The sequence below is a fragment of the Rhinopithecus roxellana genome, chromosome 3 (assembly GCF_007565055.1).
Source record: "Rhinopithecus roxellana isolate Shanxi Qingling chromosome 3, ASM756505v1, whole genome shotgun sequence".
Taxonomy (NCBI): Eukaryota; Metazoa; Chordata; class Mammalia; order Primates; family Cercopithecidae; genus Rhinopithecus; species Rhinopithecus roxellana.
The window spans coordinates 122844332-122916420 of record NC_044551.1 but is presented as its reverse complement, the minus strand read 5'-3'; the positions used below and the strand labels follow the sequence as shown (position 1 = coordinate 122916420).

Here is a 72089-nt window from a genome sequence, read left to right as displayed (position 1 = left end):
TCCCTTCTCTATAACAATATGGGCCATTTGGAGCTGTTGCAAGGAGCTGTGTAAGATGATGCATGTGAAGTCCCTGGCGTAACAAACTGGAGGTATTGGTAATAACAGCCAGTGTCACCAACTTTGGCATTGTCATGAGCTGTGTGTCCTTGCATATTTCTTGTTACTGGATTATCATATAATTCAGTGAAAAGCACTGACTGATTTTTCAGCCTGTGCAGATTCTGCTGAAGTCACACAGATATCATCTAATTTGTTGTTATTCTTTGGGGAGATTTTGTATCAAATATCGTAAAGCATTAGGTATAAAAGAGAGTGTAATATTCAAAATGTTTCAAACTTTCATCTAATTCCAAACCCATGAGTTAAGTAGCTGTCAGTAATCATACTTCACACAATCTGTCATATAGGTCAAATGATCTACTCTGTGCACAAATCATGCCCAAAGGAACATGGCCCTGGAAGAGTCAATACAGTACACCTGTCACAATTAGCCTGTCTAGCAGTCCTTTTGCAGCCTGCTTTGCTTCACCCAGGGATAATGGTGGTCATTACTTTCCCAGAGCAATCCTTCCAAAAGGCTCAGGCCTGACAAGAAGGAATGGTACTGAGAGGGCAGTGGGACACTCGGCATGCCATTCCTCCCTCATCTCTCTCTCTCTAATTGGATTGATTTTTCCGAAAGTGTGTCTGGGTAGGGACATACCTTTTGGGATATTTAAATTAGGGGGAAAAAATCTCTTCTACGATCCATCTGTACCATCCATCCAGCAGGTACACATGTAGTTTTCTGGAGTGGTCTGAATCCATGATTAAATTCTAGGAGAACCCAATACTTAGATACACACACTTTTCTGCCTTCAAACTGGGGTGGAGTTTGAGTAACTGAGTTGGTGGTCAGAGGTGCCAGGAGAGAGATTAGCATTCTTGATAAACTATTACCTTGTTATTGGTCAATTACACAGATATTATTTGTAGAAAGAAGTTTACAATATCTACATTGTTTGTGAGAAACATAAATTATTGACCCAAATAAACAATTTTTTGTGTATTATACTTCTGTGTATAATCTTTAGTCTGCAGGGGGGAAATGCTTCACTAGCACCTTCTTAGTGATATGAATTAAAAGAAAAAAGTAATAAAGTTACTTGTCTATTTATAACTTAGAAATAACTAGAAATATTTTGACAGAATGATTCAGAAATTCATAGTAATGAGCATACTTTTTTTTCCAGGCAAACATGTGGTTCTCATACCTACACAATGGTTGAAAATATTTTGCTCTCTGGGGGAATCTTGCACATACTAATTTACAGAGATACTTTTATTCTCTTTTTATTCACAGAGAGCTAGGATTGAATAACCTATCTTTTTAATGTAGTGTGAACGTTTCTTAAAACTTAAGATCATTTATGTTTTTCTAAAAGATATGTTTAGATGTTTACACTTTAAATAATATAGCTATTTTTTACATAAATACAGAAAATACAGGATACAAATACAATATTAAATGTACAATCTTGCTATGGAGCCAGCACTAAAATAGGATTTTTAGTGTTAAAACCTTCCTAAGAGCACTCTGCATTGATGAGATTAAGATGCTGTGAAGTCTGTTTTATCCATCCCTGAAATTATTTTGTCAGTCTCTTTAACTATCTAAGTATTTTTTACAGGTTAGAATTAAGAACCCAAACCTATCATTAGTAGTCTTATAAATTCTTAGTAGAAAATCTGTACACCAAAGAAAGGAAACAGAAAATTTCTTCTTAAGTGGAGGATGTCCTACGACTTGAAACAATGAATAAATAATGTAAATTATACACTTTTCAAAATTTACATTTTCTCTACTAGAATGACAGAGGGGAAACATTATAGCCAAATATGCAAAGAAACCTTGGTCACGCTTGCAGTACAAGGGCTTAAGCTTTCTTCGGTGTTCCCGCACCATTCTACAATGGTTGCTGAGTAACATTAGCATAATCCTGAATTATTAAGAAAATTAGAGGTCAGATTTACTTTACAGGAGAATTCAACCTATCTGAATCAGGCCTGAGAGGGTCATAGCATTCCAGATGTGTGCCTGGTGGTAGGTGTAAAGTGCACCACATGTAGAGAATGTGCACAGTAAGGGAAAAGACAAATTACCCAGAGCTATTACTGTCATTAGTTCCATCAGCCCGGGAAGCCCTCCCACGGCATTTTCAGTGTAGTGTGCGGAGCAGGCCTGGGGCTTATCACATCTCGCAGGGGGTCGTCTTCTGCCGGGCATAGTCACATAGTTTGACATTTCAGTTAAAAAAAAAAAAAAAAGTCTGGGCCCTCATTCTCCACACAGGCTTCTGTTTTCCCAGCTTCACAACCAGTGGCAAAAATAAAGGGAGAGCCAGTGCACTGAAGGCTGCAATCATTTATCTGATGGCAGAACTGCTAGCCTTTCTCGAGGTGCACACTATTCTTTCACATAATCAGTTTTAAGTCAGGGGCAATAAGCCTCTGCTACTACATTGTACCAGAAGCTCCTTTGGGGGTCATTTGACTAACCTTTTGAATATTTCACCATAATTAAAAGGTTAGGGATCTATCCCACAAGAAACGTGATGAAATAATGAAACATGCACAATAATGCTAGATGAAACATTGCGTTTAGACGGTACCATGGGAACCAATGAGAAACGCTTAAGGGACAACTGATGTAACAAAACCATTTTCCCAAGATAGTTTTCATTCCAGAGGTGCACATGGACAATATTTATTCTGGGATATTAAGCAAAAAGAGCAGAACACTATAAATACATATTATAATCATAACTATGTAGGAATAAATGGGTTGTGGTAAGGTGCTATGATTTTTGTAAATTGTCCTTTAATTATTTGGTAAAATTCCTTTAATGTTGCATATTCTCCTCAGTTAAAGGAAACTACAAAAGTATTAATATATGTATACAAGCATTCTTATGAAGGAAACAGTGAAAAAAGAAAGAAATCAAATGTAAAAACACAAAGTATTTCCCACTTCATCTTTAGGGAAAAACATAAAGATTTAGCATCCATCTCAACAGACAGAAAAAAGAAAGATGCAAAGAACACCAGGCAAATTCATTCAAGAGAATAATGCTTTTCTCACACCTTCTTAATAATATTAATAACAATCCCATGTATAGGGTTTATTGTGTAGTAGGTACACATCAGATTTATCCTGCAAGCATTTATCCTGCATGTGGAAACTGTGGTTCAGAGAAACTAAGTAACATGCCCAAGGTCAAATAGCAAGTATTCATATCCCAGACTGCCTGACTCCATGCCCTTAACCTCTGCTACAACCTCGCTTTCTCTCTCTTTCTTTCTCTCTCTCTCTCTCCTCTCTGTCTGTCTCTGTCTCTCTCTGTCATTCTCTCTGCTGCTTCAGAATCTTTAAGTCCCAGTGATAATTTTGAAGTAGCCCTCTTCTCTGTTTTTTGCCTTGACCTTAGCCTCTAATAAAGCAGTACAGATTTCATCTGGCATTAGAAAGTCTGATATTTACTCATACTTTAGTTCATATCCAGTAAATAAATATTTCAGTATCTTCTATTCATTGTGATGGTACAAAGATTGTGAGATACAAAGCTGAAAAAAAAAAACCCACTTTGGGAACCTACAGACATGTCAGGAATACAAATATGCAAACAGCCAAATGCAGTCTGTCACAAGAGCACATGACCTATGCTTCTTGAGAAACTGGCATCTGAACTGAGAAACTAAAGGATGAGACAGGAAAGGCAGATGAATGCTGCAAGGTAGCAAAAAAATCTCTGTAGATGGTAAAAGGGAAAAAGATAAAAAGAAGATAAAAACAAAAGCAAACAAAACCAAAATAAAAGACCATGGTACATTCCAGAAACTTGAAAGCGATCAATCTAGCCAGACTTAGAGTGCAATAATAACCATCAGAACTTTTGTAACTGGAACAGTCACATTTTTAAAGACCTGGAGGGTTTGCTTTTCCAGGAAAAAATGATTAAAGGTCTCAAAAGCAACACATAACACTTTTTAGGATTTGCCTTGTTGCATGTCAACAGTAAAAACTGCCTTGTGAGACAGCCATTGCTATACATTGAGCTCTACAGAGTTAAGTGCTGGGACAAGTGAGAGGTGGACAGTCCCTGGACAACTCTTCTTCACTGAGAAAAAAATAACTAAGCATGGTCAAAGGAGAGCCTTAGAAGCCAAGAGGCAAATGTCATCATATGCATTCTTCATGAAATCTTGCCGGGAACAGCACAAGAAGCAGCACTCAGATGTTTCCGTCAACTTCTCAGAATTTTTTAAGAAATGCTCAGAGAGGTGAAAGACCATGGGTTCAAAACAGAAAAGGAAATCTGAAGATAGGGCAAAGGCAGACAATGTCAGTTTATGAGAGAGAAATGAAAACAAACATCCCTCCTACAAGGGAAACAAAAAAGAAGTCAAGGATCCCAGTGCACCCTATAGGCCTCCTTTGGCCTTCTTGTTCTCTTCTGATTGTCACCCCAAAATCAAAGAACATCCTGGCCTATGCGTAGGTGATGTCACAAAGAAATTGGGAGAGGCGGAATAACACTGCTGCAGATGACAAGAAGCTTTATGAAAAGAAAGCTGCAAAGCTGAAGGAAAACTAAGAGGATATTGCTGTATACTAAGCTAAAGGAAAGCCTGATGCAACAAAAAGGGGAGTTACTTAGGCTGAAAAAAGCCAGAAAAAGAAGGAAGAGGAGGAAAATTAAAATAAAAAAAGATGATGATGAATGATGAATAAGATGGTTCTAACAGTTTTTCTCTTCTGTCTATAAAACATTTAACCCCCCTGTATACAACACCCTCCTTTTAAACAAAAAAAAAAAAAAAAAAAAAAAAAAAAAAAAACCCTGAAATCTAAGACTAAGATTTGCTTTTAAACCATTCATTTTGCGTATAGTCAGCACACTGCTGAATGTGTCTTTAGATAGACCTGTCCTGGTAGCATTTTTAATAGCCATTAACTTTGCCTGGTGCAGTATGGGCGTTGTAAATTGGCATGGAAATTTAAAGCATGTTCTTCTCGGTGCACAGCACAAATTAGTTTTATATGAGGATAGTAGTGTTTTCACCTTCAGTTGTCTTTGATACAGCTTATATTAGGAAATAATTGTTGTGCTGTTAACAGAATACTACACTGTGATTGCAAAAAAACAAAGTTACAGTTCTTGCAGTTCTTTTGTTGACATTCTGAAAGCTCCTAAGTAAATATGAATTTTTTTTTTTTTTTTTTTTTTTTTTTTTTTTTTTTTTTTTTTTTTGAGATGGAGTCTCACTTTGTCACCCAGGCTGGAATGCAGTGGCACAATCTCAACTCACTGCAACCTCCACCTCCTGGGTTCAAGCGATTATCCACTCATGTAGCTGGGATTACAGGCCATGTGTCACTATGCTTGGCTAATTTTTGTATTTTTGTAGAGATGAGGTTTCACCATGTTGACCAGGCTGGTCTCAAACTCCTGGCCTTAAGTAATCCACCTGCTTTGGCCTCCCAAAGGGCTGGCATTATAGGCATGAGCCATTGCACCTAACCAACTATATATAATTTTGTATTAAAATAAATAAAAACTGCTTTTTGAATAAGCACATCTAAATTAAGTGTTGCTGTGCAAATTACTGATGCAATTAACTTAAATAATTGTTGCTTGTATCCACAAATTCTGTGAGGCCTTGGGCATGTTATGTTGACTAGAGATTATTTTCCTGTTCTGCAAAATGGAATACATGTATGTCTTAGTTTGTTTTCTGCTGCTAGAACAGAGCACCACAGACAGGTAATTTACAAAGACAGGAAATTTATTTGGCTCACAGTTCTAGAGGTTGATAAATTCAAGAGTACAGAGCTGTTATCTGGTGATGATCATCCCATATCAGAAGATATCACATGGTGAGACAGAGAGAGGAAATTGGGCCACATTCATTCTTTTTATCAGGAGCTCACTCTCGCTATTACCAATCCTCTCTTGCAATAACACCATTAATCCATTCATGATGGTGGAGCCTTCATGACCTAATCCCCTCCTAAAGGTCCTGCCTCTCAACACTGTCACAATGGCCATTAGGTTTCTAACATATGAACTTTTGTGGGACACATTCAAACTGTAGCAACCTATCTTACATGTTTGCAGATGAGAATGAGAAACAATGTAAAATTATCACCTAGCCAGGGGCCTGGCACATAGATGATAACCATTAAATGGTAGCTATAGTAGAAGAGTTTAGAAAGTCAAATGTCTTTAAATCTCACCTTAGTGACAAGAAGCAGAAAAAGTCATTTTCTCATCTGCTTCATACTTGGTCCTCAGTCCTGACTGGTTGTTCAAATATGTGAATATTTCACTAAGAGCAGAGTTCAATTTTGCTAATGATTCCAAAGCCTTCCTGACTTTCCCCTACTTCATGTTTGTTTATGTTTTAATAAGAATATATGCTATGGATCAACAGCTTCAAGTCAGAAGTCTTGACACATTCAAGATAAGGACTCTAGGAACAGCTAGGACACTCTTAGGCTAGAAAAAGGTGTCCCAAAAGTTCTTGTTCGCTCTGTCTTCTAGCTACCCATCGGGCTTATGAGTGGCTTACTATAGAGCTAATCAGTTCAATGCCAAGAGGTCTGGGAAGTCTTGTAGAAAGCCCGACTGTCATGAATTTATCTAGGCATCCTTCTGAGACAGTTAATTGTATTATGCCTTGTAAAACCTAGACCTTTATTTAATTCTACAACTTTCCAGGATACGTCATATATGTATTCTTGCTAAGCAATAATGAATAATTAGGACCACCACCCTGAGATAGTGGGTGATGAGAAAGAAAATGATTCTCATTAACTCTCAAGTTTAAAAATACATTTTTTTATATCACTAATTTTGAAGAAAAATGTTTCTTTTTCCTTTCTAGAAGAACACCAGTTTGGTGAAAATGAATGTAGTTTGAATTGTTGCGTTTTTTTTCCCCCCACATATGGACAATCAAGATGTGTCTTTGAAAACAGATAATTAATATCACAATATCAAACTAATACACTTAGAAGAGGTAAACTATTTTTCCGTTATTAATATACTTTGTACATGATGTGCATTTTAGAAATCGCATGGGTGAACACTGAATGATAGCTCATTCAGAAAAAAATCAAGACTTAGATTAGAAGACTTTTACATGTCAAATGTGAATTCTACAAGGAATGGAATAATTAAAATATTTATAATTATGGAAGTACTCTCATTTTTATTGCTTTGTATAATTTTAGCATAATCAAAATTAGAGCTCAAAGGAAAAAAGATGGAGTCCTTATCATCCTGGAAGGAAATGGTATTAAAGAAGTCACGATAACCAAACATTTTTAAAACTGAGTGTTTTCAATTAGACTTATCAAATTATTTTGCTTTAACTTGACACACTTATCTACACTACTTCTTATGCATTTTCTTACCCATCAGATGGGTTTTTCCTTTCTATGTGCTCTACACTGACCCTCAAAAATCTTCAAAAAAGTCTTTTCTTCCTCTATTCATTTCCACATTTACTAGAGACTTTATGATTTATCCTCTTGTATGTACTCTAAAGTATTGGGTAGTGAGTCACTAACCTTTTAAAGTTATTTTGAATTACAAATAATAGCTAACCTAGTGTAATTGTATGTGCTACTAGGTTTAGTCTTTACTTCCCCCAACGAGCTTGCATTCTAGGGTGCACCTATAGTTGCAGATGCCCTATCATTTTGCAAAAAGCAAAGAACTAAGATAAACTATACATTCTTGGTAGGTATCCATCCCAGGAGACGTAAATTATAGCAGATAGTATTACTGATTTTCTATTACCATGGACACCTCAGCAACACAAAATGATACTTTACCCTCTGATTGCCCAGTGTTATCAGGCTTGCAAAGTATCAGCTGGATGATATGTCACAGTACAAAATATATAAAAACTTCGCTTCTTGCCACCTGAATTTCAAAGGCTCAACAGATTAAAAGCTTATTGTGGTTTTTAGGTCTGTTGCTTGTTGTCTAAGACTTTGCAGCTGAGTTTTTAACAGTATGGTAATATATAGCTCTAGGAATATTACCTTCTGATGAAACACCACATATTTTAGCCTAATGGCAACGAAACCAAGCAAATTGCTAACTTCTTAAACAGTTTTACAACATGCCAACGGACATTTCTCTTAGATTTTTGCCTAGACTCTTGTAATTATTGGATAATTGCCTCTCCATATTCACTTTCTTTTGACAGCTTAGTTCTAGCCTCTGGGAGTTTAACATCTAATTGGTTTGTTTGCTGAGACTGTGGAATCTTGAGTCTTCTTGCACTCAGCAAAGTCAGACAGCCAAAGGAGTTAAAAATATTTTAGTTAGTTCTACCCTCTGGAACACATCTAAAAGGATTAATAGAAGTACCAGCCTTTGGTACTTCTTCAGTCATTCTTCACAAGGCTGGTAACTAGACTCAGCGAATGTTTGGTTATTAGAGTAGAGCTCTATAGAATCACCTCACTCAATAAATGTCCAATAACAATAGTGAAGAGTTAGATGAACTATATTTAAAATATTTTCTCCCTAATTCCCCTCCTAAATCTGGCTTCCATCTTTGCCTCTTTATGGTATCCAATGACCTCCATTCAGCCAAGTTCAAAGGCATTTTCTCTGTCCTTATCTTCCTTGATCTTTCTGATGTATGGGGCACAGCTTTTCATACCTACCCCTTTGAAGACTTCTGGCTTCAGTTCCTGAGACATTTCTATTGTCTTTTATTTTTCCTCATCACCATCCTGATCTCTTCACTTATTTCTCACATTTATGTCTTTCTTTTTCTTCTTATACCTTTCCAGTCACTTTTCTTTCAATGTATCTTGGAAGAATTACTACATTACTTGTATCTTTCTGCTTTTTCAAATTCTTCACGGATTTTTTTATTTTCACTGTTATATAACAGAATAACTTCCAGATACGTAACACTGATCTATTTCTTTATGTACCGTCTTAGATACAACAAGGGTATATCGAAACTCAAAGACACAGCTTCAATATATTAGCACAATTGATGCATACACATTTATCTCATTTTCACTTTTTTTGAGCATTCATCACCTCTTCAAAGGTCACCTCCTCAAAGAAGCATAACTTGATATCAATCTCTCTATCGCCTTTCTCTGAGTGATTTTTCCTTATAGTGTCTATCCCTTCCCTCATTATAGTATGCACTTATTTGTATGTTCTTTGAATGCACCACAAAAATGTAAGCTCCATGAAGGCAGAACTTTTTGTTTTGTTCACTTCTACATAACTAGCACATAGAATAGTGCATGACACATAGTAAACACTAGAGAAAAATTTGAATGGATTAATGAAATAGTGAGTAAGTGAGTAAATCCACATTTCCTTCAGATGCTGTAATTCACATTCAGAACCTCTGAGTTACCCTTGACTTCTTAATGCTACCTTAATGCTTTAGTCTATATCTGGCTTAGTCTAGGCTAGGGAAATGCAACAAATAAGACACAATAATTCATTGGCTTAAAGAAACTAAAACATTTATTTCTCCTTTACAGTTTGAGCTGAATGTTTCAAGGTGGCAAGCAGCTCCACTCTCTGATGTTATTTGGGACATTGGTTATTTCTGTCATGTTGCTCTTCTATATGTATACCTTTGCGAGTACCAGATAGTTGAATGGAAAAAGAGAGCATAAAGGAAGCATACTCACTATCTCAAGATCTAAGTCTAGAATGACCCATAGTACTTCTTTTGTATTAATGCTCTAGTGATACAGGATTTTTTTCACATCAAAAAACAAATCTGTTTAGATTCCATTAGCAACATGTAGTCATGTGACCCACCCAACTAACTGTAAGGGAGCCTGGCATATGCAGCCTATCCATATGCTTATAAAGAAGGGAAAAACAAATTCTGATGCACAACTACCAGACTCCCCATATGAGTCAGTTCCTTGGAATTTGTCTCAGTTCAATTTCTTCCCTTCTCTTCATGCCACCCCATGCCTGAACCACTAGGATCCTTCACTTGTTATCTTCCTGGCCTTCAGTCTTTCATCTTACCACCCTATTTCATTTCAAAAGCCAAATGACTTTTCTGAATTGTAACTGTGACTTTTAATTCCTGGTCTCAAAATCCTGTGGCTAGCAATTCCTACCTATAACAAGTTCAAATTATTTGGGATGCATTTCAAAATTCTCTTCAGTGATCATATCCTCCACAACTTCACAAAATTAGGCTCGAAAAATTGTTAAAGTCCAGCACATTTTACATACACAAGCTAAAGTTCATGTGGCTTTCTCTCCTAGAGTTTCTTAAAGTGGAGACTTAAATTTTCAGTTATAGAACATCACTGTATATTTTTCTTCAAGGCCCTGTGTATAAGGGGCTATTTGAACAGTGTTTGATGATGTAACTGAAAAGTCACAAAACAAAACTGCAACCTAGATTTGATGTAAAAAACAAATCTATATTACCAGAGCATTAATACAAGCAATTATTATAAATTTCCTCAAGCAATAGTTTCTCTGTAATTATTTTGCAAAAGCCCATATTTTAAAGGCAATGGTTCTTAATATGTGCTCTGGGGAACTCTAACAAGGTGTTCCTGAAATATTTTCAGGGAGTCTGTGAGGTCAAAACTCTTTTCAGGATGATGTTGGGCCATGTGTGGTGGCTCATGCCTGCAATCCCAGCACTTTGGAGGCCAAGGTGGGTGGATCACTTGGGGAGAAGAGTTCAAGATCAGCCTGGCCAACACAGCGAAACCCTGTCTCTACTAAAATACAAAAATTAGTCAAGCATGGTGGTGGGTATCTGCAATCCCAGCTACTTGGGAGGCTGAGGCAGGAAAATAGCTTGAACCCAGGAGGGGTCAGTGAGCCAACATCATGTCATTGCACTCCAGCCTGGGTGACGGAGTGAGCCACTGTCTCAAAGGAAAAAAAAAAAGTTAAGACCTCATTTGCCTTTTTACTTTCATTCTTTCACAAGTGAACCTGGAGTTTCAGAGGCTACATGATATCACTATAGTTTGAATGAGGAAGCAGATACGAGAATTCAATTATCTTCATTTGAGTCATATATTTCAAAGATTTGCAAAAGTAGAATTCCATTCTTCACATTAAATTTTTTTGTTTTGTTAAACTATGGTTATTTTTATTAAAAAGTTGTTTACATTATCATGTAGTGTTATTTTTAATGAATTAATATTTGCAAATTATTTTAATATATTATAAGGTACCTACTCATAGATATAACTCCCATAAATGAAACCTTTGAGGTCCTCAATAATTTCCTTTTTTTTTTTTGAGTGGTAGCAAGGTTTATTGTGAAGAGCGAAAGGACAAAGCTTCCTCATGCATGGAAGGGGCCCAAGCGGGTTGCCACTGCTGGCTGGGATGGCCAGCTTTTATTCCCTTATTTGTTCCTTCCTATGTTCCGTTTTTGTCCTCAATAATTTCTAAGAGTGTAAAGCAGATTTGGGAGCCACTGCTTTAAGGTGTTAAATTATAGTTTTGCTACAGTTTTTGGCAACCATCCCTTTCCCTTTCATCTTCTTTCCTCACTTCCTAGAAGAAGACTGGAAATCACCGAAAATGTTGGTAAAATAATTTTCATTATCTGATCTAGCATAGTCCTCACTCGAGTCACCAAGGACTTCTTTGAAGTTCTGCTTTTACACATATGAAGGAAAAACAAGAAAACTAAGAGTTGTTCTGAAAAACAGGTACAGAGGTCATTAGGAAAACGGGCTCTGGTGGCTCTCATGCATAACTGATGACGTGAAGTTCTTTACAGATAGAAAAGTGTCATGCCATGGCAGAAACAACCACTACGCACCTCTCACTCTAGAAGAAACTGACTCCTTTCTTGATGTTCCCTATAAAGAAGAATTAAAAGTCTATGTAGTGCTTCTAGAATATTTTAGCTTGAATAACCAAAACAACATTGAATGTGAATAACAATCAGCATTTATACTCTTGGACTATCACTCAGTTCTATAATGTTAGAGAATCTAGTCTAATACCAGTCACTTAGCTTTGCCCTAGAGAAAACTCTAGGCCACAGCCAAAGGCTGCCACAATACACATTAGGAATTCATATGTTTATCCACAAGACTGATTTCATATAATTTATCACTACTACAAAATGAAAACATAAACAAAGCATCACTCAAATTCCAGTAAATAGTTCAATACAAACAACTTCCTATGTGGTTAAGTAAGCAGTATAGAGCAACTTTGGTTCTAGATCTCAGCAGCAGAGAAGTTATATCATCTACCTAGCAGCAATATTTATGAACTATCAGTTAACTAAGGGGTTACTCCTAAAATTCTAAAATGTGAGAACAATATTTTCAGGCCTTTTTCCCCCCTTCTATAATGTATTTGTCTTTAAAGTCAATTCCAGTCCTACCATTTCATATGCTTATTTTCATTTATTAGACTAACATTCCCACGGCCTAGATGGGATCAAAATTACTTCTTAGGTAGTTTTAGCCCTAGCATACTTGCTACAAAGAAACTGCTGGCTGAAATATCTCCAAGCCCTTTTTTGCACATGACAGACAAGGACATTTTCCATGAACATTAATGAGACTTACGAGTCCATCCTGATGGGATAACAGAACTAAAAGGTAAGTTTTTATCAGCAGTAAAGCATCCTTTACCCAAGTGTTCAACTTCTAGTAAATAGATAGAAATTTGCCCATGTATAAACTGTTAACGTGATTAGTGCCTTTGAAGTTACAAAGATTTTAAGATGAAGTTACAAAGATTTTAAGATTACATCATAGTCTTAAAATATGAAATGTGCTTGATACAAAAACAGAATTCTAAGTAGCAATCTCCAAAATATCTCCATATGTTATGGAGGAAAGTAAATGAATTATTTCAAAATTTACTAAAAAGTTTTATTCTTCAGAAACTGCTAATCCATATTTTCCACATGTAATCTTTTTAGATATCAGCCATTCCATGTTAGTGAAAATAAACTGCTGTATTTTAAAAACAAAATCACTCATTTTGTTTTGTAAATGAAACACTGTTCTTTAGGTTGCCAGCCTATTTTTATTTCTACTATTTCTTTTTGAGAACTGATCTCCCATAACACAAATTCTTGGACTACTGAAATAAAAACTTAAGTAACCATCAGTTATGCCTTTAGAATTGAATATGAGATTTTTACTACTTGGGCCCCAAAATTTTTCCATACTTAAAACATACTGTTTCAAAGTATATATTATTTTTACAAATCTAATTCATTTTTTTTCTGTTTCTTCCTAATCCTTCCAAAAATCAGGTATAAATTTTTTTGGTTAAAGCTACTTGTAGAGTAAACCTTCTATTTATAATTAATAAACCAAATTAATAGTTGTTCTAATAAATAAGAATTGAAAATTTTAAGACAAAACATGTCTTTACCTAGGTGCGGGCAAATTTTTTTATGGGCGGAAAGGAAACTTATTTAAAACTAATCGAGAATATGAGTAATCAAAATTAGGAAAAAAATAACAGAATAGAACCTGCACAAGTAACGTTTGGCAAATCATATCTTTACTGTGTTCATTGAACAAGTTTACTGTTTGTTATTACAGAATTCTGAGAAAATAGATAATACTTTTTGAAAGAAAATTTTAAAGCTATTAGAAAAAAGTAAAATCTTTCATAGCCTTTAAAAGTTAATTCCCACCATATTTTACTTTATCATATTCAGTGGCCTGTCTAGTATTATCTCTACATACCTACTAACTTTAACATGTTTCAAACAACACATTGTATTTGTGACAGGTCAAAATAAACAGTAACCTTTACCCATGAGAAAAAGAAAAGTCTGTGCCTGAGTTATTGCTAAGGATTGTTTTCTGAAGAAAGAAAGAAATATTAATAAAAAATCTCCATACAGAAATTCTTCAATTTCACAAAACTTATGTTTTGCCTTGTTTTGTCGTTTTTTTTTTTTTTTTTTTTTTTTTTTTCCTTTCTTTTTTCTTCTGACACACAGCTGTGACACAGAAAACAGGCAAGGAAAAGACGAAGGTGTGGATTTTCGGTGTCACCAAAGCTGGGAAATCTGGTGTTTATATTAACACCACGTTAAGATCATAACCAAATTACTCTCACCTACATGTATAGGCAGTTTTCAGACAGAAGCAGTATTACCTATTCTATGCCAATCTCTGTCTGGCGCGCGCGCGCACACACACACACACACACTTGCAAACTAGAATAGTCAGTTCTCAGATGTAACTAGAAACCGCCTTTTCTTGAAACAACAAAAAACAAATCCCATAGGGAAGGGCCAAAATTATAAACAACTTAATCTCAATTAATTTGGAATTCGAGCCACAAAATCCTTCACTATAAATCTCCAAGCCCAGCTATTTGCTTCTCCAAAACGGGCTTTACAAAATCTGTCCCAATAGTTCCCTTGTTCCCAAGTGGATAACACTGCCAGGCTCTTTATGATGGCAGCCGGTTAGAGGGCACCAAGGCTTCCATGATGTTCCCTGTAAAGTGGTCACGAAAACACTGGGAAGTCACGCCACTTGTTTATACTCGTGCGGAAAGGGCAATGGCTATGCAGGGACACCTTGTCCAAGATGGTAACACATCCTTCTCGGTACATTCGGGGAAAAATAAACTCAGCTTATTACTGAACTAAATGTTTTTATTGACTGCCCTTGAGTCAGAGCCCACTGACCCTGAGAACCATAAATGGCTTTAGCGCAAAACTGTCATTTCCAGGCAGCAAGAGGAGATACTGGATTAGTCAAAGACACCTCGCCTAAGCTTTCTTCCACTGTCCCTCCAACTTTCCGCCTCGGGCTTTGGAAGCAAGAAAGGGACTGCAGCTGGGTACCTTTCCAGGGGCCTGAGGGCGCAGGGATAGAGTTGTACGCGCTTACACGCGCGGTGCTGGAGTGGAACGCGCTGCTCAACGTGGGGACCGAAACGGACCGGCGCTGGCGCACGCTCATACCCAGCGTCTGTGGCTGCAAAGCCACCAGGTCGCGGAACCAAGAAGACAAATGAATGTTATGCAGCATTCTCTATTAAACAATAAAGCGAGCTGTAAAAGTCTCAGGTGCTGTGTTTGTTGTGCAGTCTGCGTCGAGCGGTGGCTCAGGACCCGGCGAGCGGAGCAGAGTGGGCCAGGGAGCGCCTCTTCGGCTGATTCCAGGGAAAGATAAGGAGCCGCCGAGCCACCAGCTCTGTCTAGACTCGCGACCTCACAAGTCAAGCACCTTGTTTGGATTAGCCCTCCAGATCTGCCAACCTGATCAACTCCTGAAAGAGAAGGGCCTAGAAATACCCTTATTTTTCTCTCTCGGACCACTTCGATTGTCCCTGCTTTAAGGGATCAAGGGCTGACTTGCCCGCGGAAGCGGCGGGGCTGGTTAGACTAGTGTCCAGGTCCCCGATTCCCAGCACTTCCCACCCCTAACCTGAGTGCGGACAGGCGCTGCCCTGCCTGCTGGACTCGAGCAACGCACCTGGGGGTAGAAGCACTCGGACAACCTGCAAAATTAAGTAGCTAATTCGGTCAAATCCACAAATAACATCACTTCAAAATGAACACTAACTTTTAATCAATGGAATGGAAAGAGGATCCCAGGCAAGGAATAAGCAGCTCTAAGGCTAAGCAGAATCTTACATGGCTTCGGAAAGGGAGGGTCAATGTGTCTTTCTTCCCCACCTGGCGAAAAGCAATCTTACCCTACATCTTTCTTCCAAATCCAGGTGGTCTCTTTTGGGGGCTGTGTGTGTGTGTGTGTTTACATACACATATAAAAGTTATAAAGAAAAATATAAGTATGTGTATATATGTATGTATATATGTAGGTATGCACACACACACATATATATATAATTTTCTTTTTAGAACCTTTTGCTTATCAATGCTGAGCGCTCTTGCAGACAGATAATTAAGCAGAAAGATTTGCAAAATACATTTTTAGAAATTAGAATCAAGGAGTCCTAAGTGCAGTTCCGGGAAGAAACTGGTTTCCTTGAGACACAGAAACTGGCTTCTTGGAGACAACAGCTTAAGTACCATAAAAATTAAAGGATGTGTTAGTAACAATGCTCACAGCAAACCCTCAGCAGCCTTCCCTGCCGCCCCTCCCCCTCCTTCGCTCCCTGTGAACCAACTTCTCTGTCTACACTTCAGAAGTCTCTGGGAGGTGTGGAGAGATCCTCCATCATGGCTTGGGACATTGTAAGCTGTGAAGTTTATGTTTGTGGCGCCTGGGCTCAAACAGCCATTCAGTGGCTTGCTCCATATCAAGAAAACAACAATCAGAAAAGATCAGTAAACAAAATCGGCTGCCAGAGCCTTGAATTAACTACTTGCATTTTAGTTTAAAAATACCAACTCACACTGTACAAGTTACTTTTCATTTTACATAGTTATTGAGAATTCAAGATGTGGGGCCGTTTTTTAAGAGAACATTTTGAAAATAAATACACAAAAATTGCTCCCTCCTTTTTCTTCTTGTGCTCCCTCAAGAAAAACAATTTGCCCTGTTGCAAAGTAAATCTTTAGTTGTTGATTAGTGAAAAGGAAGTAAATATTCCTAGAGAAATAGAACTCAGGCATCATTTGGATGATGAATCTCACTTACAAAAGTTGACTAAACTGAACTTTACCAGTAAGAAAATAAGTACTTTCTGCTTAGACAGTTCACTTGTTTTAGGAATGAGATTAAAAACCCAAAGTGGCTGGGTGCCATCCAAACTTAGCTCTTTAAACTTTTTTCTTTTTTTTTTTTTTTTAGAAAAAAGAAAAGGCTAAGTAAAGCCACATGGGATTTACAACAGTTACATTTCATGAGATGGATCTTTTGACTTAAAATTCAAGGTGCTAGGGAAATACAAAGTACTTCCAAGGTAACCTGAAAGCACATTGTCTTTTCAGCTAGTTTCAAAAGGATAAGATACACCAGAAGAGAGGTCAACATTATGAGTTTAACAAGTTGATCAGGGTGAATAGCAGTCAAGCATCACAAAGTCATCTACTTAATCTTGAACTCCAAGAAAGTTGTCAATGGGCAAGTGGGTACACATACCCACACAGAATTACGAGTAACCAGAAACCTTGTTTCAAAGGAGAAAAAAATCTTCAAACATGATTCTAACTTAGAAAAGAACTTTTTTGATTTGTAAAAAAACCCAAGTTTATTTCATGAATGGGATAGAGGGAAAACAGGCTGAAATGGAAGACAGTATTGTGCTGAAACTATAGGGGAAACAATATCCTGTCTTTAAGACTGTGTATACTGATATGAATTTTCTGATTTAAGGGAAGCATACTAGATGTTTTTAGCTGCATTAAATTTTAGCTTGCAGAAGCTGGAGGAAATGAGTCATAATGTCCAGAAGGAAGAATTCAGAGTAATAAGGGAGGGATGATCAGAGATAATAACGAACAAGAGGAATTTCATTACAAGAGCAGAGCTCAAAACTAAGTCTCCAGAGGTGTGCAGAGAAGAGGAGAGTATGTAAGAGATGATTTGTGAACAAAATGACATTTCTGCTACACATTTTAGAGTGCAGGCTGAGGAGTCTAAAAGGGGAAGACACACCTTCATACAAAAAATGAAAGAACTAGAATACTATTGACCCATTAGTCCATTCTCAGCCACCAGGCAACAAATATCTTGAATCTAGCAAGTGAAACCAAATCATTCATCACCCCCTCCCTAAATTATTGTGGTTAAATTCAAGCGATGGACTTCAGAATAGACTGACATCTATGTATGTAAAACATCACTGCCCCCCACCAAAACATGCAAACATATTCTTAATCTTAGAAATCAATTTGAGGAGGAAAAAGCTTCACAAAGATGGGTGCCTCACTTAAGTACCTCCATTGCATTCAAACCCTAAAGAAAGTGTTTTCCATCTCTAGTCCCTAACATTTTTGAGTCCTCCAGAGGCTATGGCTGGGGAAGTGGGTTTTCCAAGTAAGGAACGCTTGGACTCTCAGTAACTTTGCAGGCATGACACCAATATTCACATTGAACCTGCCATCCTTACACATGCATATTAGTTGCCATTTCAGCTATGATGGTGAGGAAAAAGGAAAAAAGAGAACAATAGAAATAGTGTATGGGAAGCTAAAACAGTAAAGTCCCTTGGCAAGAGATAAGAGGAGGGAGATCTGAGTTAAAAAAAACAACAACAACAAACAAACAAACAAAAAACCTTTCCTGGAGAAGATCCGTGTGAGATAAGACACAACTCTTGTTTTCCTCAGCAGAAGACTGCAAGCCATTATTACCACCGGCCAAATTATTAACCCTCTGTCAAGAATTAGACACAACAATCAAAGTAATCAACAGGCATGTCTAATGCACTGTAACATTTTCAATGCAAAGTTTGTTTTCTCTCTGCCCCCACGTTAGAGCCTGTAATTAACCCGTTATGTAGAACCAAGCCAAACAAAAGCCTAATTGAGGCTGGCTTCCAGACTTGCGGCAGGTTTGGAGAGGGTGAAAGCAACTTGAGAGCTGGGGGGCAGAGCCTCCACCTCACCCTATGGAGCCCGGAGGGGTATGCCACACGACACACAATTAGGGTACTTTAGCTTTCACATTTATTAAGAATTGTCAGGTACTGAAAATGGCATTACACTCGCGCATACAAATGAATGCAGTTTCCAGAGTCAAAGCATCATCCTGGGGTGGGGGTAAAGGGAGGCGAGGGAACAGGGTGAAGACCCAAATCCTAATTCGACGCCAGCAAACGAAGAAGCACCAAGAAGCCCAATTTCGGGCAGTGCCATTTCTCTTTTCCAGGGTTCTGGCTCTAGCACTTGAACTATTGCTGGGGGCGGGGGGGTGGGGGGGGGAGCGGCAGGGAATAGTCTATCCCAGAGAGCATGCCCGTAACTCTGATAGCTGATGGGTTCAGCAAAGCACACGACCTGCTACCCCACCCCATAAAAGGTGGTTTCCCAACAGAACGGTCTCCCCATAGCCAGTCAGCTTTCCCAAGATTTTTGAAATTAGACTTGGGGAAGGGACAAATCAGAGGTGGGAGATGGGAGAAGAGGCAAGAAAATGAATACACTGACTGGTCTGGGAATTGCAGAGCATACTCTCTTCTCTAGGCCTGTTCCTTCTGCACAAATACAGCAGCATTTCTCAATCGGCTGACAGCCGCCACTGGTAAATAATGGTCATACCTCACTGGCTAGGCAGAAAGCCTCTCTTTTACCAAGAGCTATATATTTGACATACAGGTCATTTCAACAATCCCAAGCAAGAGCCTTTGGTATAAATCACTTATTCTAAGAAAATAAAATAGTGACTCTGAATCAAAAGCCATTTTAAGCAAGACCCTTTTCCTATTTGGGGTGGGTGGATGGGTGGGGTACGGCAAGGAAGAGACTGGGGGAAGGAAAGAGAGGGGTCAGGACAGAGAACAGCATCTCATTTTCACAAAACCAGTAGCATTATCATAGCTGAGAGCTAAGGGGTTTCCAACCAACTCTGATCCAACTATTGAAACGCAAACTTGCAAACTCAACCTTAACTACTTGCAATACAACATCACTCCTATTGTGTGTCAATTTACTCCAATTCACATGCAATCCTTACTTTCAGACATTTGAATAGCTTGTTTGTAAACATAAAAGAGGGACCCTGGATCACTGTGTTTATTTATTTATCTATGCCAAATGTTTATTAGTGAAATAGTCCTGAAGATATAATTCTACATATGGCGCTTTGATTTCACATAATATTTAAGAAAAAGACAAAACACATACAATTAGACATATAATTCAAAGACCACCATACAACCTTTATCTTTTTCTTTTTTACTTCAGCAAACAAAAAATGTCAAATGACATGAAAAGTGGCAAGTCTTCCGACAATAAATAATAAATTACTTTATAATTTTTGCAATGCAAGAGCAAACAAAAAAATTTTCCTTTTTTTCCTTTTTATTTCCATAGAGAGAAAAAACAGTCATTTAAACCAATAACTATACACATCTTTGGGGGAAAAGTTCTTGGACAGACACAAGTCAAACACAATCCCGAGACGCTTGTGGCAAAATAGAGGTAACCTTGTTGCAATGCTTTATAAGTTGGTTTTTAAATCTGAATTCAAAAACCTTTAAAGTCGCTTCAGACTTCTTGATAAAGGATGGATCTCAAAAAAGGGGGGGAGGGGGCAAAGTAAAAAATAAACCAGCTACAGGATAGGCCAAGAGACCCAGGATTTCAACTAACCCCTTGTTAAAGTCAACTTAAAACATCGCAAACCAATGCAGCTCCACCTTCCTGAAAGGACTCTTTCAGCCAAGGAGGCCAGTCTCTCTTCCTGCGCTTTTGCTGGAGCTCCTATTTGGCAAGGCAATGACAGCACCATTCAGATTAGGATGGACTAGAAAATTTTCTATTTTTGTTTTTCTCTAGATGTGCAGTGAAATGAAAATGCTTTTTTTGAGATCCTTGAATATAAATCCTCTACGTTTTAAAAACGTCTTTTTATTTTTCTCAGTACTTCTAAGGTCATTGAATAGCATATACTGGGTTTTGCGTTTTGTTTGTTGTTCAATTCTAGTAAAATCCCATGATTGTCTTCACAGTGTTGCTACCATACCACCTTGTCATTAAAACAGACTTCGTGCATTTCATGGAGCATTCATTTCTTGATTCAGTTTTCACTGACTGGGTTGTTAAATACTTTCGTTTCAGAGTTCAACATTATAATTTCCCACTTTCTCCAACAGGGAAAAAAATACAGAATGAATGTTCCTCATGCCTCAATAGGACTGGCTACCATGCTGTTAGGTGTATCTGGAAGTTGAGAGGACATTGATGCTACTTCACTGCCAGTGGAATTAGAGCCCGGTCCTCCTTCTGAAAAATTGACCTGCATAGAAGGTTGAGAAATAAATAAAGGACGCTGGAATAGTATTCATAAAAAGATTATAAACTCATCATATTGTGTATGTAGAAATGTTTGTGTAGATAGATAGGTAAAGATACCCACATAGATAACTGAATTTTAACAAGCTTAGAGAAAGCCTAGAGAAGAAAAACTTGAGAAGAAGTCCTCTCACTTTCCCATCTTCCAAAAGATCTCTGTTTTAACTGAAACTGAAATCTCAACATTATGTTACATTAAATTATTTAAGAACAAATGTGTTTCCCACTGTAAAATGGCATCACAACTCTACTATGCATGCTCAAGATAAAATTATCCTGCTGGCTACATGTTGCCCTGGGAGTAGGCGAGCTCTCAGTCTCTAGGCATCAAAGACTTTCTTCAGTTGAAAAATCCGTTAACAGGCTCAGATCCTTTGACGGGAGATTGAGAGAAGGCTCCACAGAACAAAGATTAACTCCTCAGCAGGCTCATAGCTTGGGCATTCTTCCTTGTTGGTCCTGCTGCCTTTTGGCCTTTCTCTCTCTCTCTCTTTACATCAGGCTCTTCCTTCCAAAATGAGACCCATATATTATGACATCATCCCATTCTGATTCCTTCTTTTAACCCTAATATCTGACTCCTTCTTAAACATCTGACACCTTCTTTAACCGTAAACACACTGGACTGCTGTTGTAAACCTTCTCTAACCATGCCCACCCCTGCCTCAGCTTCCCTTGCACAGCTCTCACTAAAGTTTCAGAAAGTGCAAACATTTGGCTGCCCTGAACCCTCCCCTTAGCTTCCTTCTGTGATTCAGGTTTCGTTCAAATAACTCAACAGATTAATGGCCTTAAACTATTTTTTTTTTCCTAGTTCCAGAGCCTACATTTCTTTCTACAGTAAATTTTTCCAATATGAGATTAAGGGACTTCTAGCCTCTGTACCCACTTAGCATTTGCAAACACCAGCCTGGGGCTAAGCCCTTTTAACCACTTGCCTCTGGCCAATTACCTAACTGTTGACATTGAGAAAGTAAATACCCTTCAGGTAAATATGAGGGTAAAAAGCTAGCCTCAACTAAAGGTTTATTTCCAAAAAAGGGAATAAGGTTTTGGGATACATCTTTACATTTTATGAAACAAGATTCTATAAGGCTGATTACTCTTCAAGAAAAAAAATCATATATATACATACAGCATATTACGAAGGATATATATTTATTGTTCTTATTCATCTTGATCCCTTATGCCTTTTGTAGGCAAAAAGTGAATTAATTTTCTCTTCACTGGATGTGGAAAACATGTTAAGGTTTTCACAGATTGAACACTTTACTTCTGATTGGTAGAGCTCATGTCCCTTTTGCTATACATGGTACACGGTGTGTGTCTCTATGACATTTGAACTCATACACTTGAAAACGTTTAAACGATTCTACATTTTAGATTAAGATATTCCCAGCAAGGGATACCGTAACAAAAAGTATTGATCTCTTTGAATAATCTTTATTGATATATTTGAAAACTGCACCCAGACATGTGGCTGCTGTTTATTGATAACGACACTGATTATGTATTATAGCATTGATTATGTACTACAATCACCTTGATTTGGGTCCTTATATATCCTATTCTCTAGATGCTCAGGAAGGATAAACTTACTAATTGCTGATTGAAATGCCAAGACGATTTCCTGAAGTCCTGGACAACTCTAAAATTCTAAGATGTATGATTCTCCAACACTGTACATCTTCTGGCACATGCTACCTAGAGTTAGGTACCTTGAAATTAATCCTTCAAAGAAGTCCTGATTGATAGAAAATTCAACTTATATGGTCAAATTATGCAGTCTCATAAAAAAAAAAAAAAAAGATGCACAAGAGGTTTGTTTTCCTTCTCTTTTTGTCTCCCTTCTCTTCATTACCCATCTCCTTGGTTTCTCCCCAACCCTGAGCCCAAGAAGGCACCCTCCCCACTGAATCTTTCAGTGTGTGACAGTTAAACCAGAGTCCCCTGTTGGGAATTCAGCCTCTTCCATCTGGGAGCTGACACTTACCAGTTGCTGAAAAGCAGGCTGATCTATGTCACTCTGCAAGGCGAAGTCGCTCAGTACTTTCCAAGGTGGCTGGTAACTTTGTACCTCCACTGGGTTAGCCTGTAAGCCACCGTCGTGCCTCTCTGGACTGGCAGCCACCATGGGAGTTCCTGTCATCCCCTGGATATTCTGTGAATAGGCCCCCCCCCCCACCAATCCCAACATGTTAATGAGCAAATTCCCTCCCTCCATTGTCTGCACAGGCTAAGCAAATATACCCTGGTATTATCTTATCTATCTAGTGGCCTTTATTGACTCAGTTAATCTGCTGTACCTATAGATATTAGCTAGAATTCAGTTTTGTTTTATTGTGTTTTGTGTTTCTGCCTCTGTGGGCTGGACTATTAGGTCTGCATGGACCTTATTAAACCAAATTCTACTATAATTTTCTTCTTCCCCTTTACCTTCACAGCTCAGACCAATTCCTCCCCTCTGCCTTCTCAGGCCATAGCTTCCCAGAACTAGAAAGCTGAGGTAAGCAGGGTTTCCCTTTAGCCTCTAGACAGGGTGGTTTTCTGGGCAGTTTCAGTAAGCTGCAGATTTTTTCCAAGCAGTTCTCCTCAAGGAAGAGCCAGCCCCCCACCTCATCCCCCCAAAGCATTTGGGTCTGGTTCCTATTGTGCTATTACGCACTAACCAACTCAGAAAGTGCCCTGACCCAGTCTTGGCCAGCCTGCCAAGTTTAATGACAGCAGGTTTTATGGCATTTAAAAATAGGGCCAAAGCAGTAAAAGAAAAGAAGAAGAAAAAAAAAAAAGAAAAGAAAGAAAAGAAACTCTAGCTTAACTTCACCAGGAGGCCTGCAGAGTGGGTGCTTCCGTGGGCCCAAGATAACAGTGGATACTGGTGCGAGTCTCTGTGGAGGCCTGGGCTTCACCTGGAGCAGAGGGTGCTCTGGGCATGCGGGTCACCTTGGGGGAACTCCTCAGCCTGAAGGTGCGCAGCGGCCAACCTTACTCAAAAGTACAGTGCGCCCTGGGGGCTCACAGGGTGACCTGCCCACGGAACCCCTGGATGTAGGTAGGAACCCAAGGTGTTATCCCTCCCTCTTCTACTGTACGTGAGGAACTGACGATCTGAATGTTGGCAAAACCCGGGCCAAACCTCGTTGCCGCCTGCCCTCGGAGGGGAGGACGGCGTTTCTCCAGTTCGCAGGTACAGGCGAGGAGGAAGGGCATGAGCCCACCCACAAGGTTGGGACCTGGCTGCCGCTCCCCTGGCGTATGGAGCCTCGAAGCTTCCCCGACCTCGGCTGGCGGCCCGCGCCGGGTAACCTCTCCCCCAAGCAGGGGTGGGGGTGGGGATAAGGGGCAGCCCCAGCCAAACTCCTGCCCAGGAGCAGGATCGAAAACCGCGCGCCGGCCAGACTGGGCACCAGGAACGCACCTCGCACGCCGCATCTACTTCCCCCTCGCATTCCCTGCCTGGCCCCAGAGCCACTCACAGTTTTGTCATTGGGCTGCTGCTGCTGGAGTTGCTTCATCATGATGCTTCGTTTCTTGTCCTTGCACCGCTTGTTTTGAAACCAGACCCGGATCACACGGGGACTGAGGCCCGTCATCTCTACCAGTTGCTCCTTCATGAGCGCATCCGGCCGCGGGTTTGCGGCGTAGCAGGTCCGCAAGGTGTGCAGCTGCTTCTCGTTCAGCACAGTCCGCACGCGGGTGGTCTTCTCCGGCTGCTTGTGGACGTGGGGCCGCAGGGCCGGCTGCCTGGCGGAGATGGGCTCCGCTGCGGGGCAAGGAGCGCCATGAGCGCTGGGCTGGCCGCTCGCTCGCTCGCCCGCCCGCCCTCACTCGCCTGCCCGCCCGCGCTAGCTGGCTCGCCTGCCCGCCCGCCCGCCTGAGATACTCCAGGACAATGGCTAGTGTTTGCAGCCTCGGCACACAAAGCAGGGGGCGGCAGAGGTGGGGCGAAGAGGGTGAAAGGGAGAATAAAATCTTCCTCTCTAATCTGCAGAGGTCAATGCTGAGTAATACCGGGCCGGAATGCAGCACCCGCCCCTCCTCGTGTCAACAAAGTGTTAGCCAAGGGAAGCAGGTTTAAAATCTGTCCCCCTGTTCACAGCAGGCGTGGCATTTTTCAGCACTGTTTCTCCTCCTTTCTCACGTTTCCTTGTGCCCAGACTGGGCCCCAGTTACATTGATTACCACCCTCTCCAGGCTCAGAATTTTCTCTTGGGCCAAGGCCACAGAGGGTACAAGGAAGAACGCAGAGCACTTCAGTGACAGCCATAAATACTACACGAGCAGGGATTTCTGCAAGGCGAAGGCTGAGAACTCTGCCAAAACGCCTTGAACTTCAGTCCGAGAGGACAATCATGTCAAGGGGCTGAAGATTTTCGCTATTTCTGCCATATCTCCAATCCTTGCTCTTCCTTCGTATTAAATCTAAAGTAATACATGGATGTTCCTGAGATGGGCAGACCCCAAGCAGTAGAAAACAGAAACTCTGTTGAGCTGCCTAGGCTCTAGATAAACGGTGGCTGGGATATGTCCCCCGCCTCCCTCCCGGTATTTTAGCTTCTTCTGTGCTTCCCGGCAAGCAGAGTGCAGGCTCCACTGAACAGGAGCAGCACCCCTGGCCTTGCCCCAGTGCAAACTAGTCACAAATCCCCCTGAACAGAATACTTAGAGCTGCCAGAAGGCAGAAGGGTAAGGGAGCACTACAGTTTCTTCACCTTCTGTGTTTAGTGGGAATTTATACTTTAAAACTGCAAAAGAGTCGATCTATTCATGACAGAAAGTCAGGTTTGGAAACACTGTCCACCTTCTTACCCTCGTCTTTGGTCCTGACCAACCTTGCCAGGTTTCCACTCCTCTTCCTTGGGAATGAGTCCTCTTATCTATATGATACACATCCTGCACCTTCTACAACCCCCTAGTGTCAGGCCAACACCTATGGGGTCAATTTAGAGCTACAACCATGGGCCTGAAGATGAAACTCTCACCAAATCATATAGAATGAATGATTTAAAGAAGCAGGCTCCCTTTAAAAGGCAATTACTGCAGATTAGCTTGTTGACAGTTTTAAATTATAGCTCTGTGCAATGGCCTGCAGTTTTTAAAATTGTATCTTTTCAGTCCTGTTCTCTCACAAAAAGATAAAAAATTTAAAAAATTTTTCGACAGTGAAGCAACTCACAAGGAAAAAGGATTTGGGAGACTAAATGACTTCAGGCCACCTAAGCTTCCTTCATTGGGTTAAAGGATGAAGCTCCAGGGACCCGGGGCTCCGCCCCTTTAATTAGGCAGCAGGAGAATACCTGGCTGGGAGCTGAAGCCCGTTTTCAGCAAGCCAAGGTTTGGAGACCAAAGCGAACTGGAAGTAATGTTTGGGCTTGTGTATACACGTGTACACAAGTCGTGTACATTTATGTGTAACCATATAGACACAGACGGTGTAGGTGTGCTTGGGGAATCAAGGGAGAAGTGAGTGCACTGAACCTTGCTGCAAAGGAGCAGAGCACAGCGCAAGCAAATTGCGTACAAAACACTTCATTTAACTGCAGGCAAACACTACCACCACCCCTGTAGCTACCACCGTTGTTGTGGCCGCCAGCACACAGGCTGGCTTAACCTGGCGCCTGCCTACCCGAGCCGGGCAGAGGAGTACCTGCCATTTGCAGTGGCCGCGCTGGATGCAGGGGACTAAGCGGGTCGCCAGCGCCCAGACTGGCCCTCTCCACCACATCGTGGTCTGCTCGGCAGAAGAGACCGTCCTCCCGAAGGGCAAATTCGTCCCCAGGGATGAGCTGGCGGCTGCAGGCCACACAGCGGAAACACTCGATGTGATACACCTTGGAGCGGGCACGCATCACGAAGTCGTTCTTGCTGAAGCCGATGCTGCACTTGGCGCATTTGATCCCGTACAACCTGTTTGGGGGGCGGGAGGGGGGAGGCGGCCCAGAGCAGGGAGAGAAGCACAGGAAGAGGGGGTCACTTCAGGCGGGCACTTCCCTGGCCCAAGATCCCGGGCAAGACGCCCCAAGTAAACAGCATTTCCAAACAGAAGTTGGGAACAGAAGGACGGAAATGAAACCCTGCTCTCTCCCTCCCTGTCTCTCTTCCTTCCCCCATCTCTCTTTTCCCCTTCCTCCCTCCTCCCTTTCTTTTACTCCCGTTTCCTTTCCGATGAACCTCTGTCTCAGGCGGTAACTCGTAGTTCAAAACACCTAGCCTGTACCACAGAAAATGCATTGGATTCCAGACTCGGGCTGCTGCTCTAGCCATCAGTCCCAGGTTGATCTTGCAGATCTTGGCAGGAGGGAAGCCAGAAAGACTCTGGTGGCCACAGACACCCACACTTTCACCTCCCTATCCCCCAAATTCTGCTGCTAGAAATGTCTAAAACTGCAACACAAAGTCCTCCTTCCAAGAAAAAGGAGGTAGGAGAAGGGGATTGTCACCCCACTCGGTTTGCAAACACTCACAAATAAACAAGCAGAATAACAAAATGAAACCTCTGAGCGTTTCCACATCTCCTTTTGCACAAGTACTTTCCAGTTTTTCTCCAACTATAGACTTTCTTCAGGCAGCAATGTTAACAGAACATTTCCTCTTCATTCTTCCTTGTATTATTATTATTTTTTTTAAAAATCTGTGTCTGTTCCCTCAATCTTTTTCAAGTTGTTAAATCATGTACCTCTATTTCAATTTTCTTGAAAACCATGACCAGACTGAAAAAATGCAAAGACCCACTTCTCAGGTCTTTCTCACTGCTGGCCTTTCCTTACCAAGGGACAATCTTTATAGGTTCCATCTAGGCTGCACTTCCCTGGCCCCTTCTGCATCTTTCAGGAATAACAGAAGCTGGGGCATTCCTACAAACATAAAGAATGGAAGACAGAGGACACGATCCACACAACAGGAGGACGCATACTGCTTCTCCAAGGAGAGATGTGGAAATCTAACTGTTCAGTCTCTTCTGCTTTTACAACTACAAGATTACACATACACACACACACACACACACACAGAGAGAGAGAGAGAGAGAGAGAGAGAGAGGGAGTTGAGAGAGAGTGGAGAGAAGGTAAAAATGATTAGGTCCTTCTACAAATGTGTATATCCAGAAGTAGGCACATGCAAACCTGTGTGCAATTGAGCAAAATACTATTTCCACAGGAGTAAAGATACTCCTGAAGTGGACTCTCCTTCTCTAGACTCTGGCGTTTACACACCAATCTAGTAAACCATGAAAACGCTCATTTGTCAGAGGTTAGAAGGTGGATTCAAAAGTTTTTCCTCCCTCCGCCTACTCAATGTGAGATCTTTCATTTCATAGGGTGAAGACTTGACTTTGGCGGTGACCAAACAATTTATAAAATCCCTCCCCCTTCCTGTACCCCGACTTCCCTTACTTCCTTTTACTCCCTCTCTAAAGTATTAACCTCCCCTAACCAGGTTAATTTTATCTACCAAGATTATCCTCTCCGTGTCATGATTTATAAAAAAGAAGAAAAAAATGCTGGATACTAAGTGAGCAGGAGCGAACTGTGACTGTATATTAAATCTTAATTAAACTTTAATAAAAGTTCTCAAGCTTCAGAAACCATTTGCCTTACAAAACCTAATTAATTATTTGTTAATAGCCATCAGACATTTAAAAAGTGATATTTTGCTATTTAACATAATAATGATGGTGATACCTCTTCTGTTTGTTAATAAAACAAATACAATTTTCTTTAGAGACTGTACTGGCTTTCTAAGGCAGAAAACAAAGTTTCTGATATATACACACAAGTCAGAGAAAACTTGAGATTAGCAAAGCCTGATGCAGAATAAATTGGAGGAAAAAAAAAAAAAAAAACCTCTCCAAAACAACAAAACCAAACTCAGAAAGTTCCCATGTGGTTTCAGTCTTGTCAATTTGGACAATTCGCTCATTTTATCAGTTACCAGATTTTAATGTGAGAAAGGAAGCTGTTCAATTATCTAAATATACCAATTGTTCGTAGACAGATGATGGGCAATTTGATCTGCTTTAATTCATCAGCTCAGATAAGATAAGAAAGAAGAGACAGATGTCACCAAAGGGTTAATATTTAAAAAGATTAAGTTTCCAGTGTTTTCTGCAAGGAATATTTAGGTTGGTTTTAAATTTTTCTTAGAAGGAGGTCTTACCCAAAAAATAAAAGGAGCAATACCTGTACTCGCTCTTTCAAAGTAGATTTCTAAACATGCTTCGGTCAAACTTTTATTTCACCTATTGCATTGATGTCACCAAAAAATTTGTTTAAGTTACTAATTTTAAAAAGGACTAAAACAAACAGAACACTGCACTATACAATAAAAAATCGACCCTATTTTAAAGTCAAAAACCCAAACTTCTCCATCTTTTAAAAATTTTGTTTTGTAAGGGGGTGGGTGAAAGAGGAAAATAATTTGTGCATCATAAATTCCAAGAGTAATTAAACAAGCCTCAATACCCCAGAATTATGAATACCACTGTTAAGGGTTTTTGTTTTTCTCCACTAAAAAATGAAATGAACAGCATAGCTTGATTTTTGTAACACATGTACAGGGTAACTTTGGCTTGCATGACTCCACAGAGGCAAACTTCACAAAAAGACAAAGCCACACCAAATAATACATAAAGAGTGGGCAGAGTAAGGGAAATCTCACAAAATTAAGGAAGAAGTGTAAATGCCATACCTGATATAATCTCTTTTACAGTAGGTTTTCCCATCCCTAACAAAGCATGTACAGCTCTCGTCCAAATACTGATTACACTCCGCACATTTCAAACATGCCGCATGCCATTCCAAATCCGGAGAAACCCTCAGAATATACTGATCGTGAATCTGATTGCCGCAACCAACACATAGGGAAATCAGACGTTTTTCTGAAATGAAAATAAATACATGATTGACTAACCGTTTACTTCCTACAGAGATAAACACACTTTTAGTGTCGTTCTCTTATAGGGCGTACTCTGGGAGTTTTTTTTTTTTTTTCCTTTCCTTTTTTTTTTTTTTTAAGAGTATTGCACTTTGGGATGGTAATTGAAGTGTGCCATCAAAACCTTGACTCATTTTTAAAGGAGGTGGAATATATGTAAAATGCAGATTGGAATAGTCTACATTTGTACGCCTAGCATGCAATCAAACCCGCTTATTTTGTATTTCTTTTTATCCCCCTCCTTCCTCTTTGCTATAATCATTGGGAAAGATTATGGATAAGTCAAGTCAAAGAAAAGGTTTTGACTAGAAGCGTTAAGTGAATGCAGGGATGTCTATATTTTCCATGAAGCAAGCTCTTAAATAGCACATAGGACTGGATATTGTTAGCAAGAGCAGGCATAAATACAGTTGTCACTCTTTTGCAAGTCTAATGCTAATTCACATCTCTGGGTATTGAGTGTGCAGGCAGACCTTTGCAACATAATAACCTTCTCGGAGAGCTCAGGATTCCCCAGGAGGAAATCACCGCTTAGCACCAGAAAGCTAGGGTTTTGGAGGGTACACAGGCGAATTCAAACACAAGGTACGATCAGTTTCCCGAAGATAAGAACCGACAGTAAGCATGCAGGCGCGGCGGCAACAAGAAAAAGCCACCTTTTCTCTTTCTCCAGGCAATGACTCCAACTCCAAAGAGCCCTTGGCACCTCAGCCGGTGCCTGAGAGAGAACCCCGCACAAGAACAGCACACCGAGCCCCACAAGGTAAAATAGCCTCTTACTTTTTGGTGGATCTCCCATGTCTCCCATATCTGTAAGAGGGAGTAATGTCCACAGTGAAATGGTGGTTGTACAGTTGGTGAACAGCCCACAGAGAGGATGCTGGAGCTGTGGCTAAGTGGGAAATAGTGGCCCCTGGGGTTGCCAAAGCTGAAAGAGCCGCTGCTCGGCTGCGCAGCGCCCTCGCGGATCTGGGAGTCCAATTTAAGCCGGCGAAGTTGGTGGAGCGGAGGCGCTGCGGCGGCGGCGGACTCGGCGCGGCTCGGGCACCTCTCTTCCTTATCTCTTACTCAAACTTCTCTGCTCCAACTCAGCTCCATCGCCATTGGTCTGACGCAGCGCGCGGGGACGTCAGGCGAGCGCCGCGCCCATTGGCTGCAGGGCGCGCGGCGCAGCTGTTCTGATTATCATATTTCAGTCTCGGCGCCGCTGTGCGCCACTGACCGCTCGGCGAGCTAGCGGGAGAGGATTAGGGCTCCCGAGGCAACTTGCTCCGGGCTCAGCCCGTTCTCCCCCGATGCTCGGGCTGCCGGGCTGTTCTGGCTCTGGCCTCCTTCTCCTTCTCCTCCTCTTCCTTCTGCCCCCTCCCGCGTTCCTTCCCGGCCGTGCCGTCTGCGCCCTCGCCTCCTGTCGCGCTACTCCTCCGCCCTCCGCTCCTGGGGTCCCCGCAGTCCGAATGGCAACGTTGCGCGCGGGGCTCACTTTCTGCCGCTCGTGGCGAGTGGCTGGTGGGTAGGTCTACCTGTTGACGAGGTCCCTCCCGGGCTCTAGGAAACGGGGGGAACTTGGAGCAGGCCGCTTATCTTGGTTTGGTCCCACGCCGTGGCGCACATCCCCGGGGCCTGGCCCTCCTTGGCTGCTCGGGAGGGTGAGTTCCCTCCAGAACTGGCTGCGCTCGGCGCGCTAGGGGAAGAAGAATTAGGAATGGGATGATTAAACCCAGAGGAACTGTTTCCTGACTGCTACACCGTAACTCCGTCATCCCCGACCTCAGATATCTAAAAACGTGGGGTGGGAGGAAAAGCGCTTCTTGCTGTTGCGGACAATCAGGTTGGAACGCACCGGTAAAACGAAGTTGACTCCGCGGACTGACTTTTTGTCTTTCAGACCCGCGAGGTCTGCTTTTCAGTTTAACTCTAGAATTGAAGTTCACTAACACGAAGCCAAAGAGCGAAATGATCTTTAGGTAGTCTAAAGTTTGTAAGGTTTTAATATACTGTCCAATTCCTCTCTCTGCTGGTCTCCTGCCCTTTGTTTTTAAGCAGACTTGTGCAGATAGCTGTGGTGTTTTGATAATTATAAGGACAAGTCTCCATGACTGGAGATTTTTAAACAATGCATTAGTGTAAGGGCGCGAGTAGGGAGGGATTCTATTACAGAACAGTGGAAGATCTGTTTCACGTCCCTAGGCGTTGATATATAATAATTTTCTCTCAGGAAACTACTTGGAGAGAGAAGATTGTTGGGTGCAACTCGCCGGTAACCTTTTTCAATCATTCTTACATGTTCCCATCATCTCTTACAGTCTGCCAAAGACAAAGTCACAGGAAGGCCACGAAGAACCCCCGCGCTTCCCCCAAAGCTTCTAAAAAGCCATTTCTTATCTAATGGGACTGCCAGTTTTATCTAAAAAGGCCTACAGACACAAACCATAGTAGGCTTAATTTCGGTGTCTTGTTGCCGTGAGAGGACCCGGTGTGTTAGGAAACTCCTTTCTTTGTATCTTTCGCAAAATCTAACCCTTGATAAGAGCTGTAAGTCCTGGCCGGTCGCATTGGCTGGGCTTGAACGGGTAATGCCTCTCCAAAGTGGAAAGGGAATCTAAGATGCAAAAGTTTCCTCTTGACCTAGCTGAGGCTTTCTTCCCCAGGAACTCGTTTTGATTTATTTTGCTTTTTCTCAAGGAGAATTTCAAATTGGATCTCTCTTCCCTTCCATTTTTATTGTAAGTTATTTTGTAGCACGTGTATGAAAGCGAAAGTTGAATAGACCTAGGCTGATAAATTTACCAGTTGTGGGTTTTTTTGTTTTTTGTTTTTTTTTTTTTTTTTTGGTCTGTTTCTAGTCTCTGGTGTTAAATGTATGGAGCCTTTTGTCAAGCTGCTTTTGCAAAGCTGATGCTGATAATCTCAACACTAAGCAAATCTTCCCAGTATTCGGGCATGTTTCCCATATAGATAAACATGTTGACCCTAGTGAAAAAAGATAACCACCACAATGCCAGAAAGTGGAGAGTTTTACCCAGTCATATTCTATCATGCCACGTTTATAAGATGTAATTAAACACCAGAAGCTACCAGAAGCCTGATGACTTACATTTGAGATCCACAAAGCACCCTCACTATCCATCTTCCTTCAAACCAGCCCCCACCTCCCACACATAGTGTGGTATTTTAACTCTCTAAACCAATAAGCTATTGCATTACAAAGAATTATTGCAGATGATAGCAATTCCAAGTAGAAAAACTGGCATGTGGCTTGGGGGAAACCTTTAGTAACAGGCAATTTCACCTTAATGGTGAAGACAACATTTTCCTTTTTTCATTCTGCACCATTGTTGTAAACAAGTATTTTCTTAGTAAGTTCCTAAACTGATAGAAGTAAGACGCATGGTGAAGATACCCGCATTAAAAGGAGACGTTTGAGGGACCCGCACCATGATGGACATGCTCTGAAGTTCAGTGCATGTATCATGATACATTTTACATTAAAATCCAAGTTAGAATAGCAGGCTTTGTAGTTTCACCTCACCTTGAAGTTCTAAATTGATCATGGACTATTCTCATTTCCTCAGCTGATTGCTGTATGTGGATTTAGTACATCAAATATATCTGTAAAATTTTGTTTTCAAGAGAATACATAAAACTGATTAGCAATTTTTCCTTAATACTTGATTACAGGAGCGACCTCTTGTGTTCAAAGGGGGGATTAGACCCTCTCCTCTCAAAAATGGACTCGTTTTGACCTTTGTATATTGTTAGGTCGAAAATATATCCTTGAAAACGGCAATAGTGTGAATCTCTGGTTTGAGTTCCTTTACTGAGAAAAAGAGGAGTATGAATAGTTATTATGTATAGTCCCCATCACCTCCAGACTGCCTCAATATATATCCGACTGCCTCAATATATCCGACAGTGTCTTTCAATGTAAAAGGGATACTGAAACGTAAGTTCCTCTGGAGTCTGTGGCATCTGCCCATGTGCACTTGTATACACCTTCCAAAATGTGGATGTTAACACCCAACCTCCTGGTGGGCTCTTAGACCTGTGTTTTTGTATACTGTTGCTTTCTCTGCTTTAATTACAATTTAAACATTCCACATCAAACTTAATGTCAGATACAGATTCCTGAACAAACATCATGCTCCCAAGTTACACTTTAAAAATCTGAATAGGTTTTAATTCCAATTGAAAGGTAAAATTACACATTTAGCATTTATTGATCTTCCAGTAACCTCTGGCAGATATAAATGAATTTTAAGTTGGTTCTTTGGGAGGTCACAAACGGACAGCTTATTCCTTCTCATCTAACCAAGATTGGGAAGGGAAGAGGGGCTTTGATCAGCTTTCCAATGAAGGTATAAATTTGGGAATTTGTTCCCAGGGAGATGATGCTGTATGTTTAGCTCACATCAGAATCAGGTTTGAAAGAGTAGAATAACAGTTACACTGCTACTTTCACTGAGTAAAGTATTCAGATGAAAATATATATATACCTGAAGGGTTTATATTTTCTGATGTCCACAATCATATATAGTTTGGGGGCCAAAGTGAAACAGGAACATTTTATTTACCTCTAAAAATGGATATTGAGTAGATGCATATGTATCCCTTTTCCTGTTTTTATCTTTTATGTGTAGTCTCTAGTCATGTAGAATAAGGCTATGTAAGTCCTCAGTATCTTTAAGCATGTCCAAGGGTCAGATAAAATTATGTGCTTTTTAAAGGAGTTACGATTAACTGTATTCCACCGGGAACGGGATGTGGGTGTTTAGAACCAATTTGCCTCTCTTCTAGGCAAATTTGGTGGTGGTGGCTTATTGAGGAACAATCAAGAGAATCTGTGCTCTAATTTCGGAGAAAAGGAAGAGATACCACTGGGTATGAAATGATTATCTCCTTTCCTTTTACTTAAAAAAATACTAAGCAGTGATAATAAAGGCAGTTGTTAACAACAACAACAAACCTTTAGTTGTGATTCTTATTTTGATGCCTAGGACTCCTGCTGCGATTGTGGTTTTGTTGAGTGTCAGTTGCTTTATTAACCAGTTAAAACAGTCTGGGTGAATTAGCAAGAATTTTCTCTGCACACAGAGCTTCCTAGCCTTACTTTCTGGGTTCAGGTTGTTGTTTCTGACACCAGCGTTCCTGGTATTTCTTGGCAGATGACAGGCCAGAAGGCACTGTTCTTGTGCGGTCTGTTGCTCGGTTCTCAGCCGAGATAGAATTTCATGCTCCCAGCATCGCATCGGGGCAGCTGCGAAGCCACAAACCTCAGTTCAGTCCTGAGCCTGCGATGGTCTGCAGCTGATTGCAGGGAGGAGTTCGGCCGAGCGAGGACGGAAATTTGGATTCTCCCTTTAAAATTGTGCTTCTGAAAGTATTTGCTATGACTTATCAAAAGCGGCCGGCAGTGTCAAGTGAAACCTTTTTCTTGCTTCCCCCTGCCCCCTAGAACTCCTAAGTGATCAGGAAAGACGATTTTTAACCGAGTTCTGCTGCGTGGAGCCCAGGTTGGTGCTAGTGAGTGCAGTGTGCTGACCCAAGTTGTGGTGGGCCAAGGACACGCTGACCCGTACATCTGGCAAAGCCTTCATTAAATGTATCAGATTCTTGCGGAAGTGGTTGCAGTCCGGAGAGTGAAATAGTTATCTCTCAAGCCCTGAGCGGTTCAGCTGAAATCTACATTTGCACTGAATCTAGCAAAACACTCATGGGTCCGCCTGAGATATCGGGAAACGTGGAGCAAGTTACCTCCATCTAGTTGATCATTCTTTCTGAAAGGACGGACACCATTTCCCCCACTGCAATCCTGTCCAACGGGCAGCTCTGAGTTTAGCTTTAGCGCCAAAGGGTTGATTTCCCCCACCCGCTGGAGATTTACTGGGGACAAGCGGGGGAGGGGAGGCGAAGGTACCTTGGAGGAGGTCAAGTGGGGGAGGAGGTGGAGCAGCAGAAAATTACCAGCCAAGCAGGGGAGGGAGTTGGAAGCCCGGAAATCTACCAGGATGCCTCAAGTAACCTTCCTTTAAGTCTCAGAATTCAGCGCTCGAAAAATAACCTCATAAGGTGTCCTGGAAAGGAGTCCTCGGGTGGGCTGCGGAGGTGATGCCAAGAGTTACAGCTACTTTGTGAATTAAACTGACGGCTAAGGCATGTCGGGACAGTTTAGTGTAAGCTGAATGGTGCGTGGACGGGGGCTACTTTTAAAAAGAGATGGGGGGCAATCATTGCTGGCAACTACCAGTATATTCTGCGCGTAATAGTAGTTTGGAAGCTGAAGAAAAACCCCTGAAATCCCAGTAAGTGCCCCGTCAGTTCGAGAGAGATTTTAGGGACAATTTTGAAGGTCGCTGTCTGCTCGGACTCCGTGGAGAGGAACAAGGGTGTGAACTCTGGCGCGGTTGTGTTTAGAATTATCTACGACTTAAGATCCATGCTGTTAAAACTCATCAATTCTTTGTGACTTCACATTGAGAGAAGAATTTGCCCTGCCTCCCTACCTGCTAAAGGCCGACTGAGAAAAGAAAAGGGGCCCAGGAGACGACCCCTTTCAGAAAGAACGTCAGTTCATCAACTCGACTGAGTTGTTCACTTGCTCCCCAAAAGGTCAACAATGCCTTCCCTTCCCAGCCTCACCGCACAGAGATCAATCGCTGTACCCCAGGTAGCCTCTTGTTCAGGGCTCAGGAACTCCTGTCTTAAGATCCTTCTGGGGCTCAGAAACTCTGCTATATGTTTTTTCCAAGAACCCGACCTGTCTGCTTTCAAGCACACACGTCGCTGGAAATTTAACCTAGCCTGAGTCCAGGGATGAGAGAAGCGCTAAACAGAGACCCCAACCGTCTCTTTGGCCCCCGCCGTTTTGCAATTTGCTAGCCTTCTAGCTAGATAGCCCCCTAAGTCAGTGTTGCGAGTGAAAGGGAATTTTTCTATTTCATCTTCCCATTGACCGAAGCAGAAAAATTGAACCGAATCCACGCCCCTTGTCCTGACTCCTGCTAGAGGAAAGGAGAAAATCATCCCGCAGGTCTCTTTCAGTCCCTGGATGGCGAGCGCAACCCCTGAGAGGCCACACTTAGTTCCTTATTGTGAATATCTCGCTGCTCATGTTCGGGACCAGGGCCCCTGATGGCCTTGGTTTCCCGTAGGGACGCGAAAGAAGAGGTGAATCCGATCGCTGGCCTAGAGGATAGTGATCAGAAAACCCAAGGATTACTAAACAAGGGGCGGCGGTGTCCCTTCCTTATGGGGTTGGAGTGTGGGGGAGCCGGGGTAGGCTGCAAGACCCTCCAGTCTCCTGGATGCAAAGTATGAGAAAGAACACGCAGCCTCCGGCAGCCTGCTTGTAAATGCAACCTTTCGGAAGATGAAACTCGCAGTCTTAGGTTGTCCTCCTTTATGTCCATGTTCCAATCATCTGGGCTTTCCTCGAAATGAATAAAATTGTGGAAATGAATGCATGAAAATATCACTTTAATTGTTTCAAACTCATTGTCAAGTCACTTTTTCTGCTATCTGCCAGAGGTTCAATTTGCGCTTCGTGTCTACATTCCAGAAAATTGTAAGGACGTTTCCTCTGCATCTGTCTGCCTTGTTGGCAGCGTATGAAAACGATAACTGCACGGTTATTGGTACAGAATATTTTCGTGACTAACTTAATTCTAAATATCACTCCAAAATACAGATACCCAACTTCTTAGTTGGCATTTTTCAGGTTTATTCACTTTGTGTTGCAAATGTTTGAATTAGAAAACAAGAGAAATCTCCCTGCAGCAGAGATGCACTTCTGTGCTCTCCGGTCAGGCGCAGAACCCACACTGGGTGATTAGCCAGAGGGGTGGCCTCCTTTGTTGATTTAAGAGTTCACCAGGCAAGATGGAACAATTATCTTTTTGCCTCTTCTTAACCATGTATTGTTGACTTATTTCTGGTATGCTTCCATTGTACAAAATTCGATCCAAAAATGAAAAATAAATCGTAAGTTAAAAAGGTAATAATGATAATAGGTCTACTTTAATTTTACCTGTCTTTGTTAATAGTCTATACCTGACAGTCATATACAGGGGAGATGTTGAAAGTATATAACATATCATTTATGTATAATTATATATGTTATAATTATATGCTAATGATACCATCGTTTGATGTTACAAGGTAATTCTGTAAAAAACTTGAAGTTCTATTTTTGATATATATAACGTCTTCTTTACAGGAAAATAATTGTCAGGCTTAAAAATGATATTCAAGGGTGCTTTTATCAACAGAACAAAATCTGAAGCTTCATGAACTAAAATCCTGTCAAGCAAGGTGGTCCATAATTAAGTTGCTTTGAGTTAATGATAACAAAATACTCTTGTTTTTGTAACTTTGTGTGCACAAAATGCACATTTTAAAGTTGTGCATTTCAGTGTGTGTTTTACCATTTATTATTCTGAAATCTTGAGTCACACCATTTCAGCAGGAAATAAAACCTGAATAAGTCCTAGGCAATGTGTAAGGAATAATTACGATTTAACTTTTGTAGCTTAACAATGTTGTACTGATCTTTAAATGCAAATATTGATATACTGAAATTAATATGAGTAGATAATTTCATCACCTCCTAATTTATAAAAAATGTAAAAGCAAGTATAACAAATTGCTTTACTTTCTGTAATGTCTATTTAAGGACCTATTACCAAAATATAGTAATAATAGGATTCATATATGTGTAACAAATATGTAGCTATCACTCTATTATTGGAGAGTGACTGAACTCTGACTCTAAAATGACTGAAGTCTAGTTATAAACACATTGAACTATCATATGATGTGTGCCATCACTTGAATGTTGCTAAATTGATGCTATGCTATATTTTAAGAATCTCCCTCCTCTTTCCAGATACATGTACTAGCCCAGGAAGATCCCTGCATCTTGAACAGTAATGCTAAATCAGAAACTATGTCGTTACCCATAAATAGAATCCTTCTGACTTTCACTTAAATATCAGGACCTAAATTATTTTATGTCTCACTTCAGAACGTAGTACAATGCACTATTTTATCTTCTTGGCCCAGTCTTTGGGTTTACTCTATACTCTCCATGTTACAAGCTGCACAAACCATTGGTGACCGTGAGAACCACTCTGTATAGTTTCACTGACTTTGGATTGTCATGTAATGTATGAAAAAGTATAAGTCATATCTTTTAGTTCTTGACGATGTGTTTCTTCCAATTCTGAAGTGTTAGTGTAGTTGTCCCTAATGTCATGTGATATGTCTCTTTGTTGTCCTATACCTGAGCTGTAGCAGATCTGATGTGACTTTGGATATGCCATGTGAGGGCAAGCATTTTCTTTTGGGTTAGGCCATCAGTGAGGAAGAAACATGAGTAGAGCTCTCAAAGCAGAGGAAAATGTAAGTGGATAGAAAAAATTACACTTTTGAATATAGTATTGGAGAAAGAATTGAGTGTGGGTGACTTTATCAGCCATCAGATGAAAGAGTGAAAATAGGTGCTTGGCTAAGATGAGAAAAGTATTCAATTTTGAAAACAGAAAGGAAAAGCTTATTTAGAAAAAGAAAACATGGAGTAAATGTCAAGAGGAACATAAAGAGATGGGGCATGGTGACCCAGTTCATTCTGATAGAATAGGTATTTAAGGGCAAAACCTAGATCAAAAACAGGTAGTGGATGGAACTAGGGAACAGTAGATTCATAATTATTTTAACTTGGCATTTAAAACTTTAAAATCTGAGTTGAGAGTTTTTTTTTAATGGTAGAAAAGCAGCTTATTTGGCAATAATTTGAAAAACTTTTGTCGCATCTTTAGTCATACTAGACTGTTCACCTTTGTAAACTCACTATCAGTATACTGTCAGTACAGAAAATACAAACTAAAAGTACTAGAAATATCATAATACGGATTTCTCTTTTTAATATAACTAGGTTTATCTAACAATAAGATTCAGGATTCAGAAAGGAAAAAATACCAGATCTGAGAAGGAATTTTAAAAAATGGTTTCAAAGTTTTCCAGAGTTTTGTTAGCCATTGTCCTTTCCGCAGACTTGGTTATATCAGAAAATGTAGTTCAAATATTTGCACTGCTTACTTAAACCACAATAAAAAGGGAAAGATGTTGTGAAAACACTGCCTCATGCTCAAATTTATGCAAAACAACTTGAAAGGCTGCCAGCAACACTGTTGTTATGTTAGCAGTTCTGACCTGGCTTCACATTCTCCTAGATGAGTTCTTCTGATGTGAGAAGAATGTAAACCCAAACCACAAGGGAGTATTCATTGCACCTATGTACTTGGGAAGAGTTTGGGTGCCCAAAATGTCAGAAAAATCAGATACAGTTGTTCTCTTAGAATCTATTCTGGAGGTCACAAGGTCAGAATGCACATGTGCATAAACCAACATGCCCATAAAAGCCTGATAGGAGGCAGCAGTGCCCCATAAAAGGTCACACCCAGCCAGAATCCAGCAACGTTTGAACAGCGTCTGCCATGGAGAAGAAATATGAGTCTGACAGCAGCAACAGCAGCAGCAGAGAAAGATGGATTGGGGATTAATCATGGTAAGATACTGAGCAAAAGAGACAACAAATTCTACCAAGCATGAATCCTTCTCTACTCACAGGTTTCACAAAATACACTCCTCAAAGTGCAAGCTGGTTGGCCAAGGTCAGGTTGATCTTTGCTAGGCTAAAAGAAGCAGCTGCTAAATGTTTCCCATGGCAGATGGAGAACACCTAAGGATTTTTTACTGTTAAAAAAAAATAATAATAATTTGTGTTTCAACAGTAGAAATACTCCTGGTAACACGTGATCAAAATTGCATTCCCCCTCAGTTCTCATGACATTCACTTTGGGGTAATACCATTTTAAAAATATTATTGGTAGCTATTAGCCTGTGGCTTTCCAGGACCTTACTTTTAATGTATTCCTCTTATCTTTCTAGATTTAACATTTTGCCTCATTTCATAATCTCCCCTCATTGAGATCATTTGTATAAGCAAAACATGTTACATGACAGTCTTTGTAAGACTGAATAGGCGCCACTAAATTGTGCAGTTTAGAGGGCTCTAGGCAAGGCCACCCAGACTGAAATAGTAGCCCCTCTGTATCTGTCCAAGTATCTCAAATAACTCTAAGAAAGATTTACTACTTTGACAATAATAAAGACTCTTTAGTTTTCAGTTTAGTTTAGTTTTGTTGGTTGGTTTTTAATTCTAATGCCAAAGCTTTCTATAATTGATTTTTCCTGCTTCCTTACCCATTTGTACCATTATGAAGATTGCTATATTAAGCATGTCAATAATAAGAAAAAAGAAGGAAAGAAGGAGTTGAAAAGGAAACAAAGATGATAGGCCTAAAAGTAAGTGATACACAATGGAATACTATTCACCAATTAAAAGGAAAGAACAATTGCTGCATACTTTAACATGGGTGAGTCTCAATATGCTGAGTAAAAGAATCCAGAACAAAAATGGACACTATAATTCCACTTATGTAAAACTCTAGGATATACAAACTAATGTTTGACAAACTGATGGTGAAAGAAATCAGATCAGTGGTGGCTGTAGGATGGAGTGGGTAAGGGGCAGAGATTAAAAAGGGGCTGGAGGAAATTTTTGGAAGTGGTAGACATATTCCTTATTTTGATTGTGGTGATAGCTTAATGGGGGTATGCTATGGTAAAACTTACCAAATTACATTTCAAATATGGGCAGTTCATTGTATATCATTTATACCTCAATAAAGCTATTAAAATAGAAAAGAAACTGCATTGTGTTGTCCTATTCTTTGTTATTGTTATTAGTATTATTACATAATTTTTACAATAAAGTTTTAGGGGAGGGCAAATACGCAGCATTGTGTTTATGAAATAAGGTACTTGAAGGGAGAAAAAAAGGAGTTTAATTCAGCCTAATCGGTGTTTGATCAGTGGTTACTCGGGAACACCAATCTGAATTTTCTATTGCCTAATACTACAATTTTAAGCACTTTCCTATCTTGTAATACTACTATTTAGGATCCCAAGATAGGCTTTCCAGAAAACATCTCTATATTTTACTTTTCCCAAGGTCAAATTAATTCTATAATTCCTAGCACTCTGTGAGTATTATTTTTTTCAACACATCACTTTATAATTTGTTTACATATAGGGTTTACCACCATCTTCCAAGACTCAAAAAAAAAAAAAAAAAGTTTTTGAGGAGAGAGTCCATATCTGAACCATTACTGTAAACTATTGTCTCTACAAATTTTTGGTGAATTATCAAATGGTCCCCCAGCCAGATAGTTGAGCTCCTGCTGCCTTTGACTGAAATTCCTCAGACATCAACTACTGGTTCACCTAAATGCTCACCTGAACAAACAAACCGTTTCCTGGGTACCCTGTTCTCTTGGCCCACAGGACCCTGGAGTCAGCCTGATCCATATCTGAGCTCTTCATACCCTTGGGCACTCCCTCTGACACTTGGCTGCGCCCCAAGGCTTTCCGGACAGTTTCACCACCTTCTCTTTCTGACCCTTGTGAATGAGGCTCCAGTATGTCCATATCCCACTCCTTTTTCCTCATAAACTTAATTTGCTATGAACTGACTTCAATATCTGATTTTCAAGTAGTCATATTGGCTCTATGGTAAATCAATCAGCCACAGACAGACTTTTCTGTGAGGCAGAGGGAAGGGAGAAGGGAAATGACTTAATTGTGATGTGTTTAAATACAAGATTTATTTCCGTGTTTTGGATTTGGAGTTTAAACATCACTGATAAGGGAAAAGATCAGTCAGTTGCTTTGTGGATCATATTTGTGAGTCCTTCCACAGGGCAGGACATGTACCCAGTGAGGGAACAAATAACTTCATTAAGGAGAGGGATGGGTATGAAGCATTTAGGGGCAGAAGAGATGGAGCTAGATTAAAAGCATTAGTATTGACTAGAATCCTTTCTGTATACTCTGATCAGAAGCACGCAGCTGACATGTCTTGTAATATATTTCTGTGTTTGCTAGAAGCATTCTGCTTTGAAAATTTTCTCTTATCAGAAACTTTTAAAACAAAAAAATAAAATGGCGTTAAAAGATTTATGTGAAGAAAATTTTTCCTATTTTTTTTCTCTCTGAGGAAGAGATTGCTATTTGTATAAAAAATGTCCTTGTTTCCTTGACTTCATTCTTCCTTTCTAATATAATCCTGATATTTGTGTTTGTTTACCTATTGGCTATATTCCCAGCTAAAATACTCTGTTTTCTAGCCTCTCTTATAGCTAGGAGTGGGGCTGATAAATACAAGTTGTCATGTGAGTCTTCAGGGAAAACTACTTACAAGAGGGACAGACAACTGGCACAAACTTCTCTGACTTTTTTTCTTTCCCTTCTTCTTGACTAGAACCCAAGTATTGTGGCTGGAATTCCATTAGTTTCTTTTCACTTTGGGGTGACATTGAGGATGGAAGTCAGATGCAATGGGTGTTGCCTGAAACACTGATTATTTTCGGGAACCATCATATTGTCTCTGGCCTGTGGAATTATATATTGCTGTATAACAAGTTACTTCAACTGTAGCAGCTTAAAACAACATCCATTTATTATCTCAGTTTCTTTGGGTCAGAAGTCTGAGCATGGCTTGACGAGTGCCTTTGCCCAAGGTCAAGGTGTTAACCAGGCATCATTCTCTCATCTGGAGGCTTGACTAGGCAAAGAATCAGCTTCTGAAATCACTCAGATTGTTGAAAGAATTCATTTTTTTTTTTTTTTTTTTTTTTTTTTTTTTGCAGTTGTATGACCGAGGTCACCATTTTGTTTTCTTGTTGACTGTTGGTCAGAGACTACTTGTCAGCAACTAGTTTAGGACCTTGATCTCCATAGTTTATAACATGGCTATTAGCATCTTTAGGGCCAACAGTAGAATCTTTCTTTCTTCAGGAATTTCGCTCCTCTTTTAAGGGATTTCACCTGATGAAGTTGGTTAACCCAGGATAATCTCCCTTTTTATTTACTCCAAATCAACTGATTTGGGACCTTAATTACGTCTGCAAAATTCTTTCACTTTTTCCATACAATGTAACCTAATCATGAGAGTGACATCCTATCATATTCACAGGTCCTGTCGACACTCAAATGACATATGTATAAACAGGAAGTGAGACTGTTGGAGGCCATCTTTGAATTCTGTCTATCACAATTCTTTACCTGTGGACTTCCTGCACATTAAGATGATAAGCCCTTCCCTTACTTTGCCAAAGTAGATAGGCACATCTCTCATACCTGCAGCCAAACAATTCCTGTTACAAGCTCTGGAAATGTAAGGAAAATAATAGAGTAAGATATACTCAATTATTTCCCTTAATTTTACAAATTATTTCCTTTATTCTGGAATGTAAAGGAATAATTGAGTCAAAAAAACCTGATTTCAGTCTGGGAGCAGTTGCTCACACCTGTAATCCTAGCACTTTGGGAGGCTGAGGCAGGCAGATCATTTGAGGTCAGGAGTTTGAGACCAGTCTGACCAACATAGTGAAACCCCGTCTCTACTAAAAATAAAAAATTAGCCGGGGCATGGTGGTGGGCACCTGTGGTCCCAGCTACTTGAGAAGCTGAGGCAGAAGGATCACTTGAACAGGGGAGGCGGAGGCTGCAGTGAGCAGAGATCTTGCCACTGCACTCCATCCAGCCTGGGCAATAGAGTGAGACTCTGTCTAAAAAAAAAAAAAAGAAAGAAAGAAAAAGAAATTGAGGCCAGGTGTGGTAGCTCACATCCTCCCAAAATCCCAGCTCTTTGGGAGGATGAGGTAGGAGGATTGCTTGAGCCCAGGAATTTGAGACCAACCAGGGCAACATAGTGAGACCATCTATATCTTAAAAAAATAACTTAAAAAAGTTAGCAGGGCATGGTGGCACATGCCTGTAGTCCCAGCTCCTCGAGAGGCTGAGGTGGGAGGATCACTTGAACCTGGGAGGTTGAGTCTGCAGTGAGCTATGGTTGCACCACTGCACTTTAGCCTCGGTAACAGAGTGAGACGCTGTCTCAAAAAATAACAACAAGTTTCAAAAAGTAGAGTCAAAAGTGAAGTCTCTTCTTCAAATATGCCAATATGTCTTTACTCTCTCAGGGTAGGCACTGTTAGCCATTTTTTATTATCCTAGCCCAAAAAGGACAAAATGTGGATTTACAATACAAATAGGTATGTATTATATATAATAACATACATAATTGTATATTCATAAACCTTTACACATCTCTATGTGCTATAAATCAAATCATACAATACATAATATTCTGGTAAAGTTTTAACATATGTTAATGACTCCCAGCCGAAGACCACCAGGAATTCACCTGCACTTGAACAAACTGAGTTCCTTGTTCATTGCCACAGGAGAGACTACATGTCATGGGGTATTGTGGAGTGTCTGAGTAAGAGGGTATTAGGATTTAGAGAATTTGTGCTTTGTTTGGGTGATTTGGGGAGAGTTCAAGGAAATGGGGGTTTGCTCACTTTGGGTTGGATGCTATCAGGAAATAGAGATAATTCTATTATTGAGCACCTTAATAAATCTTTTCCAGAAGGAGGAAAGACTAGAAGGAAAATAAAACTGTAATTGATAAAGCAGAAGCAATCACTTAAATTAGCCAGGAGAGCAAGATGTTTGATATTTCTGTGGTTTCTACAGTGACCTTGTTTTTTTCTTGTGCTTAGACAAAATTATGAATCATCTCTTTTTTTGTATCACTTCTTCACAGTCACAGAATTACGTCATCTCGTGCTGATATTCCCTGAGAATGTCTTGGTCCAAGAGGAGAACATCAAGCCCTGGCTATGAGAGCCAGGCCTACTCCTGATAATGCTGAGACCCAGCTGTAAGTGTCAGACAAGTTCCCATATGTCAGGGGCTGTTTTTATTTTCGTCCCAAACAACATCTCTGATGAGAAAAAAAGAAAGATACAAATTATATGATATATTGCACTGCATTGGGGATAGAAGAATTATAAATTGTCCATTACACATATAATTCATATTATATAGGGTCATACTGTGGTTGATAATTCCAGACTTTTTTAGGTACATTTCAATGTTGTGCAAAAAATGTCCTTTGTTAGTGGTAGCTATATATATATATTCTCCTATCAACATAGGACATGTGTTTCATATATGCAAAAATGTACACACATATACATATATGAAATACATGTTTTCTATGTATTTTATATAAATATACTTTTAAAGATATAGCATAACTCTAATTATGTCTAGAAAATGTATATAACATACATAATATATATACTTTTTAAAGAGAAAGCATCAACTCTCACATTCTGAATCAGTATCAAGTTAGAATTTGTAGGATTTATCTTGATTAGTCTTTGTTTCAAAATTGTATAAAATAAACAACTAGCTGCTGCTGCTAATATCAACATTTTCTAAAAATATGTTGAGTACGTTGTGTTCTTCTAAATATTTATCTTTTAAAAATTATCTCAGTAAGCTATACTTTTGGAATCTTTTTGGGTGGACAAATAAATACTTCCAGCAGAAACAAAATGAAGAACAGTTCCCCTCTCCTCTAGCATTTACAGAGAGATTCTCTTCTTATCTAGTATTCTAAACTTTCTTGGTCTAAAATACGTTGTCTATAATGATTTTCTCTCTAAAATTGGAGCAAGAGATGTTCCACTCCAGCAGCTAGAAAGAGGCCCCTTCCAAACTTATTTTGAAGTTCCCACTGGAAAATGTATGTATCTCACGTATCTAGTCTTTCAAGCAAGTGTTATAAATCTTGTCTATAAAGTAATTAGAGTTATCTGAAAGGGAATATGGGCTGCTTGTCTACATTAGTTAAGATAACTTGTAATATCTTGGGAAGAAAATTCGGAAAATGAAAATTATCTCTGTATGGAATTCCAGTATCCAAATGAAGAAATCTCTCACAAAATTTTCCATGTAATATGGTTCAAAAAAGTGTAATATAAGCATGCTACTACACCTTATTTCCCCTCTGTAACTCCTGGAAAGATGCCACAGAACATGCAGTTTACATCTAGTCCTTGCTTGACATTAGTAAGAAATTACTGTTGATCAGCTTAGCAGACAAAAGGGAACCAAATTCACTGTTCCGTCTTCCAGTCTTTGTTCTTGACAGGTGTTCTATCCTCTTGCCTTCCACAGTCTGTAAACTGGAATACTGCTTTATGTCCAGTTCACATGGTAAATTGAAAGGAAAGGAATGACTCTTGAGAAGGCAGAATGAAGAAGCAAGTTGATTTTTAGCATCCTCCTCTTCTTAATGTGTCTTCTATTGCTCAGTCAAGTACTGTGACCAGGATGCATGAGGACCCCGCTGAGGCATCTTAACAGTCTCTAAACTCTGAGGAGAATTTGGATGCCCCTGCTGGTTCCAATAGAGCTCAAGAGCCCAAAAAGTGGGTGGTGGGGGAGGGGGGCGGTGGGCAAGTTCTCCCTCCCAGCCCTGATTTGTCTATTTAAGGCTTATTCCCAACACCTATCAGATCAGGCTGTTGAAGTGCATTTATTACTCTCAGGTAATGTCTCTGGTGGGTTGAGGCAGCCCCATATCATTTAAAGTTTGGTTGGTTTTCCAGCACCAAACCAGAAAAAGCATTTTGCAGGTAATTGCTTCATAAAGAAGTAATAAAGAAGCAGATTTCACAAAGGCAGAAATGGAAAGTCTACTCCTAAAGAAGGTTAATATAAGTCTTAGTGGCAATACAGATGAGATATAAACAAAGCAAATTTTCTTTTTCTACTACTGCAATAAGTTCCTCTACCATTAAATATTATATTTCAATATACATGGTTGATCTGCAAAAATAAGATAATTGATGTGAAAATAATTTGTAAATACAAAGCAGCTTAGTTCTGTAAGCAGTACAGTTACAATAGTAGTGATAACATTATTACTATTATTTTACTCTTGTTACTATTACTGGTGGTGGTGATAGTCAATTTCTGTTCAAATGGCATAAGACTTAAGAATGGGAAATACACTAGAGATTTAATTGTTAATGACTTGCTGATGATTTATTCTAGCTCTGTAGAAATATATATATTTATTATTTTCTCAGTGATCCTGGGAAAATAATATAAAATATTATATCATATTATGTATAATATGCAAATAAATACTAATGTGAACACATAATCACTAATGTACGTATATAAGTATCAGCCATGGTGTAATGCATAATATTATATTACAAAATTTTAACGTAGACTCCACACACATTATAATAAAATACACATCAAGTTAAAATGGAGTTAAACCTCATATCAAAGACATCAATTATCATATATTTTAATTAGAAACCTATCTTTAGTTTCTTTGCTAAGCACAAATTATTTATTATAATATTGTGTAAAATGTTAAATTGACCTTAGAAAGGCAAGCATTCATGCTTGCTTGTACACTTCGAGCACATTATGTAATATTTTACTAACGAGTACCACCAATAAATCTAAGGAAAGCAGCTCAGGGTAGTTTAAACAAACGATTAGTGTAGACAATATGGGCATAAATCTTTTCTGCTCTTAATATACCTGTAGAGATAGGAACCTATTTTATAGGTAAATGCAAGTGCTAAAAGTATAATCTTAATGTGCATATTTAATTGACTTTATATTGTCACAATACTTTGACTCAAGGCATTTAAAAAATATGCCTTATCTAGAGAGTAAAGCCTGTTCTTGTACCTTCATTTCAGTGAGAACGTAGAACTGACTCTATGGTGTCTCTATATGTAAGGCTCTGTAGCATTTCCAGGAGCAATAATGTGTATTTAGTCATCCACAAATCCTGTTATCTTTTGTGATATTCATTCATGAATAAGGTAGGAAGAGGCGAGTGGAGTTCAGAGTTGAGGTAGAAGCTATAGCAAAATGGTAACCTAAGACAATTTTAATTTGTGTGAAAAGTCTCAAGCCCACTTTGGCTGTATTTTCCGTAGTCTTTCACCATATGCCTTAGGGCAGAAGTTAACCTTTAGGGTTTGATATTTGAGAGATGGAGAGATAACTCCATGATTTGTATGAAATACAGTTATTCAACCAATTTAAGGGACTGGCGAATAGTTTTAAGGATTATGATTTATTATTACTTTACCTAACTTATCTAATTCAATGAAGTGTAAATGTTTGTGATTTAGATACATAATAAAATATGTTTCCTTCTATTGGCAACTTTGACCCAGTTCTTACAGGGCATAGTTAGGTTGGTCTTTCTATATACAGATCAACGAATTTCAAAAGAGCTAGATGTAAAGTGACAGTCATTTTCAATATTTATTTTCGTATGAGAGAAAACTCTCTAGAAAATAGACTTCTTTTTAAGAAACAAGATCTCATTCTGTCATCCAGGCTGGAGTGCAGTGGTGCAATCATAACTCACTTCAGCTTTGAACTCCTGAGCTTGAGCAATCCTCCCACCTCAACCTCCTGAGTAGCTAGGATTACAGGTGCACACCACCGTGCCTAGCTAATGTTTAAAAACTTTTTTTGTAGAGACAGGGTCTCGCTATGTTGCTCAGGCTGGTCTCTAACATTCCTAGCCTCAAGCGATCCTCCCACCTTGGCTTCCCAAAGTACTGGGATTACAGGAATGAGTAACTATGCCCAGCTGACTAAATATTTTTGATCAATCCAGATAGTTGCATTGCATTGATATAGCTTTTAAAAGCAATATAGTAAGAGTTTTGATAGACTGCACACAAAATAAATGTGCAGCTGATGGGCACATACATTTTAAAAATTATATTATTTACCTGGCTGACTAAATATTTTTGATCAATCCAGATAGTTGGCATTGAATTGATATAATTTTTAAAAGCAACTATGGTAATAGTTTTGATAGACTGCACACAAAATAAATGTGCAACTGATAGGCGCATACATTTGAAAAATCATGTTCTATTTACCTTTCTGTAATGATCCATTTATCTGACCATTATCTGATCCATTTATATTACGGTAAATTGTGTAACTTCATCAAGTGTCTCTATGCTTCTTTATACCTTTGCTAATTAATAAAAAAAAGTACCTAAAACACATTTTTTGTTCTTTGAAAGCATTTTTGTAACTCTTTTATAGATGTTATTTTTATACGTAGATATGAACAATCATAATTTTTTTAAATGATAAGATTCAATTTTTCTGAAGTAGGGGCAGCTATGGTTTATTTTATTTTATTTTATTTTATTTTTATTTTTGGAGACAAAGTCTTCTTCTGTCACCGAGACTGGAGTGCAATGGCACAATCTTGACTCACTGCACCCTCCACATCCTGAGCTCAAATGATCCTCCTGCCTCAGCTTCCGAAGCAACCAGGACTATAGGCATGTGCCACCATGCCTAGCTAATTTTTGTATTTTTTGTAGAGACAGAGTTTCTCCATGTTCCCCAGGCTCGTCTCAAACTCCTGGACTCAAGGGATTCGCCCACCTCGGCCTTCCAAAGTGCTGAGATTACAGGCATGAGACATCTCACCCAGCCAAAGGGCAGCTATGTTATAACTCAGTTTGAAAGATGAAAAAATTAAAAATCGAATTACTGATGAACCATTGTGCTGTCGTAAACTTCTTTAAGCTTTGTATTCTTTCAGAGTACCTTAGGGGAATTTTAAGACTCAACTCGTTGAGTTTTAAATGAATAGTTACGAAAAATATATTTTATGTTGAATCAGTGGACTGGCATCAAAGAGACAGCACACTCCAAAGATTTAAATGAGGACTATTTATGAAGGGATTAAGTCTTATATTACATATAATATGTAATATATTATATATATACCCCAACAGGGCTAGGGAAGCACATGAGACTAGCAACAGTGGGGAATTCTGAGTCCTGGCCTAGGATCCTGAAAGCTGGAGGAGAGAGGATGGTGTTATGAGTGGTGGCTGTAGGGAAACAGTATCACTACCAAAACTGCAGTGATCTAAAGGTAACAAAAGGATATATACCGTGGCCTCTTTCTTCCAGCCTTCCCATTGCCTGCTAGTACCTTCTATTCATTGATCTCAGGTAGAAGCCAGAGGTCAGCCTACTGTGGCACAGAACAAGTCAGATGAGGATGGAAGTGGATCTGCTGAATCAGAGAAAAACAATTAGTGTTAGTTTTTTATTTTTGTGGTAACAAATTATCACAAGTTTAGAGGCTAATATCAACACAAGTTTATTATACAGTCCTGGAGATCAGAAGTCCTACATTCAAGAGGCTGGCAGGAGGCTGTGTTAGCAGTGGCTCATGCCTGTAATCCCAGCACTTTGGGAGGCCGAGGCGGGCTGATCACGTGAGGTCAGGAATTCGAGACCAACCTGGCCAAGATGGTAAAACCATATCTCTACTAAAAATACAAAAATTAGCTGGATGTGGTGGCTCATGCCTGTAATCCCAGCCACTCAAGAGGCTGAGGCAGGAGAATCGCTTGAACCCAGGAGGCAGATGTTTCAGTGAGCCAAGATCACACCATGCACTCCAGTCCGGGTGACAGAGGAGAGTCTATCTAAAAAAAAGAAAGAAAAAAGAAGAAAACAGATTAGCAGGGATGCCTTCCTTATGGAAGCTCAGGGGAGATTTATTTGTCATTTCCAGATTCTAGAGGCTACATACTTTGCTTCACTTTTGACTCCTTCCTCCAATCACTTCAACTTCTGCTTCCATTGTCACATCCTCTTTCACTCTGACTCTCCTGCTTCCTCTCATAAGGACCCTTCTGATTCGTTGAGCCCACCTGGGTAATCTCTTTATTTTAAGATTCTTAACTTAGTCCCATACATTGCAATGCATGGTAATATATTCACAGGTTTTGAGGATTGGCAGGTGAACATCTTTAGGAAGCGAATTTTCTATGTACAGACCACAGATCCCAACTAACTATGCCTATGAAAGAAGTTGACATCTCTGCTATAGGGAGAGTAAAACTAAAGACTGTTTACACATTTTACAGTGAAGAAGGAATTGCTTTTTATAATTTGAAAAGTATTTTCTTTTCTGAAGGATGCAAAAATTATTGACCCAGTGTTCCATTGAATTTTAACTGTTGTATACATTTAGTCCTTTATGTTTGAATGCTTTCTAAAGTTGCCACTTTCCAAGTTACCCTCTCCACATCTCATGGCAAGAATACTTTGAGATTTTTCATAAACTGACTTGGAAAAATTATAACAGCTAGGTTTTATTGAGTTATTATGATTTTCTACCCACTTTCATATGCCATTTCTACAATATCAATAAAAATAAGATACTATTAGCAATAATTTATTTTATTTATTACTATTATTATTTTTATTATTTAGAGACAAAATCTTGCTCTGTCATCCAGCTGGAGTGTAGTGACGCGATCATAGCTCACTGCAACCTCAAACTCCTGGGCTGAAGTAATCCTGGCACCTCAGCCTTCAGAGTAGCTGGAACTACAAGTTCACACCACTGTGCCGGGCTATTTTTTTTTTTTTTAATTTTTTGTAGAGATGGGGGGGCGGGTCTCATATGTTGTGCAGGCTGGTATCGAACTCCTAGCCTCAAGTGATTCTTCTGTCTTGGCCTCCCAAAACACTGGGATTACAGGAATGAGCCACCATGCCTGGACAGCAGTATTTTAAAGATGTTGAGGCAGAAGCATAAGTTAAATAATATGCTTCAGGTAGTGTAACTAATGTGTAAAGCATGGATATGTTATCATTTTCTATTTGTTTTCCCGAGATCAACTTTCCACCCTTCTCTGCCCTCCTGTGAGAGGCTGAACTATTCACACTGTCTCAACCACATTCTCTTTTCCCCTGGCTTCTGGTTGGCTTTAGCCAATGGGACATATTAACAGGGTCTTAATGGTGAAAGAAGAAAGAAAAGGAGTGATTTTCCCCTATCCTACTGCCACTTCCTGTTCCTTTCCTGCCTTGCTAGGGAGGGTCTGCTTCCCTATACAACCATAACTCTTACTGGTGCCCATTCCACTTCTACCACATTCTGGTAACACCATTTCTTGAGTTCTTGGTGGGTCATAATGGCTTCCTTTTTTTTTTTTTTTTTTTTTTTTTTCTTTTTGAGACAGAGTTTTGCTCTTGTCACCCAGGCTGGAGTGCAGTGACGCGATACCAGCTTACTGCAACTTCCACCTCCCGGGTTCAAGCAGTTCTCCTGCCTCAACCTCGCAAGTAGCTGGGATTACAGGCGCCCACCACCGTGCCTGGCTAATTTTTGTATTTTTGGTAGAGACGGGGTTTTGCCATGTTGGCCAGGCTGCCCTGACCTCAGGTGATCTGCCCGCCTCGACCTCCCAAAGTGCTGGGATTACAGGCGTGAGCCACTGCCCCCATCCAATGGCTTCCCATTTTTGCTAGCCCCTTGTTTCTTCACTATCCCTTGTTGTTTTTCTCAATCCTCCCAACACCTCTGTGCATAATTCCTTCCTTAAATTATTTCCAGTTTAACTGCTTTGAACGTGCATCTTTTTTTCTCCCTTTGGAAGTAGTTGCAATTTGATTAAAAGGAAAATTGACTTTAGAACCTGAGCCCTTAATCACTCCAATATATTGACTTGAACAAAAACATATCCCCCAAGCAAATGAATTTATAGCTTGAAATAAATTAGTCGCATATAGTCAATTGCTTATATACTTGATTTTAGTTACTAGTTTTTTCAAAACAATGACTAACTGAATTAAGCCAGTTTTACAATTTTCACTATGTGAACATAGCATACTTTATGTTGTGTATAATGGGTATATCAGTTAATAAACCTATCTGTAAATGTAAGGTCAGCTCACCCTTGTTGTCATTCTGCCATTACTAAGCATTGTTTATAGCATCTTATCTATCATTCTCTGATTCCATCCTTTGCAGAGAGTTTGGGTGTGATTCATTAACATTGGAATCTCATCAAGTTGTCCCTCAGAGAAAGGGACTCTCACCCATCACAATATACAGTATATGTCTGTTCTTTTAAAGGTTTCTTACCACTTTCTAAGTGGTGCTGATGTCTGTTTCCTTGACAACAAGGTAGGGTGAGCACTGAAATGATACCGAGTGCATGTCAGGTATATTCGCAAAGTGAGTTGTAGTTGTTCAGAAGAAATACATCAGAGCAACCTTGTCTTCTTTTGTGAGCAAAGATGCTAATGAAGGAGCTTCACATTGCAGGTGGTTTCTATGGAGCCAGTAGCCAGATACACATGACACTCAAAACTGGCCTATTACATTTTTACATTTGTTTACTACTACTGTTCATTTCTTTTCCCCTAGTTATTTCTTAAGTACACATCCTGACCAACTAGTTTACTACTTGGAAGCTAAGCAAACACTTGATCTATTCCTTTTTGATTGTGGGACACAATTAAGGTATAGCCTGAACATCTCCAGGGGTCTTTGTATCTAAAATGTGTAGTTCAAAAATATTATAACAGTGTAATAATTATTCTGGGATATCACAGCAGATCAATCAGAAGCCTTCCTAAGCAGTTGTTCCTGTAAGTCTAAATTACAATGTCTGTATTGATAAACCTCTGATGTAATAAGATCCTAAAACTACTTATGAATCATAAAAAAGCTATTAGATTGTTTTTATAGTCATTGGATGTTAAATGTATATTGATGTGTTCTAATTATTTGAAAGTTGTTAATTCAAACATGGTGAGTATGGAATATCTATTAAGGATAATATAATTAGCTAACGCATTCCTTTTCCTGATCATGACAGATAAAGAGTTTACTCTATTTGACTAATGATCCTCCTGAAACTGAAACACCTGGGATGCTTCGGTTAAAAATTAAATTATATAAATGATGTAATCTTTGGCTACAGTTATGGTGTATGTGTATTAAGGATTTATAATTTTAATTCTCTTTAATAGTAAAGAGATTTTCCAAACATTTAAGGATGTTCTCCAAAGCATATAACTTTTTAAATATGTGCTTCATGGGTTCATATACAAAATTGAACCATGAAGATAGGGAGTGCAATGATAGATGCTAGAGGCTGGGAAGCACAGTGGGAGAGAAGCATAGAGGGAAGAAAGTGGTGATGGTTAATGGTGCAAACATACAGTCTGATAGAGTGAATAAGACCTAGTGTTAGTAACACAGTAGGGTGACTATAGTTAACAATAATTTATTGCATATTTAAAAGTAACTAAAGGAGTAAAATTGGAATGTTCTTAACACAAAGAAATGGTAAAAGCCTGAGGTGATGGATACCACAATACCCTGATTTGATCATTACACATCGTATCCCTCTATCAAAAACTCACTTGTCTGATAACTGTGTATAATTATTATGTACCCACATTTAAAAATAAAAAAATTAAAATAAAAAAATTAAAAGAGGCATACCTACATTCCTATTGGAAAAAAATGATAATTGATTCAGGGAACTTACACTTTTCTATCAATTAAGCACATTGAGGATATAACTAAGTACACATAATATAATACGAATTTCTTTCACAGACCATGAAGACTGTCTCTTTTAGTTGTAAATAAGGGCTTATATTATCCACAGAAATATTGAATTAATTCGCTGTTAGTAGATGTCACAGTTTTTTAGTTGCATAATTTAATTGCTATTTATTTTTATAAACATGAGATATTTCAAAGAGCTGAAAGATGCAGCACTAAATATATACATTTTGAAGAACTTAAACACAGAACTTTTCATTCATCCAGTTCTACACACCAAACACGAGCAAATACATAACAGGAAGAAACAGGCTAAGAAAAAGGCATATATATATATATATATATATATATATATATAGAGAGAGAGAGAGAGAGAGAGAGAGAGAGAGAGAGAGAGAGAGAGAGAGAAAATTTCTTTACCAAAATTTCTTAGTTCAAAAAGTGATAAAGTAATATCTACTCAAAACTTTCACAACTCATTTTCATACAAAAATGTAAGTATCAAATTTAGTTATGTATTAGCATCATACTAAGGTATACAGGCAGTGTAAGAATTAGCACACTACATAACAGAGATTAACAATATATTTGTATACAAAACTTGCTACTCAAAATTTGAGGTATTATTACAGTTCTTAGATATGAACTTCCAACCTAATACTGGCCACAAAAGCCACCTCTCATTACCCAAGATGTGTACAAAAGGCGGATGTGTCGATGGTGTTTACAGAAATGTTCCCCCGGGGTATCCAATGGCAAACCCCTTATGTGGCATCTGCTGGAACTTAAGCGCCATTATAAAAGAAGGAATGACTTTCTGTTGTTTGGAAACTTAGAACACACAAGGTGACTTCAACAGACCAGAGGTTCCCAACTGTCACAAACTTCTACCGCTGCCATGGAGATGAGGTGGAGGAGGCCACAGGGCCACCCAGCATCCTGGGATGCAGGCTCTCTGAGGTCCCAGCAGAATCTCACACTAGTGGTCCTGCTCCCCAGCCACAGCAGAACTCAACAGGGGAACTATTTGAAAGTAAACCAGAGATGTCACAGTTTGAGTCCCCTCTGAAGCAGACATTGAAATGGAAGATTAGTATGAAGGCATTTCATTAGCATGTCCTTTGGAAAGGAAAGGAGGCAGGATTGGGCAGGGAGAGAATTTGGGCCATGTCTTTGTTGATACAAATGCAACAAAGGCCTCAGCCAACCTCTTGGTAGCTCTAAGCTGGGATGGCCCTTTTAGGTTTTCCCAAATTTCGAAGAGGGGTTCTAGCCTTTACAGCCCCATGTTTACTAGGCATTGGATTTGGGCTTCTGTGAGAGGTAAGGCAGTTCTCTTCAACCAGTGGCAATTCTAAAAAGGGCTGAGCACAGGTCTGAAAGCCTTCAACAAACTTCTCAGAAGCTGGAGAATCATTTTCTCAGTCCTGAAAGGAGAATTTGGGCAGGACATCACAGCATCTCTGACCATCCAACCCTTGAGCTACTTGACTCCACTTGCTTCATATATGTGGCTAATTGGTTTCTTCATTGTGAACTCTAGGGGCCTCTTTTCTTCAGGAAAACCAATAAGAGAAAGTTTAGTGGAGGATCCACAGCCTTTGCTGCTGCAGCTGGTCTCAGGGCTGCCATTGAAACAGCATCTCCTTTTCCTGCTATCCATTTTAGAGTGCCTCATGTTCAGTTAGCAACCCTGCTAGTCTAGATGGTTATTTAGTTGGGTGACCAATATCCTCACCTCAGGGGGGTCCACACTGCTGGTTACCGTGCTCTTTTGAAGATACTGCATTTGTCCATTTGCCATTGACATTGGACAAGGGGGTGCCAAGAAATATTCCAGCTGACCACCTGAGTGCCAGACATATTCCTTCTTGTCCCCATTGTGTAACAGCAGCCCTACCTCCTCTTGATGATCTGAGTTAATTGCTCCCTCCAGGCTGAAAATTTTTCTTTTTGTTTGTTGGTACCTTGGTACAAGGAATACATAGTGTCCAGGCAAGAGTTGTAACTTAAAGTGCAACGAGACTCTTTCTGTGTTCCCCGGTGACAGGATTACAGAGCCAGGAAATGTGAATTTCTCAAGTGAGTCACTGAGAATGATGGTAAGCAGGACTACTCCTGCTTCTAGCATTTGATTCCAGACCTGTGTATATTATCTATTGGGATCTTTGCGCTATTTAATAGTAATTGATTTAGTGTGTAAATGTGTCCTGAAACATAACACCTGTCTTTGGAGGGCATCATCCCTAAGCTAACACCTCAGCTGTACCTGTAATAGGCCATTAAATGGTCTCTGGGGATATCAGCTACTGTGGTGATAGGGTCAGTAGATTTTATGGTCATAGCAAAGCTATCACACCAGCTTTGCTATAAAGTGGGCCCATAGGTCTGATGCCAAGTTAAAAGAGATGATGTGCCAGGATATCAAACATTTTGTAAGTCCCTGGATAGCGGTGGCTAGTTGAGGCTCTGTGGATAAGAATGTCACACCCACAATTAGAATATGTGTCAGTTACTGACAAACTAAATCACTGCCCTTTCCTGGGATAAAAAGGATCAAATGTAATAGACTTGTCACCAAGTGGCCAGCTTGTTTCCTCAAGGGACAGTGCCATATTAGATACTTAGTATTGGTCTTTGTTGTCAGCAGGTTGGAATTTTGCAGCAGTAATGGTTATTAGCATTGGTGAATGTGAAGCCACCTTGCTTAGTCCCTGCTTAGCAACCATTCCTACCTCTCTGGCTATTCCATTTGTGCAGTCATTGTACCAGCACTGTCATGGTTGATGACAGATGTTGACTCCTTTCAGCTGGCTGAATAATTCTATGTGTCTGGTTGTTCATTGTACTTTCTATGGTGGTGGATGTTCTCAGGATCAACACTTTTGGGAGGAAGAGATGAAGCAGGATTGAGCTGAATTGGCTATAGTCACAATAGGGCCTTAGCTGACCCCAGGAGGGGCTTGAAGTTTTAAACCCATTTATGCCTAGTGTTCCATTATTGGAACACTAAGCTTGTGGGAATTATTTACATCCTACTGCTCAAGGTCATCTCCAGGGTCTGATTTTTCACACAAAAAAGTTTGCAACCTCCAGCATAAATGGATTAATGGCTCTTCAGAATTTCCCAGAGTTAAGAAAAGAGAGCTTGACATTTATAACACAGAATCAATGAGTCATTGGGTTTGGGCTGCTCTGGGAAGGGGAGTGTAACCTTAGGTAAGGTGATTCTTTTTAGCCCTTTCAGCTGAGCTCCCAATTAACCTGAATTATGTATCCTAATACATTTTAGATAGATGAGAATGGAATCGCTTCCATTGAGGATTGGGAGCTGACTAAACAGGCCAGAAACCTATGCTATCTGACAGACTATTTTTGAGAATTAGGTTCGTTTGACAAGTTCCTGGCCACCAGTTGTAAAAGAACTGACCATTCATTTCCTGAATGTTGATAATCATGTGCACAGGGAACACTCCCTGGTGCAGCTTAAACACTTGACTAAAGACTCCCTCCTTTGTTTGATCTTGTGAATATGCTCGTCTGATCTGTTTCTAGTGTATCTTGCTTAAAAGGTTACCTATCTTGCTTCATTCCAATCTCAGCAAATCTCTTGAAAAAGTCCTGTTGCAGTTATGACCTGATGTGATTCTAAACATATGCTCAGTTCTAGTTGTCACCTGGAACCACCACCCAATGACCAATTCATTATATGCTCTCTTACTCAGTACAAAGAACTCATTTATTAAAAACTAAAATTATATGCATTATTCTTTTTTTGGAGATGGAGTCTTACTCTGTTGCCCAGGCTGGAGTGCAGTGGCACGATCTCGGCTCACTGCAAGCTCCACCTCCCGGGTTCACGCCATTCTCCTGCCTCAGCCTCCCAAGTAGTTGGGACTACAGGTGCCCACCACCATGCCCAGCTAATTTTTTGTATTTTTAGTAGAGACAGGGTTTCACTGTGTTAGCCAGGATGGTCTCCATCTCCTGACCTCGTGATCCGCCCGCCTCGTCCTCCCAAAGTGCTGGGATTACAGGCATGAGCCACCACGCACAGCTGCATTATTCTTTGGAATATGATAAGATTAATTTTATTAAAGTACAAGTTCGATCAATAAGGAGATTTAGGCTAGTAAATAAAACTAGAAGATCAAAATGCCTGCTAAACTGTAAGTAAAATAATTATTCAGGATTTTACACAGAAGGAACAAAAGTATATAGCAAACTAAATGAGTCAGAATTAACATATGTCAGCCGAGTGCGGTGGCTGACGCCCATAATCTCAGCACTTTGGGAGGCCGAGGCGGACGGATCACAAGGTCAGGAGATCGAGACCATACTGGAGAACACGGTGAAACCCCGTTTCTACTAAAAATACAAAAAAATAGCCGGGCGTGGTGGCGGGCGCCGGTAGTCTCAGCTACTCCGGAGGCTGAGGCAGGAGAATGGTGTGAACCCGGTAGGCAGAGGTTGCAGTGAGCCGAGATCGTGCCACTGCACTCCAGCCTGGGCGACAGAGCCAGATTTTGTCTCAAAAAAAAAAAAAAAAAAAAGAAAATTAACATATGTTAGGGTACACTTTCTTCCTTCACATGTCATGCCCTCCTTTCAGTTTTATAGGATAAAGACAAGTCTTATAGGAAGGAAGGGTGATGATGAACAGACACCATTTCCTACTCTTTAGGTTTGGTTGAGAATTGAACTATGTGTGGATACACAGTTATGTTTCCTTAGTATCTGTGAGGAGAGAATTCACAGCTTTTATATCATAGCAATTTAGATAAAAGAAAGCTATATTCTATACAGTGCTTATACTCTTGAAGTAGATATAAGAATAACTCACATCAGTGTAATTCAAAGTTACTATGAGAGTAAAGAGAAATGATCTATCTCATCTGTTTGGGTATGTAAGGAAAATCTTCACAAAGAACTTACCCTAATTCTTGGGAAAGACCTGATTTCTGCATTCAAGAATCACATGATTGCAACATTTTTAAATGTCATTCATTATCAATATGGATTTAGCTCCCCACTTTGTCAAATAAACAGCCATTACACCATGTGTGTATCTGTAACAACTAGATTGAAATATCTTTTCAGATTAAGAACTATTTTTCAAATCAAAGGTCTTTAAGTTCATGATATTTCACTGCAAGAATGTTCAAACACTCTTCCCAAGAATTTTGGCATTCAGATATAATGGAAGAGCATACCAGAGAGAGGGAGTATGACCTTAAGAGCAGAAGTGAAAAGCCATCAGAACATATCTGGGCATAGTCTGTAGACTATGGTTGGAGCATCAGATAATTAGTGTTCTGGTGAAAGGAAAGGCAAGAAATGTATAGAAACTGATAAGAGCTTTGGAGGCCATAAAACCTAAAGCAAATTTAAGCTAAACAAAATTTGTTAGATTCACACAAGAGAACAGTGGCAATGATGGAAGAGGAGATGCTGGAAGTACAGGTTATAAGACTGTTGTAATAGCCTAGATATGCAGTTAAAAGGCATAATCTAGTCTTGTTAGTAGCAATAAAATGGAGAGGATAAGTGAAAAAGAAAGGAATGAGAGCTAACAGAACTTGGTGATTAATTTTAAGGCGAAGTGGACCTTCATGGGAAAATAAATCAAAGAAGATCAAAAATTTTAGCCTAGGTGACTGAACACTATATGAATGCCCACTAATTTAAATAGAACTATTAGGAAGAATTTGGTTTAGAAGCTATGGCATTTTAAGTGGCAACAAAGCATCAGGTGAGAAAGTAAACCAAACAGTTGAAAATATAAGTCTAGAGTTAAAGTTAGAGGCTAGTTTCAGATACTAAGATTTGATTGTGAGCTACAAGGAATAACAGTCAAACTAAAGTAAATGGAAATTAAATAGCTTGATCTGCTCATCTCTTCCGATCTGGAACTTGGGATCGTGTGTCTGTAGTTTGAAGGAATTTCCACAAGGTGGTGATGCATTCTTATTAGGTAGTGTAGACTTCAGGTTTCAAATTATTAACAGGAATCTAAAAACAACTATTTGCTTCCTTTTTGGCATCCTTCTGAAGTCATTATTTGATGTGCTATATGAAAATATTATTTACTAACAAAGTATAACTAAATCATTTATCTTGTTATTTTCAAGAGATACCAAGAATGTAAAGCTTATTTGGAGTAAAAATTACACTGCTTTAGGATAATTAAGGGCTGTCCCAACTTTTCATGAGAAAATAAAACTAGACATTTTCTCAGATTTTGGCATGATTTGTTATATAATCTCACTTCTGTTTGCTTTTATGACAGGATGCTCTTTTGAACTTTTTATTTTTCAGATCAATCTTTCTTTGTTCCACTTGTCTCATATTTTTAAGTGTAAATTGTATTTTCTTTCTGGTTTTGAAAGCATTGTTCTACCCACACTCTAGAAATTCAAATCTTCTTGACAGTCATATCCCACTCACACTTGCTTAAAGATCTAAATAAAAACATGTATTCTTCTCATGTGAATGAGTCATCAGTGAATCATATAATATTACGAATATAGGTTTGTATATAAGTATCCAAAATCTTAACCTCATGTTTTTATAACTGCTTGTGATATTTCTCCCACGTTCATTATCTGTATTGAAAACATAGTTTAATGTATCAGTAAAAACTTATAAGTTGCTTAAGAGTCTGATTGAGAGGATGTAGATTGTGTTTCAGTCATATCTTAGCTCTTCTCCTAATAGGATGGTTGTTTAAAATTATTGTGCATTATTCATTGTTAAGTGAAAATATGGGTTTAAGAGATTAGGTTTACTTAAAGGTCCAGAAGAAACCCCATTCATTGGAAGAAAAAGTGTAAGTATCAACTTGAATTGAAAGAGGAGAACTCATAAAAGGTATTTCCTTGACTATGTTCTTGTCTTCATTTACCAGACATGCAATGACTTTCCATAAGTGAGAAATTTTTTAAAAATGCAAAAAAATATGAAAAGTGTTGTTGGTACCAGAATGCTTTTCCACACTATTTGAACACAAAGTATATTGAAAACATCATTCATTGTGAAATGCCATGGAGAAACATGTTGATACAGCAGAAGGCGTCAAACATCTTCAAAGATCTGAATAAAAAAAGCAATGTAGGGGAGAGATGACTCAAGACCTGAGGTTGAGCAGGTCTGGGCTGCCTCAGAACATCTGAAAATCATGCAAGACCATGTAGTTTGAAGGTCATGCATGAATCAGCTGCCACTGATACTGAGACTGAAGTGGTCTCCCTTAGTGAATTGCAGAAAATTATTGATGAGTGTGGTTATTGTGCAAAGCAAAATTTCAATATTGATGAAATGAATGTCTTTGGAGATGAATGCCATCATGTAGGTTTATTTCAGATAATTAGGAAAAACCTTGTCTTGGTCCATTTTCTGCTGCATTATGGCAGACTGGGTAATTTACAAAGAAAAGAGGGCTGGGCATGTTGGCGCATGCCTGTAATCCCAGCTGCTTGGGAGGCTTAGGCAGGAGAATCACTTGAGCCTGGGAGGTGGAGGTTACAGTGAGCAGAGATCGTGCCATTGCACTCCAGCCTGGTGATAGAGAGAGATTCCATCTCAAAAAAAAAAAAAAAAAAAAAAAAAAGACGTCTAAAGATGAAAGATGAATAGATATAATAGATAATGGAGAAGGGAGATAGTGAATTTCAGTTATGGTCCTGAGAACAACTGCATTGATGAGGGCTGTAATTTGTCTCGCTTGTCTGCATCTTTAAGAGGAAGACCTATAGAAAGTTCCTGAGGAGATCCCTTATTTAAAAACTTATTCAGAGAAAGATGAGTCAACCCAGGAAACCAGGGAATGGCTGGGGGAAAATAAATGATGTCTAGCACTATCAGAGCCAATAGAAGAGAACATTTTAAGAAGGAAGGCCCCTAGGAGGTGAAGTCCGTGAGAAGAATGAAGTACCTGAATCTTAAAGACGCATGGAGAAGTAGATTCATGCATTGAAAGAGTAGACTGTGGCAGCCATGAAGAGAGTTAGTACAGAGCATAGATGACTGATATCCCCCAGCTGCCGTACCATCCAATCAACTGTGGTGTTCTTGCCAAGGCTGCCTTCTCCCAGAGTTCCTCACAGCCAATGACTGAACACTGCAAGAGAACTAGTGTCAGGTCATTTTTGCCTAATGATGGATGCTTCTACAGGCCCCTTTGCTTAGGGGCTCCCTACCAACCTGACCAAGATTTTTTCCAAAATGCTATGTAGTCTGAAGCTCTTGCCCCATCCTCATTTCTTCCTTGTCTCTTTTCAAAAGTGTCATACCTGCATAGTAGTCTGAAGGTTCCTCCCTCCTCCTTATGATCCTGTACTCTATACTTCACAACCATTTTCCACCACAAATCTCTTATCGCTTACTTCTCACAGCTTCCAAACTGACACACTCACAGGTCTGAAATTTGGTGCAGATAGCACATCTCATTACACTTGGCCTCAGCTGGGGCTACTCAAAGGCTAGGAACTAGAGTTATCTGAAGACTGATTCACATCTTTGGCATTTGAAATTGGCTCTTGTCTAAGACCTTGTCTGTGGCTGTCAACTAGAATGCCTACATGTGGCTTCTCCCTGTGGCTGGATTTCTCCCAACGTATTTCCTTGACTTCAAGTCCTAAGAGAGAAATAGTCAGACAGAAGCCTTGTTACCTTTTTTGACCTAGCCTCAGAAGTCACAAAACATCGTATCTACTGCATCCTATTTGCCATACACAGGGCCAACTCTGACTCATTGTGGGAGGCAATCACATACAGACATGATTACCAAGCAGTGTAGATCACTGGTAGCCATCTTAGACACTAGTTACCTCAGTCTAAATGTAATACAGAAAAATGGATATATCTTGAAAATGTTGTGTTAAAACAAAGAAGCAAAAGAAAATACTTTTATCAATGTCAAATACGTACATAAACACCAAACTACAATACGTATCTTATAAGAATACATACAACAAAAAGTTATGAATCAAACATTTTAGAATGGCTGGTATAGGGAGAGAAGCAGGATGATAATGAGAAATAGGAATAACAATCTGAAAAACAAAATATCTTTTGTTTTGACAAATGTTTACTTCAAATGTAATTTTCCATTTACATATAACCATTTATATTTCAAAATGATGTTCACATCATAATATGCAAACTACTATTGGAAAATGAAGATAGACTGCAACTCCATTACTTTCCTAAAAGCAAGAATTTCAGGCAACATGAAACTCTCCCAGTGGAAGCTTTGCTTTGGTTTCTATTCAAACAGCTAATGGTGGTCTGCAACCTTTGCAAATGCTCTTTGATTAAAGTTTCTTATTTGTTGAAGACCGGCCAAGGTCTAGGTTCATAATCAATATTAGACCTTTAAGAATGATTATTTCCTGTGTTTTGAGTTCAATTACTTGTATTATGTACGTGTAAAATTTGAAGGCAATGAATATAAATGACATATTTCACATGTCAGATATTCCTGCATTTAGCCTATACATTAATTTAGATAACATTAGTCATCATTTATATAAGTATTTAGTTTGTAGATTCATTATTTGTTCTTTTGAATACACAAATACATATTTTAGAATAAATTAGAAAAAATTTGTGAGTTATAAAGACATGAATCTCTAAACTTGAATATTTTCTTGAAGTTACTTCCCTTATAACAGGAAAAAAGTGAACATTTATGTAAAATGATAATACATTTTTTCATCTTTAAAAGAATACTTTGTGGTTTGCAATGTGATTCTCTTTCATTATGAGTTATGGTTTCACAGAGAATTATTATTGGAGTTATGCTAATTATTCATACATGTATATATTATTTCTTTTAACTTTTCAAACCTTTGCATACAAGTCCCTTTAAAAATTCTTTAGTTTGGCAGTTGGCAACTAGTCAATGCTCAACCAACTTCCTGCAAAAGGACATTATTTTGCATGTCCTTGGAGACTGGATAATTAATGTGTAATGTTTTACTTAAAACTGTAATTAAGTTTAAATTAAAATTCTTTGGGTTTTTAATAGAAGAGGAAACATTTTGGTGCCTTTTTCACTTAAATATTATATTTTTCAGCCTGCCTGGGCCAAACTGCCTCCATTTATGTATACTTAATATTGTAGTTTTAATGTTGGCATTGGGTCTGGAAACTTTAAGAGAACTTTGTTGTTTTTTTTTTCCTACCCTCCATCACAGTTAGTTCACTTTAGCTTGTGTTAAACATATGATGAAACAAATAAGACACTCATTGCCATTTGCTATTTACCCCTTTATAGAAATTAGAGAAGTTCTACTTACCCTTTTCTTGAAAACTCATTTTTAAACCTTATAGACTGATCTTCAAGAGCATTTCTTTCTATTCTCCAAAGGGCAAAGTTAGACGTGTATTTAGATATTCCTTCTCAGTCATCCTTTCTACTTTCTGTTCCTCGAGCACTGGTTCTATTCTGAGGATCAGTCACATGGCTATGAAAATTCATGAAGAAGTTTCATCAAGAAACGTCAGTTGTAAGACCACCCATCTCGTTTCCAGCTTGGATATACATCCCACCCCCTGATTTGAGGGATACCAGCATATTCTGAACTTGAGTGTTTTCAAATTAATCTTCACATTCAATAAACTCTGTTAATTTCACCCACTTTGTACTTTTCCTCATTTTCTACTTCCAGTTCTCAGAATTAGAAAATATTTTAAGTTACAATTCATTTACCGTTATTCTTACTCAAGAATTTTATTTAAAAATATCTGAAGTAGTTGGTAATTTATAATAACTAAAGAATAAGCCAGATCTACATAAAACCATAAACACGAGCAGTCACCGAACATGAACTGGGATGTTCAGTAAATCTCCAATCTGAATGATTTGTCATCATTAGTGTGGTTGCATTGTGATCATTTCTGGAAGAAACAGGTCAACCAGTTTATAGAAAAATCCAGTCATATTCAATTTTGGCTTCAGCATCTATACTTCGAGCAAGTGGAATCTTTAAAAATATATTAAAATTTGCTATTTTTATTGCATTGTAGCCAAATGCCCAAAAGAAAATAAATGAGAATCTCCAAACTAATTGGGGTCTCTGTCAGGACTGACAGAAGTATTTAAGAAGGTGAAATAGATGATGTTATATTTAATGTACATAGCCATTGTTCTTCATGATTTGTGTTTTAAGTCTTTTGAAAAGCATTGCTGAGGCAGTAGGAAAATCAGACACAATGAGGACGCTTAATTCAAAAGGACAGTTTCATTTGGGAGCCAGAGTATCTTGTGGAATTTCACTTCTAGAAGTGCCCATCATGAAATCCCTCCTAATCCTCTTTTCAGATACTCTGCCCCCAAACATATCCAACCAAGTGACTCTTTTGGGCCCTTTTTTCTCTTAGTTTGGAAGATGAAAGTACTGCTCTTCTACAGGGATTTTAAAGGAGTAAACGACCTCTCTTCATTAACACCCCATTTTATCAAGAAATAACATATTCCTTTTATGTGGACAAAGGGTGGAGTGATGTTGGTATTGTGAAATGACTCTCATTTCAGTAAGTCCCATGGAGAGGTAGCCGGTGGTTCTGAATTTGTAGCTTAGGGCACTTAAAGCCATATTCTTAACCCCAATCCTTAGGGTCCAGTTCCATGCTTAGCATCTAATATCATCTTACATTTTATTTTATTTTTAACCTGGGCATAATATTATCTCAGAAGTCTTCCCTAAAGCCAAGGTTTGCCTAAAAAGGTTCCTCCTCTCTGCTTTGACACTACCTTTGATCTTAACATTTACCTTATGTATCAGACAGTTCAATATTCTCTCGCTCCACCTTGTCATTCAGACCATGTTCCAACAGGATTGAGAGAACCCAAGAAATGTTTATCTGGAGTCATGCATGTGCAACTGGACAGTACCTCACTTTAGGCCAGCGATTCTTACCTCTCGTTCACTGCCCATTTTCTGCCCCGGCTTCTGGGTTGCCTTAATATGGGATGACTGTGAGAACCTGCCAGCACTCGTGCACATGCAACCTGAATTTTTCTGAAATTAATGCTAGGGGAGTCACCCTTGACCTATGTGTGACTGGAACTGACAGATAGATGCTTCTTCTCTTTGACTGTTGGGGCTGAGTTGTGAAATGTGCTTTGTAAGGCTCATTGGATAATCCCAGCATGTTTACTTTCCCCATTCTACACTTCTACTTCCTGAGATCATATTCCCGTATAAATTGCTAATATTCAGACCTTCACCCAAGTCTATAATTTTTGGAGAAAACTTGGCCGAGACACTGTAATATATTGGAATAATTTGATTTTGGAATTGTGTCCCCACCGTTACACTGTAAGCCTGGCTTTCGTATCTAGTACTGTCCCTGGCACATAGGTGCACTCCACCAATCTTTGGAATTAGCATCATTTACAACTTATTTTTTTCCAAAATAGTTACACCAATATTGTTACCTTAATACAAATTTGAAGATCATATTCAAATTATCATATGCATAGTCATTGAAAACCTAAATGACAGATTTTTACAAACATATTGAATATATTGAATGGAAACTATTTTTTGAAAATGCTTGAACTCTTCATGAATGAGAGAACATCTTATCAGTTGTCAAAGGTCTATTCATACAGATTTACCTTATTAACAAGAATGTATTTCCTACTGTGTTAAGAGCACAGAATTAAATACCTTGGGAGATGGATTCCTTAGTTTTGAAGGCCTTGAGGTCTATGGAGAGAGGAAAAACCTGCCCTCATTAAATTCCTGGGGAGGAATAGAAAATAAAATGTCAGAATATACAAAATAATGTAGTATTAATTGAAAATTGTGCATAAATTTTTCTAAGAGAATACCAAATCCTTTTAAGGTGATCTGGCATCATGCACTTTATGTTACAAGTAGTAGATTAATCAATTGATCTATCTGTTTATTTCTATCAACACTCCAATAATGTGACTTTATAAACACAAACTGTGCAAAACCTCCTCTGATAATTTTTAAGCTAGAAATTATGCCTTTCTAAAATAAAAATCTCTTTTCTTTAACACCAAATGATACAATTTCTGTATGGAAAATAAATGCATTAAAAACATGTCTCTAAAATCAGGCTTTCCTATATTCCTAGATAAGTTAAAACTGGACAAATTGATAAGATTTAATAATTTGTCAGATCCAAATGATAAGTGGCCCATTTGCCACATTGCTTTGCTCTCTTGATGAATGTGCTGTGCTTGATGTATAAATAAAATAATGAACCCATAAAAGATAAATATTAAGCACATGCTGAACACTTATGTACATACACCAGAAAATTATTCTAAAAGAATCTGCTCCGAAAGTATGGATTTTAACAGCACAATTCATTCCCTTTATCTGTAAACTGGAAGATGTAGATTTAGTCGCATGGCAGGGCACACTGTAGTTTTGGAGCTAGTGCTAAGTCTCAAATAGGATTTCTGAAAATGGGGAAAACATTTCGTACTATTGTAGAGGGAGACTACTATTGTCATGTAAACAAAGGAAACCCAATAGTAATTTAAAATAAGTTACATATTTGACAGCTCACTCCCTTGCCAGATTTTCCTATTCTTTCACTAGAAAAATAAATAATGGATTTTGCTTAATTTGCTTTTCCAAGTAAGGAATCTATTAAATATGGTCCCATGATTACAAATACATACATTTTATTACATATAGAAAATTTAAGTGTGATATTTTATAGCTAATTTTTAAAATGGTGTTTTAAATAAAGCAACTGAAATATGATAATATAGTTTCAGGTTATATTTTCATTGGTGTGCAAATACGTTACCCAGCCTATATTTATGGGTTTTGTGATTCAATTGAACAATTTGTATACAAGTGCCATGTTTTTGTGCGAAGAGAATCTATTTCACTCCTTTGAATTAAGTCTTTCTCATTTTTGTAATACATTCAAAAATCTTTAGAAAAAAATACAATGTAATCTTTTAATAATCACATCTGGAATTGACAAAATTGTCTTATTAAAGGACAAAAAGAAAACTAAGCTAGAAATACTAGGAAGGAATAATGAATTATAAGTAAGGAAAAAATTGTTACAAAGGTGGTGTTCGAGGAAAGTATCTTTACTAAACTAGGTAATTTAATGACTGTGTTTCCTCTAGTTTATTTCCACTGGCTAACGAGAGCTCTATTTTAGAAAACAAGAAGGAAGAAATTTCTCCTGGTTAGGAATCCTAAGTCAGTAGAAATGCATTAATTATATTGAATATATAACTACTTCGTGGAGATAAAGTATATTTTCAGTAGCTTATACATATCTTATACCAGATGTAATGGAAGTGGAATATATCATGGCTATATATAACAATAGAATCACCTAAAATAATGAACCTACATTATTAATTTAGGAATCTTAAGGGACAGTATTATTCAACCTCTAACACCTATTTTATCAGTCATGTTATTTAAATGTCACTATGTGCTAGAATTATGCAACTGGAAATGACAACTGTTCCTCATTACCTCCCTTTTGAAGCTTACCAAAAGTGCATGCAATAGCATGTTTAATTCATCATAATTTGCTGGAAAGCACATGTAGACCAAATTTAAATGGGAAGAAATGTATTGCATTCATAGGATCGACATATTCTGAATTTATTTTGGAGGTGGAAGATGCACCCAGGAGAACTTGCTCATATCTTGATTTTTAGGCATTGCAATTACAGTATCTCTGCCAAAATTTTGCATCAGCCATTAACTGACTATATGACATTACACAAGTTACTCAGTGTCTCTGTGCCTCAGTTTCCTAGACTGTAAATGTAGACATGAAAATACTTGGGAGGATTAATAGGTCAATGCCCTAAAGTGCCTGACACATTTCCAACACTGAGTAAATGGTAACTATTTTTTATTAACATCATAGTTATGCCCATGCCTTGTGCGCTACACTGTCTTAGATTTAGAAGGAACTGGAGCCTTCATTGTTCTCTGTCTTGTTTCCTGGAAAGAAGCCAGAATCATCAACACAGGTTTAAAATTAGTCATACTTTTCATGCTACTGACCAAGGACCAGGCTTCTGTATTTGTAATCCTTGCTTAAGGCTGGACATGGTGGCTCATGTCTGTAATTCCAGCACTTTGTGAAGTCAAGGCATGAGGATCACTTGAGCCCGAGAGTTTGAAACCATCTTGGGCAACATGGCAAGACCCCATCTCCACAAAAAATAAGGAAAATTAGCCAGGCATGGTAGTATGCATCTTTAGTCCTAGCTACTGGGAAGGTGAAGGCGGGCGGACCACTTGAGCCTGGGAGGTCAAGGCTGCAGTGAACTGTGTTTGTGCCACTGCACCCCAGCCTGGGTGACAGAGTGAGACTCTATCTCAAAACAAACAAAAAACCCTAAGAAACATAACCAAAATGTTGCTTCCAGGAGAGCCCCTGCACTAGTCTTTTTGAGAGAAGCTGCATGTTTATTTCAGATTTTGAGATCAGTGGGAGCAGGAACAAGGACAGGCATGGAATATGAACAATTAGTGAATTATATACAAATGTAGAGGTAGGGATACAGTGCAACCATACATACTTTTCTCCCTTCAAGGAATATCAATGAATAGAGAATTTCATGATGCCCTATTAGCTTTAAGTCAGATTAGATATGTGAGTTGATCCTCAGTTCTTAGAGATCCATTCCCTGGAGGATATGAGGAGAGATTCTGTGACCTGTGTGAAGGGTCACATTCCACTCCCAGTTATGGGGATGCATTTTCCATCTTCCTACATAACCACTTAAACCATTTTATTTCTTAACATCTACATGCCCACAACTGTCATGAATGCTGCTATGAAGACAAAAGCAATAGAAGATACTATCCCTATCATTAAGGAGCTTAAAGTACAGTTGGATAGGTAGCCCCAAATATAGCAAACACTAGAAACAAAAGCAATTGTGTAATCATGTGATAGATTGGGTGGAAATGTACCATCTGGCACATTGGAGTATAAAGAAAACAAACTCCAGTAAGTTCTGAACCTTAGGTTTCTCATCTGTAGAATCTATGTTAATGCTCACCTCAGGGAATGGTTATGAAGAGTAAATGGTATAATTATTTGTTCTAAGAGTCGGGAACATTATATGCCCTTAATAAACGTTAGTAGAAACATCATCCAGGCTTGATGCAATTTAAAAATATTTTTCCATACATTTATATGAAGTTACTCTGTTACATGGAAATCAAGATATTAAGTGTATGATGGTGAACAAAATAAAGAGAATTGTACTTCACAGAGCCGAAATTCTAGCTGGAAAAGAGAGAAAATAATTACATAAGCAAACAGAAAACAAATGTCAAGCAGTGACATGTTATTTACATTTTTTTTTTTTTTTTTTTTTTTTTTTTTTCAGACGGAGTTTCGCTCTGTTGCCCAGGCTGGAGTGCAGTGGCGCAATCTCGGCTCACTGCAAGCTCCACCTCCCGGGTTCACGCCATTCTCCTGCCTCAGCCTCCCGAGTAACTGGGACTACGCCGCGCTAACTTTTTGTGTGTGTGTTTTTAGTAGAGACGAGGTTTCACCGTGTTGGCCAGAATGGTCTCAATCTCCTGACCTCGTGATCCACCCACCTCAGTCCCCCAAAATGCTAGGATTACAGGCATGAATTATTGACAGTTTTTAAAAGCACAGTTATGTGTTGAAGAGAGAGAAAGAGTTACTTTAGACCAGGTGGTCAAGTCTGGGAGGCCTTCTGAAGGCATGATATCTGAAGGAGTGATATTAAAGCTGAAAGCTAGCTACATTCTGATCATGTATGTTCATCAAAGGA

The 72089-nt window shown here is 39.1% G+C and overlaps 1 protein-coding gene across 1 annotated transcript; it reads right to left on the bottom strand.

Annotated features, from left to right (window-relative positions):
* Positions 1-19688: 19688 nt before the first annotated feature.
* On the bottom strand, positions 19689-31257 carry ISL1 (ISL LIM homeobox 1). The gene is made up of 6 exons (XM_010364407.2): positions 30682-31257; positions 29656-29845; positions 26618-26877; positions 24447-24733; positions 22964-23131; positions 19689-20914 (listed from the first exon to the last, which is right to left on the bottom strand). The coding sequence occupies exons 1-6, from the start codon at positions 30707-30709 to the stop codon at positions 20798-20800; spliced, it is 1050 nt and encodes a 349-aa protein (XP_010362709.1). The 5' UTR covers positions 30710-31257; the 3' UTR covers positions 19689-20797.
* Between the last annotated feature and the right edge of the window lie 40832 nt (positions 31258-72089).

What these genes read in the sequence shown, in the direction of transcription:
- ISL1 (XM_010364407.2), bottom strand. Translation starts at nt 30,709, where the DNA reads ATGGGAGACATGGGAGATCCACCAAAAA. An exon ending in GCGGCCACTGCAAATGGCAG is followed by an intron (nt 24,734 to 26,617) that starts GTACTCCTCTGC and finishes CTTGCCCCGCAG; the next exon opens with CGGAGCCCATCTCCGCCAGG. An exon ending in AGCAGCCCAATGACAAAACT is followed by an intron (nt 23,132 to 24,446) that starts GTGAGTGGCTCT and finishes GCCTATTCACAG; the next exon opens with AATATCCAGGGGATGACAGG.